This window comes from Aedes aegypti, chromosome 1 (genome assembly GCF_002204515.2).
Source record: "Aedes aegypti strain LVP_AGWG chromosome 1, AaegL5.0 Primary Assembly, whole genome shotgun sequence".
In the NCBI taxonomy this organism is placed as follows: domain Eukaryota; kingdom Metazoa; phylum Arthropoda; class Insecta; order Diptera; family Culicidae; genus Aedes; species Aedes aegypti.
Window position 1 is genome coordinate 130900903 of NC_035107.1, and position 72089 is coordinate 130972991.

Here is a 72089-nt window from a genome sequence, read left to right on the forward strand (position 1 = left end):
GACCATCATAGTAACCATGAAATTTTGTTTTTAGTATAGTTCCATGAGCCGATATCGAGTCATGGAACATCGACTCATAGAGGTATCACTGTATAACAAAAATACAAAGTTGAAACTATAACAAAAACAAGGCAACAAAATGTCAAAAAATAAAATAAATGAAAATCACAAATATTCACACAGAGAGTCGGGACAAAATTTCTAAATAATGACGACGTATTACTTGACGGGACAGGTGAAAATCAAACCCTTCAGCAACCCTTTTGAACACGCGTTGAAGACCGACCATATAGCACTGTTTTGGCCATAGTTAGTTCGTCGCAATGATAACCTCAACATAGCATTGTTACGCAACGTCCTGGATTGAGCACTCGCATTGATAGATTCCAGGAGCGCAGGACAGTCTATTCTTCCTGAAAGCAAATCAGCCACTACCATCGCTCTATTGACGTCTTTACGGGCTTCAGTGATTCCAATTGAATGAGTTGACACCTACTTTGGTAGCTAGGCAACCGGAACGGGTCTCGCCATGGAAGTCGACGGAGAGCATGACGGATGAAGCGACGTTGCACTGACTCTATCCTCTCCACGCCGTTATGGTAATACGGATCCCAAACTGCGGAGCAATATTCAAGTGTGGCCCGAACTAATAAGCAGTACAAGGATTTGAGGCAATATGGATCCGTGAAATCCTTGGCAATACGGAAGATGAAACCCAATGTCCTGGAGGCTTTCTCGATGACGTAGGACAGATGGTGTTTGAACGTCAACTGAGCATCCAGAATAACGCCGAGATCTTTAACATCTTGTTCTTGTTAAAGCACCTTTCCCTTGAGCTGGTAACAGGTAACAGCTGGTTCCGTACGGAACGTGCCGTAAACATGTGCGATTTAAAATACATCCGAGTGCAGCCCCTTACATGACCCACCCTGCCGACGCCTCTGTGGTCGAGAGTTCCCACAGTGAGCGAATGAACTCCGTGAGTTACCGAATGATCTCGTGAGTTCCCTTCCACGAGTGAGTGACCGAGCTACGTGCATCGCGACTATTCCACGTGATTCTAGAAGCTTCCTCGTGCTTCTAGATCACTTGGCGTGGTGCTATAAATACGCGATCCTTTCGCGTTGTCGAACCAGTCTTGTTTCTACCGCCGCGAAGTTTAGACCGATCCAAGTGAAGTAAAGTGAAAGTATAGTGAACAGTAGTGTAACTAGTGAACAGTGTAGTGTAGTGCAATAAAGTGTACTGTGGACTAGCAGAATCAGTGGTGTTGTTCCTTTCATTCCGAAAAATACAGTCCACTACGACCCGACCGGAGTTGGCCACGGTTAACGCGCCAACATAGTGGTCCTTCGAGCCGGATCCAGCGCCGCCCGCCGTAGGAAAGGAATCGACATATCCGTCGCTCGTCGAGAGAATTCCGGCACGCTTGCGTGGTGACCCAGACCAGAGCGTGTATTCCAAGGAGGATTCTGCTAGTCATCGTCGCCGACACGTCTGCCTGGTGGTCTTACCAAGACGTGTACCGCCCGCCGAGGAAGTGATCATCTACCAACACCGCTACTCACCGCGAGTAGTTCCGGCACGTTTGCCTGGTTGTGAACCCAAACGTGCATCGCCGCCCTATCCAACACGGTTCAGTGGTGCGTGTACCACACCGTGTTCCAGCTGTTCACTGAATCCAACCGTTTAGCCGACACGTCTGCTTGGTGCCCTCACCAAGACGTGTACCACCCGCCCGTGGAAGTGATCAACCATCAACGCCGCCGCTCATCGCGAGAATTTCCGGCACGTTTGCCTGGCTGTGCGCCCAAACGTGTATAATCGAGAGGAGTTGGTTGTTCACTATTGCCGCCCAATCCGACACGTTCCCGTGGTGCTCTGACCACAACGTGTACTGCAAGAGGAGCCAGCTATTCAATCAAGCCGCCCATTTATCCGACACGTTTGCGCGGTACCCATACCGGGACGTGTTTCGCCGAGCAGAGTAGATTTTTCTCGCAGCCGCCAATAATCCGACACGTCTGCACGGTACCCCTACCGAGACGTGTGTCGCCCAGGAGGGAGACATTTGTTCCGCTGCCCAATACGAATCACCTACACGTTTTGTGACACTTTCTCAAAGCGTATAGCAATAGAGGAACCGTAACCCGACCATTCGATACGTCTGCGTGGTGCTTGGACCAGGACGTGCATCCGTCACCGTGTTTGTTCGACACCCGCCAAACGCCGAAGAATCCCTGCTCAGAGTGACTGTTTCGACCCGACACGAATCCCAACGCCATGGACTTCCGAATTCCATTAGGAGACGCTGTGCAGCAGAATTGCATGCCGAAAATGAGATCCGCTACTGAGCCGAACGATCAGGACGCTGCTATGATCGCCCGAAACAACGATTGGAAGACAACCGTTGATCCGACCATGTTGAACGAGTTTTTGTCGCTATCACGCCTCCAAACTCACGTGAGCCTGAAGCTAGAGCGAGTACAAAGTGCACTTGCTGCCGTCACGGATCAGGTGAGCATATCTCGACTCAGGACATACTTAAAGAACGTTGAGGACGCTCACGCCGAGTTCTGCGCCGTGCACAGCAAGGTGATAACGATAGTCTCAGACACCGCTCTACAACGCCAGGAGGAAGTATTCGCCGATTTCGAAGACCGATACAATGTTGTACGCACGACGATCGAAGACCTGACAGTCACCCAAGGAAAAAGTCCCGCCAGAGGTCCGAATCCACAACAACAACCGTTGAACGACCCGATCCGTTCTGTCGATGAATATCGCGCTGACTGGACGAAGCTTTACTTCCTAGCGCCCGTAGTTAAGGGAAAGCACGATACTCAAGCCGATCCAAACGACCAACGCACTGGACATAGATCGAATATCCGACAGACAGCGAATCCGGCAAACACACTGCAGTCACCGAGTAACAACAGTCCAGAGCAGCGACAATTCCAGAGTAACGAGTTAGACTTCTACCAATACGACCGACAGGAATATGCACCAACATCGAGCCATCAAGTTCCCGACACATCGCACTCCACCATAGATCGTCCGACCTCTCCAACGATTGAGCAGCATACCATAAGGAAAATACCGACCGACTCCAAGGAAACCATACCCAGTCGACAGGATGACAACCTCTCCGAACGAAAATTTCGCTCACCGAATCCCGTCCAGTATTCTCCTAGTAAGAGCGATGCGACAGAATTCCGACTCATCCGACCTAGATTCCGCCCGCCAAAGAGAACGAGCATGAAGCATCAGGAACTCCTTCCCAAGCTCAACAACCTACTGTTTAAACTTCGTGTCAACCGGGGGGAGTATGTTCCGTACGGAACGTGCCGTAAACATGTGCGATTTAAAATACATCCGAGTGCAGCCCCTTACATGACCCACCCTGCCGACGCCTCTGTGGTCGAGAGTTCCCACAGTGAGCGAATGAACTCCGTGAGTTACCGAATGATCTCGTGAGTTCCCTTCCACGAGTGAGTGACCGAGCTACGTGCATCGCGACTATTCCACGTGATTCTAGAAGCTTCCTCGTGCTTCTAGATCACTTGGCGCGGTGCTATAAATACGCGATCCTTTCGCGTTGTCGAACCAGTCTTGTTTCTACCGCCGCGAAGTTTAGACCGATCCAAGTGAAGTAAAGTGAAAGTATAGTGAACAGTAGTGTAACTAGTGAACAGTGTAGTGTAGTGCAATAAAGTGTACTGTGGACTAGCAGAATCAGTGGTGTTGTTCCTTTCATTCCGAAAAATACAGTCCACTACGACCCGACCGGAGTTGGCCACGGTTAACGCGCCAACAAGGATGGGCTGCAGTTTGCGTGAGAATGAGATAATCGAGCATTTCTCAGGATTAACTGTCAATCGATTCATGTCGCACCAAACTACAAAAACATCTAAATCATGTTCTGTTTGATATTGATGGTTTTTATAGTATGAGATATCCAACGCGAACATATTATTTTGGCAAATAAATATTCATGAAAAATAAAATGTAATGAAGTCGAACTGGTACCTGAGTTTAAATCTTATGAAAAGTCACAAGTCAACTTTTCAGAATCAGAAGGGACAATGTAAATTCGCGAAGAGACAGAATGGACAACGTAAGCCACGAAATTCACGAAATCTTTGACGCGATATTTAGGAAAACCCGGAAAATTGATCAAAACTGAAAAAATATATGGCAATCGTATCATATTCTAGCATGTAACTTATAATAATGTGGTTTTTTTTTTTATTTTGGATTCGTTCTGCTATAAGCAATGTTTTTTGTGAAGCTCAGAATCGTTGTTGGCAAGCGGGAGCACCACGATGAACCTTGCATTCCATTCTGACATTACTATAGGAGTGAGGCGTCGAAGTTGTGCCATGCCTACTAGATCGTTTGATGTCCGATCCGATGTTACATTCTCGGAGTTCTTTCAACAGGCTTTTGATTGTCAACCATCATAACAGGGTTGGATCTATGACAATGTTCATTCAGTACCACACATCCTTCCTCTTCTCAGGAAAAAAAAGTTTGAAGTGATGAGTTTTCACATCATTTCCGTCATCACGAAAGCTTTCAGGAATTCAGGATGTATATTTCACATCGCTAAGAACTTCACTGATGTATACTGTTTCATATCTCAACTGTTCACTTGTACATGTGACTTTGAAACATTTTTCCGCTGTAGGATACCCACACAATCAGAACGGCGTTGAAATTATTGATCGGTTGAATGTCGTTCCATACATTAGAAACGGCAAGTTAATTATATGAAATGACATATCTAAGACGAATTTTGGACGAAATATTGCTATCAATAAACTGACATATATGCCATATATGCGTTCAACAGAGTAGCATCATTGTTTGACTTTCATCTTGTTGTACATTCAATCCACCGTACTTTCACGGAAATACTCACTCAAAGACTTGTTTGACTGTTGTTACTTGTTTTTATATAACATATCTACTAAGTTACTAGCCATCATTGGGCTTACACATCTTATTCTATAAATACATTTTCGACCGCCAGTCGCGCATGCATGTGAACATCACTTTTATTAGGAACCAATTTGTGACCACTAGTCGCGATAGCAAGTGTACACCACCATTACTTAGAGCAAATATACGACCACCAGTCGAGTTAACAACATCAATAGCAGTTACTATGAACAAGTATGCGACCACCAGTCGCGGTAGCAAGTGTACACCACCATTGCATAGAACAAATATACGACCACCAGTCGAGCTTACAACATCAATAATACTTGCTAGGAACAAGTATACGACCACCAGTCGAGTTAACAACATCAATAGCAGTTACTATGAACAAGTATGCGACCACCAGTCGCGGTAGCAAGTGTACACCACCATTGCATAGAACAAATATACGACCACCAGTCGAGCTTACAACATCAATAATACTTGCTAGGAACAAGTATACGACCACCAGTCGAGTTAACAACATCAATAGCAGTTACTATGAACAAGTATGCGACCACCAGTCGCGGTAGCAAGTGTACACCACCATTGCATAGAACAAATATACGACCACCAGTCGAGCTTACAACATCAATAATACTTGCTAGGAACAAGTATACGACCACCAGTTGAGTTAACAACATCAATAGCAGTTACTATGAACAAGTATGCGACCACCAGTCGCGGTAGCAAGTGTACACCACCATTGCATAGAACAAATATACGACCACCAGTCGAGCTTACAACATCAATAATACTTGCTAGGAACAAGTATACGACCACCAGTCGAGTTAACAACATCAATAGCAGTTACTATGAACAAGTATGCGACCACCAGTCGCGGTAGCAAGTGTACACCACCATTGCATAGAACAAATATACGACCACCAGTCGAGCTTACAACATCAATAATACTTGCTAGGAACAAGTATACGACCACCAGTCGAGTTAATAACATATTCATTGTAACCATCTGTCGCGTTAAAGACAACCAAATACCAAACCAAATGCAACCACCAATCGCGGCAATTATATTTTTTTAATTGCAACCACCAGTCACGTTAAGGACATTTTTTTGCATTGCATACATCAATTGTGTGAAGGGCATTTTTTCAATAGCAACCACCAGTCGCGTTAAGGATATTTTTTTCAAACGTGTTATTATTTTTTTTTAACATGGCATTTATTTAGAAATAATAATGAATTAAGTAGATTTGAATAGTTTGGATCTCACCGGTTATCGACACAAAATTCACAAATTTCACCGATTCAGTATGCTTCACACTTAACTTGTTCGTTAAACTTTACGGGATACACAATGTACTGAAGCAAATAGGAAAGAAAACATGATTGCATTATTGGTCAAATTTGACCAAAACATCTATAATACTGAATCGATTAAAATTCGATTCGTCTTTTGTATCGATTTTATTTAAATCGATTCGATTTCTTCACTCGTAAGCAAATTTACAAGAACAACGACTCAAAATAAGATCAAATCCCTTGTATTAGGATTTCATGTTGTTTCAACATCAAAAAATCGATTATTTGGAACGAAAAATCTACTTTTGGAACACCAGTTCAAAATCGCCCATGGTTAGGAATATTTGCACACACTTACATTTATATTTCACTCTATTTTATTTTATTGAAATTATGTTTTTATTTGAAAGCAAGAGAGATAAGATATAGAAATGTGTGTATCATCACAGAAGAAACGATGAAATGATCACATACAACCAAAGCGAAGTTTTATTATTATTTATATAGAAATTTGCACAGTTGATAAATGTTACGGGAGTTTTTTTTTCGATTGAAATTACTAATTGATAAGTTATACAAATTGATTAATATTCATGAAAACCACTTATAACTTTAACACTTCACTTCTCTTTTGCAAAATCACATTATTTTACAAATTATACTGAATTATACGATATATTTTTTTTTATACACGTTTTGTACGGATATGTTCAATTGACTTCTGCAAAAAAAAAGTTCAATTCCTAACGTTATTCTTTTTCCGTTCAATCTATGCAGAAAATAGGTCCCTGATAAAAGCAGAATGCGCACTTCATAACTTAGATGAATCAGCTCGAAATGATCATAATCTTTGAATCGGATAAAATAGATGAAACACTTTCTATTACATTCAAATATTTCCATCAAAGCAATCTGTTTGAATTCAAATGCAAAACAAAATATTCACTTCAAAGCCTGCATCGCGCAACTCAAATAGATGAGGTGATGCTGGTGTTCAATAAGAGCAACAACAAGAACAGAGAGAAACATTGCTGCTTCAGCGAGTAGTGAAGCGGCTAATGCATATTAATGTCATATTTCCTCTTCAATCAGTTTTCTCTTATTCATAGAAAATACCACATTGCTGTTTACTTACAATTGCCTTTTTATCAGATTCAAACTTCACTCCACAATCACTCTGAATACATATTTTCACACGCGGTTTAAGAAGCACTCGACACAAACACATTTCCTAGTGGACACTCCCGCTTGCTATCGAATCCAGGCTCTCCAGGAAAAACGAAAATTTATTTAAAATTCTGGCAGGTTTGCCAAATGTGAAGCTCAGAATCGTTGTTGGCAAGCGGGAGCACCACGATGAACCTTGCATTCCATTCTGACATTACTATAGGAGTGAGGCGTCGAAGTTGTGCCATGCCTACTAGATCGTTTGATGTCCGATCCGATGTTACATTCTCGGAGTTCTTTCAACAGGCTTTTGATTGTCAACCATCATAACAGGGTTGGAAGACAAGATCTATGACAATGTTCATTCAGTACCACACATTTTTGAAGTTTGTTTAACACTAGGTTTGATATGCTGGTTTACAAGTTAAATTTGCAATTTTCAATTGATATTTAGATGTTGATCTTATAAAACATATAAAACAACATAATATTAATGAAATGCTACTATATTTAAACCCTGAAAAAAAAAAAACACGCAAGAAACTTGCAATTTTGAGAAAAATAAGATGAAAGTATAGAACCACGATAAAGCCGCGATATTTTGGTTTAATCACATAAGTTCATATCATTAATTTTACAGCTAATTTAACTTTTCTCAAAACATCAGGTCAAGAATAGCATAGATGTTCTAAGGCTTCAAACCAAATTTTAAGACAATTTTCCTGAATTTGAGACATATATAAGCCATAATATCAATGGGCTGTGAAACGGTGAGCCACCAACCAGGAACGAGCGTCCAACATAGCTCTGGTCCTCACAAGTTCCTAACTCACGCTTCCACGGGTCAAACGATGACAAAGACTGCCAGCTAAGGGTTGTGTACTTAGCTGGTAGTACAGCGTGGGCACTGTTGACCTTCTGACATCAGCTAGAGCGAGGAGGTGCATCTCGAGCGTCTGTCCACCAAGGAGGTGCGGCTCAAACAGCATCTGTTCTGGCATCCAGCGGTTGAATATGAAATGCTGTATCACGTCAACTACACCTAAGGTGGCAGCCCCACCATCGTGATGTATGTATTGCGACCCTGGCAAGGTAGCATATCGAATTTCTTACCTACCACGAAAAATGGAGAAAGCAGAAATGACGAACGATATTTTCGGCAACCGACCTGGCACTATAATTGATTGAAAACTCGGTACCTGGAGTGTCATGACGTTAAATGAACCCGGACGAGTGAGCCTTTAGGCTCGTGAATTGCGGAAGGTTGGAGTAAGAGTGGCTGCTATTCAGGAAGTAAGATGGCCTAGATCTGGAAAACGTGAATTAAGGGCGGTGGATCCCAACAACACAGCTTTCAAATACAACACCTACTATAGTGGCAGCGATAAGGCACAACATGGTATCGGATTCATAGTAATCGGGAAGCAGATGAAGCGTTTTATGAGGTGGACACCGATTAACGAACGTATCTTTGTATTGAGGATACAGGGCAAATTCTTCAATTATAGTCTGATTAACATCTTCGGAGAATGCCCAAAACATGACGTGAAAATTGTTATCGGGTATGCCAATGCACAGGTTGGAAGAGAGGACTTTTTCCGTCCAATAATTGGTACGGAGAGCCTTCACTCCGCCACCAATGACAACGGCCTAAGATTAGTAACTTTCGCCGCAGCTAGGGGATGGCCTTCAGCAGCACTTACATCCGAAAACACACCTGGGTGCAACCAAATAGACCACGTTTTGGTGGACGGCCGGAATTTTTCGGATGTCATCGATGTGAGAACCTTCAGAGGTCCAAACATCGACTCTGATCACCGTGCCCCGTGGCGAACACAACGTAGACGACAACCTCAACAATCTGTGGGAGTCTCTCCACATAGCGGTGAGCACAGCAGCGCGAGAGGTGATTGGTACTACTCAGAGACCACCTAGAACGGTTGGTTTGATGAGGAGTGCCAAAAGGGGTGACAGATGAGAAGAATGTTGCCAGAAGCCGGAAGTTAGTGTCTGGTACCCGGCAAAATAGAGAGCGACACAAGGAAGCGAGAGCAGCCGAGAAAAGAATCCACCGCAGAAAGAAAAAAGCAGTATGAAGAAGATATCATTACAAAGGCGCAGAACAGCATGGAACAAAACGATATGAAGAGATTTTACGAAACTGTCAATGGCGTGCGAAGAAAAACAGCACCGTCTCCCGTCATGTGCAATGACCGTGAAGGTAACTTGCTGACAGACAAATTCATGGTGGCTGCCAGGTGGAAGAAGTACTTTTAGCATTTGTTGAACGGAGAGAACATCAGCGCGTCTCAGAACAGATTAACCATCAGCGACGATGAACTAGCTGTGGAACCCCCGATGCTAGATGAGGTTTAAAAGGCAATCAGAGAGTTGAAGAACACTAAGGCTGCTAGAAAAGACGAGCTCCCGGCCGAACTTTTCAAGTATGGTAGTGAGCAGCTGTACAAAATACTGCACCGTACTCTGTTGAGGATATGGAAGGAAGTAGTACTGCCTGCTAGCTGGCTGGAAGACCTCATCTGTTCTCTGTATAGAAAGGGACACAGACTAGAATGCGCCAATTTCCGAGGAATAACGCTTCTCAATTCGGCGTACAAAATAATTCGCATTCTGTTCAACTGATTGAGGCCGCTTGATGAGTCATTTGCGGCGAATACCAAGCTGGTTTTCGTGAGGGCCGGTCAACAACGGATCAAATGTTTACCTTGCGACAAATCCTTGGTAATTTCCGGGAATACAACTTGAAGACTCATAATCTATTTATTGATTTCAAGGCGGCGTACGATTCAGTGAAGAGAAATGCGTTATGGCAGATAATGTTAGAACATGGTATTCCGACGAAACTGATTAGACTGCTTCGTGCAACGTTAGATGGATCGAAATCAAGTGTGCGGGTTGCGGATGAGATTTCGACCTCCTTCGTAACCTTGGATGTATTGAAGCAAGGAGATTCGCTTTCGAACCTTTTGTTCAAGATTGCCCTCGAAGGAGCTATTAGGAGAGCAGGCGTGCAAAGAAGCGGTACGTCGAGCCGTGGTAGAGGCATTCGTGCCTTTTAAAAGGGAGACTGCGAGGATTGGACTTACCGTCAATACCAGCTAAACAAATTACACGATCGCCAGTAGACAGCGTGGTTCTAATCGGGATGTTGGTACACAGCTGTAAATATGTTGTGAATTTCAGTTTATTTTCATGCACATTTTTGGAGCATCAAAATAAACTGAAATGTCAATGACAAATCGCTTATTTTGCAATGGAATACACTTTAAATTTACACGACCATGTAACATTCAAGCATCTTTAGTTGAAAATCAAACGTAATGTTGTAACAATAAATGAATTTAGTTTACTTTTACTATCTTCTTCTGTTTGCGCTACATTGAAATTTTAATATTTTTATTTGTGTAGTGAAGTGTTGCTGGATTGCCACATTAAAATCTGTATTTTTCCTAGGAATATCTGTATTTCTGTATCCTGAGGCAAAATATCTGTATTTAAAATCTGTATCCCTAAAAAATTATAAAATCATGAGAATATAACATTAAATCCAAGAAAATACCAATCATTTGTAACTGCAATGGCAAACAGTCGCAACTCAGCATGAATTTTGAAGTTTTCAGAAATATGAATTTTCATTTATGTTCAAAAATCTGTACAAATCTTTATAGTTTTGACAAAATTCTGTATATCTGTATTTCTCCAAAATTCTTGGTCACAAAATATTCGAGAAAATCTGTAAAATACAGATAAATCTGTAAAATACAGATAAATCTGTAAAATACAGATAAATCTGTATATGTGGCAACCCTGGTACACTAGCGACGTGCGATAATGATGTTACCCGTGAGGTGAAAAGGCGTTTCGCAGCTGCGAATAGGGCTTTTTACGGGCTCCGTAACCAGCTGAGGTCGCGTAGCCTGCAGACGGAGACAAAATTCGCGCTATTTAAGTCACTGATCCTCCCGGTTGCTCTATACGGCCATGAATCGTGGACGTTAAAAGAGGTCGACCGGAAAGCGTTCGGGGTTTTTAAGCGTAAGGTGCTCCGAGCAATACTCGGCGGTAAACAAGAAAATGGCATCTGGCGGCGTCGCATGATACATGAATTGTACCAAGTATATAAAGAAGTGAATATTATTGAGCACATAAAACACAGCAGGTTGCGTTGGGCTGGTCACGTGGTACGAATGCCGGAAGAACGACAAGCAAAAGTAATATTCAGTAGAGAACCCGGACGAGGCCGTCGATTTCGTGGTAGGCCACGAACACTATGGCTTTATGCAGTTGAGGAGGACCTAAGGGCACTCAACGTTCAGAGCGACTGGAAGCGTTACACACACGAGCTGGGTACAGCTTTTATAGTGATGGGTGATATGCAGAGGCGCATGATCTAGTGATGGCTGATCAATGAAATAATGTGCAAGTTGAAGATTAAATGCCGGTTCTTCAACTTCAGAATAATAAACGTGCACAGCCCTTACTCTGAAAGCACTGATGATGATAAATACGATTTTTGAGCAACTCGAACGCGAGCACGACAGCTGCCCAAGCCACGACATTAAAATCATCATAGGAGATCTAAATGCTTAGATTGGCTAGGAGAACTCCTGAACTCAGCAGACCGACTATTGGAAAGTTTAGGGCCCACAGGCCGACGAACGAAAATGGCTTATGACTAATTGATTTTGCCGCCTCCAAGAATATGGCCATTCTTCCAGCACAGTCTTCCATACCGATACACCTAGATATGTAGCAGACAGAATCACAAATCGACCATGTTCTGATTGTTGGACGGTACTTCTCCGACATTATCGACGTCATGACATATCGTGGCGCTAACATTGACTCCTGACCACTACCTGGTGATGGTTAATCTGCGCCCAAAACTCTCCGTCGTTAACAGCGTACGGTTCCGACGGCCGCTCTGGTATGAACTAGAGCTGCTTAGGCCACTGGATGCCGCAACTGCATACGTGTAGCTCCTGAAGGCAACATTACCGGCAGAGGGTGATCTGGATAGAGCTACTCTTTAGGAATGCTGGAGTTCAGTGAAAATAGCGATCAACGATGCAGTTGAGAACAACGTGGGGTACATTAAACGGAGTACACCGAACAATTAGCTCAACGAGGAATGCAGACAGACTTTGGTGTAGAAGAATGGAGCGCAGGCGATTGTGCTACAGCAAGGGACCCGGCAGAACGTGGAACGTTATCGACGGAAACGTCAACAGCAGACCCAGGAAAAAAAGCCCTGCCTGAAGGAGACGTAGTGCAGCGAGAATAGGAGTTGGAACAGCTGTGCCGGTGTCAAGAAACACGGTAGTTCTATTAGAAGCTCAACGCATCCCGCAATATGTGCAGTGGTAAGGATGGAAGCATCTTGACGAACGAACGTGAGGTGATCGAAAGGTTGAAGCTGCACATCTACGAACACCTGAATGGCGCTGAGAGCATAGGCAATGAAGGTCAATGATGGTTACGGATGATGGTTACATTCACCAGCTCAAATGCAATAAAGCTGCTGTTAAGGATGGTAACGGAGCTAAACTCATAAAGATGGGTCCGGAGAGGCTGGCCGCTTGTATGCACCGGCTGATAAGTACAATCTGGGAAACAGAACAGCTACCGGAGGAGTGGAAGGAAGGGATAATATACCCTATCTACAAGAAAGGTGACAAGTTAGATTGTGAGATCTTCCGAGCGATCACCCGATCGACAACGGGCCAGATCTTTACTATACGGCAAATCCTCCAAAAATGTAGTGTACACCAGGCGACAACCGAACATAAGAGCAACGATGGAAATTGTGCAACATTGTGAAAAGGTTTAAGGCGAACATTCCAGTTCGTTTGGATCCCGCCGAGGACACCTGTTATGCGGAGAGCCGGGCTTACCAGTTGGGGTACGATTTTTACGAGATCCAGTCAATTTGTTTGCTTCGCGGATGATATGAACATTGTCGGCCGAACATTTGAAAATATGGCAGACCTATACACCGCGAAACGCGAGGCAGTGAAAGTTGTGGCGTGAAATTGATGATTCAGTGTTATCTGTTTAGATGTTAACTAAATAAATGAAACTATACAATATTTTTACATCTAATGGGATGACAAAAAATCTTGTTTGCGTATGACACAGGCCTCTTCGCCAAAGGACGATGCCTGCGTGTTATATGTAGTAGATTGCAAAAAGTTTGTATATTTTTTATTCATAATTACAAAAATGGAATATATCTCCTCATGCTTCCAAAACTCAACTTATAATATTCCCACGTAAACCAAAAGCTCTTTATTAGAAACCTTTAAGTAGACATGTTGTCACGATGAGAGGGGCTCCAATAAATTGGTCAGATGAAGTTAAGTATCTAGGGCTCATGCTAGATAAAAATTTAAAAATTACATTGAAGGAATTCAAGCCAAATGTTACAAACATATAAAATGTCTGTACCCACTATTTAGCAGAAAATCGTAACTTTGTCTTAAGAATAAACTTTTGATATTCGAACAAACGTTCAGGCCAAACAAACTTTTTTGTTGTATGCTGTACCAATAAGGATTAGCTGTTGTAATACCAGGAAGAAAGCTATGCAGAGGGTTAAAAATAATATTTTGAAAATGATTCTGAAGCTCCCTTCCTGGTACAGTACTAATGAGTTACATAGAATATAACATTGGAACAAATGTCGATTAAAATTATTTTCAAAAAATCTTCTATTGCAATTTAAGTTAGGTTAAGTAAATTGAAAGCTTTTTTTATGATCAGGTGAGATCAACTAATACTATAATGGACGTTGACTTTCAGGAACTGCAGTAAGAATTTTGTTTACATTTTGTGTGTTGCACTGTGTAATGGAACCATATACTAAATCGAACGAACAAAAAGTAGCCTGCAATTTAAATGGATCAACAATTCTTAGCACTCTTATGAGAGTTCGGACGACAGCAGTAGCAGCGGTAGGCAGCTCTCTCATATCCGTAAATATGCACTAGCCTAGCACAGGTCGTTGAAACGTACCTATCATTTACCCAACAAGGAACACTGACCAGAGCAAGTTAGAATTTGCGTGAGAGACCTGGAGAGAATCGACCAAACTTTTATTACCACACCTTTATCGCTTGATCAGTTAACCGCAGAGTTACCTTTTCTGGTTGTTAGTAGGCATGTGATTACTCGGTACAAACATGTTCGTATAGTATGTTGAGAGGCATTCTGGCGAGCAGAACTTGTTTTCGAATTCAAACTATTCATTCTACCAGAATGAAGTTTTTTTTCCGTATTTTTCGTCAGAAGCATGGCAAGTTTCTTAGTTTGTGGTTTCGTTTTTTGCATGCTTCTATCCTTGACATTTACGAAACAGGAGTGGAAAAGAAGTTGAATTTAAACACTTGGTGAGAGCTTCCAGGAAGCATTGTGATATGATTGAATGCAATATTTGTAGCATAAAATAATCAACCCTTTGTCTGTTCTTTGAGATTTCACTTGTTGACCTCGACGTTGGCAAATTTATATTGCTGATATCGAAGTCTGAAATATAATACTGGGTTCAAAATTATTTCATTTAAATTTATTTATTAGTATCATTCCAAACATTACATTCATTTCATATATCTAGGTGTTCTGTGTTAGATAACACTGTCATCCTAGTTTGGTAGAACAAATTTAGGATTTCATTAACATTTTGTTAACAACATATTCCATTTCATTTGCCGTAGTAGTTCAGATTTTTTACAGGCAAGTTGTTTTCACCTGCTTATAATAGGAAAAAAAAAAGGATTTTTATTTACTTAACCTAACATAACCTAAATATATAACGCATTTATCGTGGCAATAGAAAATTAGAACGATTTTTGCCTGAAATTATTATTTATTTTATTTGACGTTTGTTCCAATGTTTCAACATTGGATATTCTATGTAACTCATTAGTACTGTACCAGGGAGGGAACTTAAAAATCATTTTGAAAATTATATTTTGAATCCCCTGCAGAGCTTTCTTCCTGGTATTACAACAGCTAGTCCATATTGGTACAGCATAGAACATGGCTGGCCTGAAAATTTGTTTGAATATCAAAAGCTTATTTTTAAGACAAAGTTTTGATTTTCTTTTAATAAGGGGATAGAGACATTTTACATATTTGTTACATTTGGCTTGAATGCCCTCAATGTGATTTTTGAAATTTAAATTCTTATTTTGCATGAGCCCTAGATACATAACTTCATCTGACCAATTCATCGTAACAACATGTCTACTTGGAGGTTTCATATAAAGAGCTTTTGGTTTATGTGGGAATATTATTAGTTGAGTTTTGGAAGCATGAGGAGAAATCTTCCTTTTTGGCAAGTATGAAGAAAAAATATCCAAACTTTTTTTTTGCAATCTACTACAGAAGACACGCAGGCTTCGTCCTTCGCGGAGAGGCCTGTTTCACTTAACTACTCTACTATCTTGATGTTAGATACAGTACTGGACAGAATAAAGTACGCATTGGCCATTTTTCCATACTAAATGGTCAAGTTTGGAGGCTTACATCTCGGTTCCTAGATGTCCGATTGACCTGAAATTTTCACCGCAGCTTGAAAGTAACCTCAAATTTGCTAGGCTAAAAATTCATAGTTTTTCATTAACAAACTTTAAAATTATCGCAAATCTTAAATTTTGATAAAAATGACAAAAATTTGAAATAGAAATAATTTTTAAATGGAAATATTTAGAGCAATATGTCCTTCTGCAAAAATTTGCAATTTGATAAGACACACAAGTTTGCAGAACATAATTTTTTGGTAAAACTGATTGTTTTCAAAATATTTTCAATATAAAATTATGCAATTTTTCGTAAGTTGAGAGATTTCCAATAATTCAAAAGATTGTGTTTCAAATACAGTGATATTTCAATTGAGTAAAATCTATGTTATATCTAGGCTGTGGTGAAAATTTCAGATCAATCGGACCACTAGAAGCTGAGATTCAGATTTCCAAACTTGACCATTTTGTATGGAAAAACGGCCAATGCGTACTTTATTCTGTCCAGTACTGTACTTGTACCACACAGCTTTATTCAGTCCAGGAGAGTAGGCCATTTCATGGCAGGTTGGCGTGATGAAATACAGCCTTCTTCTTCTTTCTGGCGTTATGTCCCAACTGGAACAGAGCCTGCTTCTCAGCTTAGTGTTCTTATGAGCACTTCCACAGTTATTAACTGAGAGCTTACTGTGCCAATGACCATTTTTGCATGCGTATATCGTGTGGCAGGTACGAAGATACTCTATGCCCTGGGAATCGAGAAAATTTCCTTTACGAAAAGATCCTCGACCAGTGGGATTCGAACCCACGACCCTCAGCAAGGTCATGCTGAATAGCTGCGCGTTTACCGCTACGGCTATCTGGGCCCCCTAGCCTATCACGATGAGAAATTCCAAAATAGTAGTTTACGGTACAAGTTGTGGACTTTGTGGCCGTGCGGTTAGCGGCGTCAGTCGTTTAGGCGTATTGTGTCATGAGGCGTGGGTTCGATTCCCGCTCCAGTCGGTGGAAACTTTTCGTTAAAAGAAAAATTCATCACTGGGCTACTGGGTGTTCTGTGTTGTCCGTTGCCTAATGTTCGTGATTGTTCAGTCTGTGCAGCCTTTGGCCGAAGACGGTGTAAATTGTCTTTTTCTGTTGTCTTTTAAGTTCCAGAATGATGATTTTTACAGCACGAATCGTAGAAGACCACTTGAGGGTATCAGAAATTATATCGGAATGCATTCTCCATTATTTTACAATTTCTGAAAAATGGTTGTGTTATGATTCATTACGCAACTCAAAACAGTTGCGTAATGAGAAAGCATTGCGTAACGAATCATTACAGCAATGGTTTCAGTTGCGTAATGATTATTCCCGCACTGAATACTTTAGTGCAGGAAAGAAGGCCATTTCATGACAGATTAGCGTGACGAAACACAGCCTATTACGATGAGAAATTGCAAAAACTATAGTTCGAGTCTTCTTGAATATTGCCGTGTGCATTTGAAATGCAAATATTAAATGCGAGAACACCAAACGCGGTAAGATTTTTCACAAGGCAAACTATGTCAAAGATTGACATTTCCTGCTAGGTTGGCTGTGATATTGCAATGCATTATATTATATAATATAATTTATAATATATTGATTATGGTTGCTGTGATTTATGTTTATTTTGTGAACTCAATTGAACATGATATTAAATGCACCGGTTCCTTGTTTGACGTTTTAGCGGTACCGTGTTGTTCATGTGACTATGGAAACCTGTGATTTCGGCACTGCTCAAACGTCAAGTTAGCGAACTCGTGCATCGGCTCATACTTAATTTTATGAATCATTCAAAGTTCTTCTTCATCTTGGAATTACGTTTTCACTGGGACAGAGCCTGTTTCTCAGCTTAGTGTTCAATGAACACTTCCACAGTTATTAACTGAGAGTTTTTTTTTTGCCAAAGTTGCCATTTTCGCATTTGTAAATCGTGTGATCAGTACGATGGTACTATATTCCCAGGGAAGCCAAGGAAATTTCCATAACGATAAGATCCAGAACCGGTGGAAATCGAAACCAAACATCTTCAGCATGGCTTTGCTTTGTAGCCGCACTAACCACTCGGCTAAGGAAGGCTCCTGAATCATTTAAAGTTTTTACTCCCAATAGGGTCCTAAAGCCCTGTCCCAATTTTAGTACCAAACGCTTTATGTCAGAAACACATGTTAACTGAATTTTTAAATGATTTTCGTTGGTTTAAGTTAAAAAATATATTTTTTTATGGTTTTTGAGATTTTGTCACATCCCTTGGTTTAAACTCAAATTTTGGGTATATTTTGGTGTCCGTGTCCCTTCCGAAATGTCAGATAGGAACAACACCAGTGTTAAAACTAAAACTTTTGTTATATTTTTATTGACATAATGAATGTCAAACATGATCAGAAGTGTCATTGTTCATATTTGGAACCATTTTGCAAGAACATGCTTTTTCGTATTAGCAAACAAAAAGAAGAATTTTATAAAATTTTAGGACGCAATTCTGAAATATCCTGGATATTTTGTAGCAAGATTTTAGGCATTATCGTTTGGAGTTTTAATAACTGTTAAAATTGTTCTACAAATAAATTTGACTTAAGAAGATCGATCAGAGGTCCATTATAAAATTAATCGTGATGTCAGCAATAATTCTCTTCAACATTCAAAGCATCTCGAGGAGGAAAAAATAACTCGCAATAACTTATGCATACCATATTTTGGTATCATACCATAATTAGGTATTGTTCAGTTGTCAATACCTCATTTTGGTATTATAATGGTAATTGAAAAAATGTTTAAAACAATTAAAAATTCTTCATTTAGGTATTCGATAGCTTTTGAGGACTGCTGGAGGTATTGAACTACTATTGAAAAATTTCACCTTTATATGAAAATCCATCATGTATTAGGTATTAGCTATTACAATACCTGATATAATTATCAGATTGGTATTTGTAGAATAAGCAGATGGTATTTTTGCGAAATTTTACCACTTATGCAGGGCTGATTCATACCTCATTCAGGTTGTTAGTATTGGAAATTATCTGGTATGGAATTTGGTATTCAGTAGTTATTTTCTTCTGCTCGGGATGAAACCTGAACATAAGTCTTCACCAAAAGATCAATTTTCAAACATAATTTCACTGAGTCGTAGGCGTATATTCTCACAGAATCTTGAAAATAAATTTAAACAATTCTTGAAAGTGATCTACCTTTGGCAGGATTATAAATATTTATATGCTTTTCACAAAATGTTGGACAGGATTCTAAAAGAATTCTGAACACGACTTTCACGGAAAACCTGGGCGTAATCTTCAACAGAATTCCATACATTTGTAGCCAGGATTTTCATCGAATTCAATGTTTGATATTTCTAGAATCCTGGCCAAGGCTACAATATAACTCCCAGTTAGAATTCGACAGAATCTTATGCAAATTTATAATAGAATTCTGAGCAGATTTTTTTTTTCTCAACTTCAAGGTTGAATCTCAAAATTAATACTGGATTCTGTAGGAAGTGAAGGTACAATAACACATGTTTAGCCCCCGGTTAGTTAACATTCAAAGAAATGTATTTTATTCAAAAAATAATGAGTTGATTGTAAACCAAAAATCGTTTCATTGATAAACGAGGTTTTTTAAAATTTTGTCTAGCATTTAAATTTATAAATTTTTAATGCTGGGTACTATTTGAATGAGATAGGAAATGTTTGTTTTGTTTTAAGATGAGGAAAACTCAAATTCGCGGAAAAGTATTTACGCTGATAATTGCATACGCAGAATCAGCCTATGTTGCTCACAAGTTAATATGAGCACTGTGACAACGATTGTTTGGCTAGTTATTCGGTTGGCTTGCGAACGGCGGAGAACAGTGGATTGATCCACGATTATTTTTTCTGCTACAATTCTCTCTCGCTCTCGTTGAACCACAATAATGCTTACAGTTTTTCGCCGAACACCGCGTCGTCGAGTATTGAGCAGTGGACGGAGTGAGTGGTGGGTGGGTAAATGGTGGGTTTTGACTCGTCGCGGTCTCGGGCCTGTTTCCCAAGGTTTGCGCACCTACTACAATGGCTCCTCGTATAAAAGCAACTTGTCGGTCCTGGCCAAAATCAGTTCTTTCTTTACAGTGAATCTATCAGCAGTCTTGATCCCAATTCCCAGGATCAGGATCTGTTTATTTTCCGCGAGTGTGCGTGTGTACTACTAGTGTAAAGGCTTTTTGGACGGAAGCAGTTTACAACACAAGGAAACCTCAAGGAATTTTAATTTTTTTTCGACAAGGAAAACAGCATCCTCAACCATGTTCAGATTTGTGAGTGCTACTGAAGAATGAATCAAGTGATTTAGTTATATGATTTAATATGGACTTATGATACATGGTGATGGATGAATGATTATGATCAGTGATTTTTAATAAATTTCTTTTTTTTTGTTTGTGTATTGAAGATTGTGGTATCAACGTTGTTGGTAGCGGCTAGTGCCCAGTATAATGGATATAACCGTGATCCCAAGACAGTTGCGATCGTAAGCGAGCAGCGGTACCTTGCCGGAGATGGACAGTTCGGTGCTGCTTACGATCAGGAAGATGGAACCAACTTCAAGGAGGAAACGGATGCTGATGGCAACCGCCGAGGATCCTACAGCTACCTTGATCCATCTGGACAAAGAAGAACCATCTCCTACGTTGCTGGCAAAAATGGGTAAGTAACTGAAATAGTGATCGTCCATCTGAACAGGTTACTAACAGCAAGAACAAATTTATAGATTCCAAGCTTCGGGAGATCATCTGCCTGTAGCCCCTGCTGCTCCACCAGCACCAGCTCATGCTGCCCCTCAGCCACAGTACAGACAACAGGCTCAGCCACAATACCAACAACAGGCTCAGCCACAGTATCAACAGCAGGCTCAACCCCAATATAACTTTGATCACCAGGGCCGCAGCTATGACAACCAAGGCTATGAAGATGGACAGTACGATCCTCGTTGGAACGATCCCTCTTTCAGTCAGCAACACTCCCGCCCAACTGCAGCTCCCGTTGTAACTCCAGCTCCAGTTCAAAACTACCATCATCAGCCAGCTCCAATCGAAAACTATCACCGCCAGCAGCCAGCTCAAGCCCCAGTTCCTCAGAACTATCACCATGCGTCTCCCCAGCCACAGCAGGAATGGACTACCCAGGCCCCACATCGATTCCAGCCACCAGGAAAACTCCAGCTGAACAGAACTCCCGACGGTTTCAGCTACACCTTCAACAAGGTTTAAGTAATCATTCTGAGAGAGCAAGTCAAAGCGAGCGTGATCGAGTATGCGAAAGAATGCGTGTATTTACAGAATGATAAACGGTTCCCTTCGCCCCTTTCACTTGTGACCCTCTAGAAATCTTCATCCTAAGTCAGACCGGTGTGAATTTTGTTCAACTGTTTGTTTACGTAGTCGAGTAAGAGTTACTGCTTGTTGTGATATATTTTCGTAGGAGAGACTTCACTGATAAATAATATCTGTACTACTATATAGTTAGATCTTATTTAAAGATACCCTATACCCACTTTTCTCTGAAGCTAACCAATCGGAACAATGTAATTGTAATCAATCTGAAACAAATGAAAAAAAAGAACCAAAAGCACTACCTGCCCGTCTATTACTGAATCACGAGAAACTATTCAACCGAATAGAGCACCCTTCACCAATTAGCGCTTGAGCAATTGTATTAATTAAGCTAACCATACGATGGTCATATTGCGATTTAAACAGTTTTCTCGATCCATTGATTTTCGAGCTGCATTTCCCTGCGAAACAGATCGATCATGCTTGACCAAAATTAGTTTCAAAATCTGCAAAAAAAAAACCTGCACGATTTCCTTGAACGAGCTTGCCAAACGCCTTCAATTTCATTAGTTCGGCCTAACGTTTTCCGCAAGCTGTCGAGTTCTCCGCAAACGATTGTCGGTTCTGAAAGAAATAAAAAACGCCTCCCCCTCGAGCGAAGTCTGTCTTCCAACACGACGACCAGAAATAAGGTTGGAGGGCGCGCGCCTGGGCAACAAGGAAATGTCTTGCGCGAGTGAACAAACGAATTCAATGCTATAATAAGCGCGAAAACTTGTTTTCCTCCTTTCAGCTTCTCGTGCGCGCGCCCCGAAAGACCGACCTATGATTTAATATATTCACTCTCGCTTTCGATAGTTGGTGCAATCATGGTTGTGTATTGAAAAACAAAACAAAAATCTAGTTGAACACCAGCCAGCAGCTTTGATTGCAAGAATTCCATCGATCGGAGACATCGCTTAGCCGTGGAGTGAACGCGAGGCAGAAAGAGCGAGAGGGAGAGAGGAGATGTAGATCACGCAAATCGAGAATGTCGCCGAGCTGTGAACAGCGATTAACCTTCAGTTACTTACCCCCTGGTATGACAAAGTATATCGTACAGGTACATGCCTGCTCTAGTAGGGTAATGGTATCGAACTCGTTTTCTAGAGTAATGAATGCTTGCTGTCCGCATCCGCTTGTCACTGTGTGTCCACAACACCAGCAAACTGAATTGGTTCAATCGTTCCGCATATTTGAAATTTTTAGGCGTTTCTCGCTAAGGTTAAAAATTATGGCGTGTAATTCAGCGTGTGGTAAAGGTGAAGCGATCTTTAAAATGGTTTGGCAATTGTATGAGTTGTGATGTAAGCGATTAAGTACCAACGCTTAGTTGCTGTTTTACAAGAGAAAATAAATCAATCAATGAAAAGCCGTTTAGTTGGAAACATAGCTTCCTTAGCCTTGTGGAACTTACAAAATAGAACCCTCCTTGGTCTTGTGATATTGTCTCCGGATATGAAGTAAAGCCCGGCTGATGGTTTCGAACATTCCGTGATCATTTCGTAATGGAAATTTCCTTGACTTCCTTAGGCAGACAGTACCACAAAGCAGCTGTTGTGACAGTCAATGTCAGGAAAGATGTGTGACGTAGCGATTATTGCAGAGCTGTATCAGGTTCCATATGAGTGGCGGATAGAATAGCGACTGGTGCGATAAATGTTATGGGCAGGTGAAGGTTTCGTGATCACCAAAACTAACGGTGTATTTGTTTGCAGCTGTTAGGTACCTCTTAGGTGTACAGTAGAGCAGTTCAGCCAGACGATGGGACAGTTAATCAACTCATTGCGATCATCTAGCGATTCGCTATATTTTAATATTTGGCTATCAAAACGTAGTGCAGAATAGTTCAACCCAAGCGAGAGGAAGGGGAACAACGCTTCGACGGCCAGGGACCTATTGGAGCCCTAAGGCTCGAACAGAACACTCTGAGGAAAATCCCTTCTCAGAGAGGGTACGTCGTCGATGTACTGGTGGAGCGAATCAAATCCGAATCTCCGAGTGATCTACCTCCGGGTTAGGAGAAGATTGCAATGCGCGCTCACTGAAGCATAAAGAGTGGATCGTGGCACAGCATTCAGAGAAGCAAAGTTAGTTCTCAAACTCATAATGAGTCGGAAACGGGCATGTTTCGATAGCCCATGCCATTCGAGTCCATAATACAGCATACAGGGCGATAATGACTTAGGCTAGAGATACCGCAGCACCCCAAGACAAGTCGCTCGAGATGCTGTGATCGAAAATCGATGTAATTTTTCTCTAATCACGCCACTAGTCGATGGCTCCCGGCGTCGTATGCTGAAGATGAAGGGGAATAAGTGGCAAGATTGAGCTTACTGAAGTCGCAAAACCATTCGCGTCAAATAAAGCACCGAAACCCGAAACCAGAATTTTGCCTTAAATGCGGTCATAATCTTAGCGGCCTCTTTAGAACAAGTTCTGAATGCGTTTGATACTCTTAAGGACATGTTTTCCAACCGATTCAGGTTTTAACTCGTTTTAAGCGTTCTTTACTAAATTGATCATCCATGCCTCAGTATGTATAGCACTACGCCTGCCAGGAGCTTGCGTTTGCTAGCAAATCTAACAGAGCTGTTAAACACTACCATCGAAAGCGCCGCTACAGCCATAGATGCCATAGCTTGTCATCTAATGGTTGATGCCCAAGATGCCCAAGACATCGCTCAGAAGATTCCTTGATCTATGCAGTATTATATTGTGATTCTGAACGTGTTAGGTAACCTACCTCGAATATCTATCGCAACAGATCGGGCGACTTCTCATGCGGCGCCTCGGCACCTTTGGCGTCACCACATCGACTCGAGTTGGCACTCTGGCATAGACTATCAATACATGCCCGTTTTCGACCCTTGGTTTCCTTTATGAGAACTAACTTTGCCTCTCTGAATGCTGCACTGCGTTCTTCTCTTTGAGCTTCTGTGCGTGCGCGTTGCATTGTTCGTCTAGCCTGAAGGCGGATCGCTTGAAGATTTGAATTTTATTCGCACCGCCAGTTCACCGGCAGCCTGTTCTCTCTATGAGGGGCTTTTATCGACATGGAAGCATCACATGCTCGTGATATCATCACAGTAACTAGCTCTTCAACCCGTAACACGGGTAGATCACCTTTCTGGGTGCGTTACGGGGTAATATCTACCAATTTGAACCCTAGTCTCATCTTGTTTGTCGGGCTAGGATAATATGTTATGGTAATTCAAGGATTCGTGGTACAAAGTCCTTGTTACTGGCAACAGTTTCTGAAATTGAATCTATTTTACTTAGCAGATGGTTAAAGACTCGGAGTTCATCAGTTCCGAGACTACACTTGAAGCCAGGATAACAATCATGAGAACTAACTCAACAAGAACTGTTATGCACTGGTATTTTAAGGACTCTCGTGAATCCTGATCACTTAACAAATTTTCTAGCTTGATTCGGTTTTGCTGCTAGTACAAAGCCCATTTTTTCTAGTACTTTTCTGGGACTAAACTAAAAGCGAAACAAGGATGGAACTAGAGTTCCGTAGCATGGTCAAATATCAGTAGTACCGATTTGGTTCCTCAGAAATTAAATGGATTATGTTTGCTAAGGGGCCCAGATAGCCGTAGCGGTAAACGCGCAGCTATTCAGCATGACCACGCTGAGGGTCGTGGGTTCGAATGCCGCTGGTCGAGGATCTTTTCGTAAAGGAAATTTTCTCGATTCCTAGGGCATAGAGTATCTTCGTACCTGCCACACGATATACACATGCAAAAATGGTCAATCGGCAAAGAAAGCTTTCAGTTAATAACTGTGGAAGTGCTCATAAGAACACTAATCTGAGAAGCAGGCTTTCTCCCAGTTGGGACGTAATGCCAGAAAGAAGAAGAATATGTTTGCTAAGGGGGGCGCCTTCGCTGAGATGTAAGTCTCTATGAAGGATATAAATAGCGGGACCTTTTCATCACATTCGATTTTTATCAATCTCTGAGGCATCAAAACAAGAACTGTACAGAAATCGATGCTTCATTACCTATCAATGGAAATGGAGTAATGCGGCATGCAGTTTACACTAAGGATAGAGTAATGCCACAATAGATCTAAATAATGGTCGCAGTGGCGACTCCAAACAGAGAGAGAGAGAGAGAGAAAAAAACTAGCTCTTCGCAGTTTAGGTCCAGAGTGTTCCGTTCGCGTCTCAGGGCTTCAGTGAATACTTCGCCGTCAAAGCACGCTGTTTTCCATCCTTGGACTTGGGACGAGTTACATTGCGCTGCCTTCTACCCGCCAAACATTATAATAAAACGATTCGCTTGGTGATGGCTATGAGTTTAACCGTCATCAACGCGCTAGTTTATGGTTCCTGTAAGATCAGGACTAAAGAACGTCATGTCGATAATCGATTCTGCACTATTTCTGCGGAAGGTGTTCACTGTACTGTAAGATTCCAACACCCTACGGTTAGTGTTTCAAAGTCACCGTTGATTTTTCCTATCATAAAACCCTCATTTGAGATAGAGACTACTTCTTGGAGTGGGTATCGTCCTGTCGTTCCTATAGCCACTAGCTTTTGAGACCTATTCACCACCCAGTTCCCGTTGTTGGCTGGAATGCGGTATGGCTCCGATAGTAACACCACGTCGGTCTTCGTTTTCGAGACAGGTTTGAACTCATCTCTGCTACTTCCGTTTTGGCTGCTTTGATACTCCGCTTGTGCCCGGACATTAGGGTCCATCCGTTGTTTGCTCTGTCGACATTTATCAGGCACTTAGCGATTTGCTTTCGGTGCCGCATTTTCTGCAGTTACTTCTGTCGAGACAATTGAATTGACACGACTTGTTGGTTTCTGCAACCGGCTGCCTGATCCTCGCCACTTGAGTGCCCTGCGTTCCTTTCCTAAGGTGGGCTACGTCGATGTCACACTGCTCTCTGAGGGTAATCGAGACCTCCACAGCATCGGTGATTTCATTCAGATTTTTGCCCTGAAGAGCCGTTGCTGCAGTCAGGGATCTTACATCGACCTCGTGCTAGTTTCTTATAAGTTGCTCCCATTTGATTGGCATCTTGCTTCAAGACTAGAATTACTTCCCCAATCCTAGTTCGCCTTATGTTTATTTATTTTTAATACATCAACAGGTAATCAACAGCCTCAATGAAGTCTAACTTAATTGTAGTCTGCTAACAAAAAGTCAAAATTATACTTAAAGTGAACACAAGTCAATACTACACAAAACACACAACTACCACCAGCGGCGTTTGCGAAAAACGGAAGTCCTATTCTAATGGTGAAAATGATTGAAGAGTTTGTGATGAGTACACAGTTTGTGCGGCAACATGAAAGCATTTAACAAGAAGCTATTCAAAAATAGGCTGCAAAATGGTGAGTCGCACCATTCTCACAAGTTCCTACCTCATGCTTCCACGGGTCGACGGATGACAAATGACCGCTAACTAAGAGTTGCGTGTTTAGCTGGTAGTCCGGCCTGAGCCCTGTTGTCCTAACTTCAGCTAGATTGAGGAGGTGCGTCCACCGAGCGTCTGTTAACCAAGGAGGTGCGGCTCAAACAGCGTCTGACTTGTATCCAACGGCTGAATAAGAAATGCTCTTCCCCGGAAGCTACATCCAAGATGACAGCCCCATGACGGCGTATAGGGAACCTTAGGCTAACAACCTACTGCCCCCGAAACTTCAAAATATGTTCAAGAAACCGACAGAAAATGATTACTATGAGATTGATTTAACGGCAACGACTTTTAGCGCGGAATAACGGAAAACAAATGATTTAGAACACGGGATCGAAACCTTACCATAGTCCAATGTAATGCGCCAACCAATGCTGCCGAATCGCAGGACAAAGAGAACCTTTACAGTCAACTCAATGCTGTCGTGGTTAAGATTCCGAAGAGTGATATCAAGATCTACATGGGCGACTTCAATGCGGAAATCGGATCCGAAAACTCAAGCTATGAACTCGTCATGGGACGCCATGGTCTTGGAGAAATAAGCGAAAACGGAGAACTGTTGGCGGAATTTTGTGGCAACAAAACAACATGATGATCGGTGGATCGCTCTTCCCCCATTGTCCGGTTCATAAGGTCACGTGGGTCTCCCGTGACGGCTTCTGAAAATCAAATCGACCACATTTGTATCAGCCGAAACGGAGCCTACTTGATGTGCGGAATAAACGTAGCGCTGACATCGCATCCGACCATGAATCGTCATCAAGAATGCCTTCATCACTACCAGCGAAAATAATTTGGGTGAGCAACGCACTCGGAGAAAACAGTGGATCATGGATGAAACCTGGAGGAAGATAAAGGAGCGGCGAGAAGCCAAAGCCGCAATAGAGCGGGCGAAAACCAGAGGAGCCTAGGCACTTTCCCGTCAACGATACTCGGCTCTGATTGATCTCGGAATTGATCCACTATTGGAAACCGTTTTTACTGATTCCGATAGTCCCTCTGCGGAACTCAGTACAAACGAGGATTTTTTCTCCTCGCACGGAGAAAATATTATCCTCGCCTAGTACACCAAAGCCCACCCGTCTCAAAGCTACTCTTCCCGTAACCGCTAGGATAAATACTGATCCGATTATGACACGGAATAAGCGTAGTATAAGCACGCTATCCCGCACTGAAACTCTCTCCCAGCAGCAGAAACAATCTAAACACAAAAGCTCCTCGGACAGCTTGGGGGCCATTCCCAAGTAAGACCAAGTCGGTAAGACCATAAACCCTATTTTCTCTTCTCACCGCCACCCCAACGAAACATTATCAACAACCATTCCTCGCCTTCCCGCTATGAACTCCCCAACCAGCAGCGCAATGCAGAACTCATGGCTTCAGGTCGTCTGGGCGCCGGCGAACTGGAAGCATTGTCCCAACCAGAATCGCCGGGTCGACCCTGGCACCAAGCCAACCATTACGATCCGTCCATCCTCCTCGATAGTCGGGGCGCCAGCGTACCGGAAGTCTTACCCCAACCGGAATCGCTGCGCCGACTTGGGCATCTTGGAAGTGATGCGGATGAAGAGCTCCGGCAAAACTATCGCTGCCCAGCTATATCTCCCGGTAGCCGGGGCACCGTCGGTGCGGACGTCTCCCTCAGTGGAGCTGGCGGACTACCCTCGGCGCCGGGGGGAGACCTGGATGAGGGAAGTCTGGTACATACGCCTACTACCCTGGACAACGTGGGAAGTGAAGGCATGCAAACAGTCGGACGCGTCGAGCTCTACCCGCTACCCCGAAGGACTACGTGGGAAGTGAAGTCACTTACAACCAAGTATTGAACGGTTACCTAACTCCAGTAACGCATCCAGTTCGAATAACAAGAAAAGGCGATTATCTCCCCTCGCAACTTCCTTTTTTACCTCCGTCGGGACATCTCTACACTCAGTGGGCTCAACTTCCGGTCCTGCCATATGTGGAGCTCTGTCTTTTTCGGCAACTAACGACGAGAACGAAGTACTTGCTCGATTGTTTTGTCCACTGTTGAATCTTCTTCAACCCTGGTGGTTTCACCCCTCCGGCGACTCACTGGCGATGTTTTGGATATTTCGAACTCCGATACCACCCACTACCAATCTGCCACCGCAAATATACTCCATCCCGTCATAGCCGAAATCGTCTACGTTCTGCCTATAATGGAACATGAACGGCTTGCTGAACAACCTAGCGGATCTTGAACTTCTGGTGAGCAACGACCCTCCTTGGATCTTGGCACTCCAAGAAGTTAACCGAGTAACAATCGAACAGCTTAATCGTTCCCTCGGTGGCGAATACGTGTGGACCTCGAAACGAGAAGGTAACATCCGCCGTTCTGTCCTTTCTGGGTATTAAAGTCAATCCCGTTCACTTTCCTGGACATTGACTCTCAACTATTAGCTGTCGGAGTTAAGCTTCATGGGAGTATTACAATATCCGTAGCTTGCCTGTACCTACCATGCGGAAATATTCCTGATGTACGTGGAACTGTAGAGAACCTCATCCGTCAGCTTCCAGAATCAAGACGTGCTTGTTGGGAAGAATTTCTCGACAGCATCAATGCTTCACAATCAACATCTGACCTATGGGCCAAGGTCAACTCCCTTAGCGGCAAACGATCCGCCACCCCGCCTACTCTTCTTATTGACGGAAACAACACAGCGGACCCGACCGTTATGGATCAATGCACGAGTTCACTAATTTGACGTTTGAGCGGTGCCGAATTCATTTGTTGCCATGGTCACGTAAATAACACGGCACCGCTCAAACGTCAAATAGTGAACGCATGCATCGGTCCATTGCGAACGGCCTAGGCAAATATTATGCCAGCCTGGCTGGCTTTGGTAGCTACGACCCGGAATACGTATGACGTTCTGGGGCTACCGCCGACGACATAATAAATTTAAACGTGCCTGCGAGCAACTCGCAGCTCCACATCAACCTACCATTCTCAGCAGGAGAACTACAGCATGCCTTGAGCCGAAGTAATGGCAAATCCGTCGGCCCTGACGACATCGGCTACCCAATATTGAAGAAACTGGAGGGACCAGGGAAGCTAGTTTTGCTCGGACAGATCAATATTTTTTGCCTGTATATGGTATTTATTGACTACGAAAAAGTTTTCGACCGACTCAATTACGAAAATATGTGTGGTGCCCTGAGACGCAGAGGTGTTCCTGAGAAAATCATCGGCCTCATCGAAGCGCAGTACGAGGCCTTTACGTGCAGAGTGTTGCACAACGAGGCCTTGTCTGAACTAATCCTGGTTGTAGCTGGAGTGAGGCAAGGATGTATACTATCTTTTTTTCGTTTTGAAAATTTCGTTGATCAATATACGCCACCAGAACCAATTTCGGCTAGAAATTTAGCTTCGAATCCTAAATTAGCCAATCACATTGATTTCTAATGGGTGTAGCCAAATTAGGAGACCCTGGCCAGATTAGGTGTATGGGAGCTAAAATTATATAGAAAACGAATGATTTTCCAATCAATTAAGTTGGACGTGTAAATGAATGTATGTAGCTCTATCATGTGAATGTTATCGTTCAGTAGGGTGTTCAAAGGTGTAATGCTGATTGGCTATGTAAAACTATAGTGTACTATGGCTACAACTGGCGTATGGCCTAAACCGGTGTTTCAGCCCTAATTCAAGATGTGCCATGCAATAAAAATGCAATTTCAAGCTTTGGTTTGTTTATTTCAATTCAGTTTTCTAGTGTTCTTTTAAGGTGAAGATAAATCGAAGCCAAACTTCAAATTTTCAAGAGCACGGATCTGGATAACCAAACATCCGTTTAAGCTGAAAACTGAATCGATTGGTCACTAGCTGGTGGTGATCAATCGATAAGGTTTTCAGCTCAAACGGATGTTTGGTTCTCCAGATCCGTGCTATTGAAAATTTGAACTCTGGCTCCGATTCATCTTCACCTTAAGTTAAGTTTCAACGTCTCATTTTTGACATTCGACGAATTCCATCCAGAATGAGTCGAAAAAAAAAAAATAAAAATCATGCTCGATAGTCTTTGATTTGGATTGAATTTTGCACATGTTTTTGGTATGGTAGAATAAGTGTTTTCCATAGAAAAATTGATCATTTTGACTTTCTCTCAATCATCTTTTTACTATCAAGATTCTGTGGTGAAAATTTAAAAATATTAAAAATTGTGTTTTTGTGTAATTTTAAACTACGGAGATGAACCAGCCTAGGGCTGAAAATCTCCTTAATAAAGCTATAATAATAATAATAATAATAATTTTAAACTCAAGGTTTATTTTATGAAAATAAATCAAATATTTTTTCAGTGTATATTTTTTTTATAGTTCAAACGATTCACTACAACTTTTTCATAGAACATTTTTCTCTAAAATCAACAGTTTTGGAGTTAGAATTTTTCACGCAAAAACTTATAGGTCATTTTCAAAAGTTATTCTTGAATCAAAATGATCAATTTTTCTGGAAAACACTTATTCTACCATACCACAAACATGTGCAAAATTTAATCCAAATCGAAGATGGTCGAGTTTTGTGACTGACCGATTTGACATGACTATGAAGGTACAATTTAATAACAAGTAAGTCAAGCTTCTTTTATTTTGCATTTAAAACTGTAACGAGCATGTCGTTAAGTTGTTTTCGTAAATGTTTATCCTAGTTGAAATTATTATTAAACTACCAATAGAATGTAAAAGATATAAAACTTTGAGCCAGCCTAATACGAATTCACCGCATGAGCGTTCATTTCGTTCATCCCACCACGCTCCGCTGGATTTATTTTGAATGAGTGCCCACTGCAAAGCGCGCAAAATCTCAACCGAAAGCGGATGCAAATATGCTGGGTTTCTTGCCATGCACGCTATCGGCAGCGTACATCGACCTGTTGAGAATCCTTTGAGGATTTATTGACCTTTCCCGATTCCTTCCTCCCATCATTTTGGCCGAGCAGCGAGGTGGTTGATTGAGGCTGTTCGTGGAATGAGAAGCGAAAATGCGCGAATATGACTGTTGGGAGCGTGAGAGCGGTTTTCGGGATCACGAACTTACACTGATAGGCAAAATAAAGTGCCCACCTTACCAGTTTTCGAATTTCTCTCATTGATTTGGTTCAAATTAAAGTTAACACACCTAAACCTTTTGTAATATATTATTTTTGATGTTCTTTTAAAGTTGCACTTACGAAATTTTGATAAAAAAAAGAATTTTACTCAAAGAAAAAGAAAATCAATTTGTATTGAAAAAAAAGTAGTGACAAAAATAAGTGCCCACTTCCTTCTTAGCTCCAGAAAAGATGATTTAAGAAAAATAAAAAGCAATTTAATAGTTAATGTGTCCTCCTTTGGCCTTAAGGACTTGCTGGAGGCGCTTCGGCATGCTTTTCACCAGGTTTAGTAGGTGTTGTGGATCTAGTTCTTCCCAGGCGCGCTCCAAGGCTTCAAAATAATTATTTTTGTTGGTAACACCGGTTTTTTCAACCCTGGCATCGAGTATCGCCCACAAATTCTCGATGGGGTTGAGGTCTGGGCTTTGTGGAGGCCATTCCAACGGTTTAATCCGACAAGACCGGAAGAAAGACTTGGTCTTCTTGGCAGTATGCTTCGGGTCGTTGTTCTAGAGAAATATGAATTTCTCTTCAAGGCCCGTCTGGATCAGCGAAACCTCCAGATTTTCCCGCAAGATGTTAATGTAGGAATCTGCCGTCATTATTCCGTCGATTTTCACGAGGCTTCCTACTCCACTCCATGAAAAACACCCCCAGACCATCACATTTCATCACATCACACCTCCATGCGTCACCGTTCCTTGGATGTGGCGCTCCTGAAGCTCGAGCTGTCTAACCGAAAGCGGCGGGCTCGTGTGTGGTGCAGAGCGCCACATCAAAGGAACGGTGAAGCATGGAGGAGGAAATGTGATGGTCTGGGGGTGTTTTTCATGGGGTGGAGTAGGAAGCCTCGTGAAAATCGACGGAATAATGACGGCAGATTCCTACATTAACATCTTGCGGGAAAATCTGGAGGTTTCGCTGATCCAGACGGGCCTTGAAGAGAAATTCATATTTCTCTAGAACAACGACCCGAAGCATACTGCCAAGAAGACCAAGTCTTTCTTCCGGTCTTGTCGGATTAAACCGTTGGAATGGCCTCCACAAAGCCCAGACCTCAACCTCATCGAGAATTTGTGGGCGATACTCGATGCCAGGGTTGAAAAAACCGGTGTTACCAACAAAAATAATTATTTTGAAGCCTTGGAGCGCGCCTGGGAAGAACTAGATCCACAACACCTACTAAACCTGGTGAAAAGCATGCCGAAGCGCCTCCAGCAAGTCCTTAAGGCCAAAGGAGGACACATTAACTATTAAATTGCTTTTTATTTTTCTTAAATCATCTTTTCTGGAGCTAAGAAGGAAGTGGGCACTTATTTTTGTCACTGCTTTTTTTTCAATACAAATTGATTTTCTTTTTCTTTGAGTAAAATTCTTTTTTTTTATCAAAATTTCGTAAGTGCAACTTTAAAATAATATCAAAAATAAAATATCAAAGAGGATTTAAGTGTGTTAACTTTAATTTGAACCAAATCAATGAGAGAAGTGCGAAAACTGGTAAGGTGGGCACTTTATTTTGCCTCTCAGTGTACCTTCGTGATTTCCGGTGACGAAACTAATCATATGACGCTTGATCTGAGGATTCACAAGTCTTACAAGATCACTTTGAACTGATCTGTGGAAGAGGCAGGAGTGGCCAATATTTGTTTCGCGCCGTGGTGTTGTGTAGAAGGTAGATGTGACATGATATTCGTTCGATCAGTGGATCTTTAATTAAATTCCTTTCCCTTAGTTGATAGCTAGATTTGTTGTGTACAAAATAGTAATAACGGCGGTGTGTTATCGTGTGTTGCTTGTGTCCAGAAAAGGTATTTTGTGCAATTATATTCAATGTAGAGTTTATGTGCTTATACGCACAATGTGCAACGGTGTTTAATTTAGATCTGTGGCCAAGGCCGCCAAAACGCCCGACACACCACAACCCAATCGTCAGTGGCCATTTCTGACCCCACCGTCAGCTTCCGAAGTTTCCCCGGAGCACGCCGGAAGAGGGCCGTCTGTTATTTCACGCGCCCTAGGCAGGGCATATCGGCGAGTTCATCGTCGAAGCTAGCACGTTTTCCGTTCCGTTGGTGACGACCAGCGGAACTCAAACGCACGTGCCGCGTCATCGCCAGCATCGATGAAGCACTAGATGACCATCCGTTCATCCCCATGACGAGCAGCAGCAGTAGATAGAAGCAAACCGCTTTCTCCCGCCGGCGCAAGGTAGAAGAATTCACCGCCACCCCTTCCCGTTCATGCGTCGAGCGGGCGCCGTCATCATCATCAAGAAAGGTAGTGAGTACTCAAAATGAATGTTGTCCGTCCATGCGCATGTGACTTGTTTTACGCCGCAACATAGTCATCCGTTGCGAAGCGTACACGGCATTTTTTATGCTAGCCGTGAATTAATTTCAAATTGCCCGTAAACTGTTTGCTTTGCAAACGCGAGATTGCCGTAGAAAACCACACTCAGCCAAGCACACACGATAGTTAGCTAGATAGGGACGAGCACATGGGAAAGGTAGAAAGAGCGTAGAGAGAGCAAGAATCGAAAGAGAGGAATGAACATTGTAGTAGGAGAAATGAAATAAAAAGCTTAAATGAAAGTTCCGTTTTATGGCAGAGAAATAGAAGTATTTCAATGAACACTGCAGGCAATAAATGTTGATACCCCTGAAAATGTGATTTGAGTTAATGTCCCGATGAAGTGAAGTTGATCGAAGGTTTTTCATGTCGTTCGTGTTCCGTTTGTAGTTTTTCTCTGTTGTTTATTTTACTGGGGAGGTTGGCTCCGAAACCAACCGGGCAACTCTTTATTCGGACACATTTTGGTCCGAAGGGAACTTGTAGACTTGGCCAGTGATGATAAAACCCGTCATCGCTGTTTTGTCACCGACTGACGATCGATTTCACGCTTCTGATAGTTATATTCAGAAGTCGTTATTAGTAGTGGAACTTCTGCGAACCGTTTTAGTCAGCCACCTTACTTCCCGTCCAAATCTGGAAAACTGAGCCTTATTCCCCCTGAAAGGTCTCAACGGTCGGGCAACCCTAATCTTGGTGGATAGTCTCCCTCGGGAGTGGCGCTTAAGCTATCCCACTTTATAAAAAGGGAAGTCCAGGAGGCTGACCGTTACAAAACTAGTTCTTTCCTGATAGAATCGTGGATAGAGTAACCCAGTCAACATTTTGGTTGGTATAACTTTTGCTATGCATCATTCTATATGAATCAATTCACTCATATAAAATGCATGAAATGCTATATACATACTAAAGTGGAGGCCATATACGCACTTCCATGACTTTTTCTGACTTTCCGTGGTCAGCAATACGATGCCACGAAATTTCGATGAAAATAAAAAAAAACTAGTCTCGAGAACACAGGACCTCTGGATTCCTAATACGATACCATACCACTGCACTATCAACTGCTTCATGATGGAGAGGCGATTATTTGCCAATATGAAAGCAAGTTTCCTTTACAGTGACACACGCTTTGTTATTGTTTGAAGCACACCGCCAGAAGATATTAACTACGGATGTTATTGTTGTTATTAAAGTTATTGCGATTTCATCTGATGCTAATCTGGATTGATATATGATATGTCAGTTCATTCAACTTGACACGATTCTGGATTATACTATTTACGGCATGGTTTGTTGTCAACACAGTTTGTCAATAATTAATTGTAGTGGAGAATTATATACAATTTGTGTTAACATTCATTCATTTTAATTTGGCACAGGTATTTTGCAATTCTGATTTTTGACGTGAGAATATATGATTTTGGGCGCACATTCTTATACGATACGTGGTTCACAGGGAAGTAGCTGATGAACTGGAACGAAAAGAAGATCTATGCTACGCCGTCGTCAACAGCATCAGCTATAAGTTCACGTTGCACAGAATGCAGATCTTGTACTTTCTGTGCCAGATCACAAAAAGCTATGTAAAAAGTACAGTGCAGATGTACGAGACGAACGGAGGGCAGATGTCAATACGAGAGACAGTAGACGTCCCTACAGAAGGTTCCATTCTAAGTTGTCTAAGATGTTCAATAGATGGCAAAAGCTGGAAGGATATAGTGGTATCTGTTAACAACTTTGCATAGAGGCTGTTTCAGATCCTGTGAAAGAAGTGAGGTACACATCAAGTTGGTTGAGCACAGCGATATGATGCACGGAATACAAAATTAACAAAACATTCTCTTTACTAGTGTAAACATCAAATTTGATTGTAAACATGTGACGTTATTCCTATCGTAACATATACCATCCGGACCACTGGGGCTCTCCAGTCTTCACTGTTCTACACTGTTTTTTATGGGATTTTGTCGTTTACTGGCCTTGTTGTTTATTAATTTCACGGAGGAGTGAAAGAGAGCGATTGATTTTTGTGCAGAACCCCCTAGATATTTTTTTCACAAATTTGTTCGGGGTTGAATAGGGATGACGTCGCCAGGTTTCGAGGTGTCAGATTTCGAAATATATTACCTTCTTAATATTGCACACCGTGGATATGACGTATAGGGACAATGTGATGGATTTTACTCAGGTGGCGCAGATTATTGATGCGTGCCACTAGTTCTCTCTTTCATTCTCCTGCTGTTCTTATGCAGCGCAAATAGTGACGTCACTATTTGCGCTGCATAAGAACAGCGGGAGAATGAAAGAGAGAACTAGTGGCACGAATCAATGATCTGCTCCACTTGAGTAAAATCCATCACTTTGGTATAGGGAGCCGGATCCTCTTCTGGACACTTTTGATTCACTTCGGTAGTGTGGTTTTTTGACAGCTACAGAGCTCATATTTGGCCACAATATGCGTCGTACTAGAGCGCTTATCATTGCAAAGTTTCAGTAAATTCGATAGAGAAAAGCCCCAAGTGGTTCTGCATCCTATAAAGGATTGAATGATGTAGCCGTGAGTTGAGTTTGGCGCATATTTGATTCATTGTTATTTTGTGGATGTTGATAGGTAAATCAGATAAATTAAATAACACCTCGTTTACCTTCCAACCATCTCCCTCTAGTGTAATAGTTATTATTTGCTGACAACACAGTCCTTATGAGCCGCAAAGGAGATAACTGACTTGAATGCTCTGCCGAACAAAATAAATTTTATCCTGAGGAGCTTCTGATTCTGATCAGAAACATGGAAATTTGAGTTGAAAGTTATACTCTTTTACTTATTGTTTTCGCAGCTTCCGTTGACTTTAAAACTCGGCGCACATTAGCAATCAATTGCCTTTTCACTCTTCGAAATGTGAGTCGTCATCGGAACGTTTATCGACCCTCAGTTATAAAAGCTTCACGTTCGAGGTATACCCGTAAATGTATCAAATTTACGCATCACTTGGTATGAATACGGTCAGGATATCTAGTTCTCCGAATGGAACATAGCTATGTGAATCTCGTTTCAAAGCTGACGGTTGCAAAAACAGACGAAAGACCATCACAAAAAGACGTAGGGAAGGATCTGACTAGTTGATTTGTGTAGCGTGCATTTCCTATTCCTAGTGTTCCGTTTCGCTTGCCAGAGATTTGCGCATTCCGATAATCTTCTGCATAGAAAACGAAACCAGCAAATAATGCTATGTGAATCGTCCAGGTTGCTTCGCAGATATGTCAGAAATTTTCTTCTGACAGTGTTGCTCACATTGGTGATATGTTCGAAACAAGAAATCGAATCGTTTCTAGGGGGATGTTTCAAGACAAGATATGTTAGCCCTTGAGTATATAATGTTTTAATTTCTGCTTAAAGCACATTACGAATTATTTTCGTTGGATTTTTTTAAATAATTGAATGATATGTTTTAGTTTTGGTATAACCGACAAGGTATAAGAATAATCATGTCCCTAATTTAGAACGCCACTTTAATCGATTTGTTTATGAAAAAGTCTAGAATCGAGACGACTTAATTAAAAATTACTCATTCCCAAAAAGAGCAGCTTGTAGTAAACTTTTTTTTTGACTAAGAAACATTTTGGGAACCATGCTGACATATTGCAGATGGAACCTAGTTGGTCATGTGAAATTGGCACACATTTTCAAAAACCAAAACGAAGAAAATAATCCTCAACTTCATTTCAAACTGCTTAGGCTTTTGTACCAGATGAAAGGTAAAGACATAAAAGCTGACAAATTGACATTTTAGCTCTGTTCTCGCCGATGGAAGGCATAAACCTACCCTCCGTTGTCCTCTCCCTCTCTCTTTCTGTTCGTTTTCAACATGACTGCCATTAAGCAGGGGATAAAGAGAAATTATGATTTTATTGCAGTGATGATTTGCCTCACTACACACCGCATAATGCATTTGGCTTGGCACCGGGCCTACTGCAGATTTGTTGCCCCTCTTTTGAGGTACTTTCCTTGTATGTTTTGACATTGAACGGCCTTAGGTTGAGCGCAGTTCATTAAAAAGCAGTATATGTTGTAAAAATGGAGGGACATAATTATTTCGCTTATTTTTTGGTTTCAATTATTGATCGACTTAAATAGTTTGGATGTTTGTCAATAATTGATTATGTTAACCAAAAATATGCAATTTGATATGTCGTAAGAAAGAATTTAGAACAATAATAAATTTGACTACTTCAACTTCAACTTCAGCCTAATCAACATCAACCAACCAACCTAACCAACGAGATCTTTGTTATGGAAGACTAGGAACCACGCTATAGAGCTGACAGCCGTGCTATTCTACTTACGACAGGCGAGGATAGCGGTTTAAAGGGAGATCCATTAAAATAGAGAATTTTCAAAACAATGCCGATACAATGGAGTTTAACACAGCAGGAGTCGAGGACGCGAACGCGTTCCAGAAAAGTGGTAAGGTGCATACCACGAATAATCTACCGACGTATAGTAGTAGCAATGTGAGACAGAAGGACAACAAGGAGGATTAGGGATTCAGAGTCCATAGAACACACCGAAATCGAGCAACAACGCTGCTCGGAGGTTGACGGAGGTGAAGAATAAGGTCGATGAACTCATCCAGTCAAGGACCGGTACAATGTGCATACCGCTATCAAGTGGAAGCTGAAGAGCATCAACTCCTCTGTCAACGCTGCCATGAACGAGGAGAAAACGCTGAGGATGAGAACAGGGCTTGCTTAGAAGGCACTGAAAAATGTTATGGAGCAAGCAGCGGCTGACAAGCTTAGGACCCCGAAGGTACGAGTTGACAAACCTACGAAAAAGCGAGACAGAGAGTCACCGAGAGAAGAAGAAAGCGAAGAAACGTCCGCAGCGTGAGTGGTCAAAAAGGGATGCCATACTTGTTAAGGCAAAGAACCAAACAACGTACGCAGATTTTCTTCGTAAAGCTAAGGACGATCCGAATCTGAAGGGAATACGTGGTTAGAACGCTGCGCACTTAGAAAAGGTAGATGCTGTTTGAGCTGAAGAGTGACCTAGTGATCAAAAGCATGGCCTATCAGGAACTGGTTGCGAAATCTTTGACGAACATGGCAGACGTAAGAGCACTTACTCAGGAAGCAGTTGTTGAGTGCACATATCTGGACAAAATAACAACCATGAACGAGGTGAGTGAGGAGCTGCGTAAGCAATGCAGCCTTGAAGGAATTCGTACAACGGCACACTGTCAGCGACGATTCATTGACACGGCAAACAAACTGATGGAGAAAGGTAAGATGAGAATTGGCTTGTCGATATGCCCAGTGAGACTCGTCACACGAGCAGATAGGCCACCGATGCGATACTTCAAGTATATGGATTCTAGACACCCGGTGGCGAGCAGTAAAAATCCGAACACGAACTGAGCTGGAAATGTGGAGAAAGAGGTAACTTTGGTATATACTTCAAGAATCGATCTAGGTGTTTTCTCTGCTCACTGGAGGGCCGTGCGTACCAACAGGCGATCTTAGCCCAACAGTGACAGAGGTAACGCAGATGAACCTCAATCACTGCGACTCAGCAATTGTTGTGGCAGTCGACAACAGAAATTAAGTGTGGCGTTGCGATAATAGCTGAACCGTATCAAATACCACTCAATAACGCCAATTGGGTGGCAGGTAGCACAGGCACGTTTCCTATCCAGGAAGTGGTTGCCAGCTCAAACGCGGGGTGCATGATCGCCAGGTCTGTACTTTTGTAGCAGCTACAACATATAGGAAAAAGGACGGGAGTCAGCCATCGACCTAACATTTTGTAGCCCATTACTAGCGGGCAAACGAAGAGTGCACTCATAATCACCAGGCAATACGCTATAGTATTGGCCAGCGGAACACTGCGGCTGAACTTGGATGTGGTAGCGCTGATAACAGCGATGGCAAGGGCATACAACGATGTCACGAAAACAGGAGCCTCGCAATGATCGATATCCCGCGTACTGGTGGAACGAGGCACTCAACGCCCTCCGCGTGGCTTGCCTCAAAGCCAGGAGGCGTTACCATAGAGCAAGGAACGTACGAGTCAAAGAAAAGTCGTATTCCACGCAGCCAGAGCAGCTTGCAGTCTGAGTGCTACTAGGAACTGTGCCGAGCAGCTGACGCCAATCACTGGGGGACGCTTATCGAATGGTTGCTGAAACGTGTGCTGAAAAGCTGAGGGTTGTTGTCGAGGGTCTCTTCCCAACGCATGATCAGACATCGTGGCCACCGACACCGTATACAGACGAGGAAGAAGAAAACGCCGAAGATCGTCAGGTCTCCAATAAAGAGCTTTCCAAGTAACCAGTAAGCACGATAATGCGGCACGGTAACAACATTATATACGCATATAGGGTAATCATTTGATGCATGTCAGTTTTATATACGCATATAATGCAATTATAATGCCAGAAAAGGCGAAATAGCGTGTCATTATAGTGCCAAGATATAACCGTGCTTCTCTGCACCACTAATGCTGATATAAGACCACGTGAGAAACGTCAGTTGTTTTCGCCAGGTTTTTAGGGCGAATATATTGTGCTTTCGCGTACGCAGCCAGAGAGCTTTCGCGTATGCGGCCAAGCAACTGGTACACGAGGTAAATAAATGAATGAATGAAAACTGAAACCTCTAATAGTATGCAAAAATGTAATAAAATGATACAGATAGTACTTCTCCGTATTAGACATATATGTTTTGGTAGTTTTCATCCTTTTGAGGACTTGCAATTGCCACATTTTGATCCTCGTTTTATGATGATGAAATTCCTCATTTTGCGTCTAGAACCTGCGACACCCGTATTGTTGAGTTGTTGTCCTGCTCCTTTGCTCCTACGGCCACATAAGATAAATAGTATTGGAAAGCAAAGTGACCAATTTAAACCATCACTTTTCCCCGTCATAAAACCTGCAATTGTAGTAGTGAGAAGATTTATGTTTGACTCCCGCTTACCACTATATGCAAACACAAAGCACGTGGTATATCTGTCAAAACACTGGATGGCATTTAAACATGCCCTGTATTTGAATATTAAGCCAATATAGTGCTTATTTAATGCCTGTATGCATGAGGCTTAGAAGCATTAATGATGCTGTAATAGGGTTTCTATGCAGCGGAAGTGCTGTTATAAGGTGTGTAAGCAAGGTGTGTGGTGCTATTAGGGATGGTACACAAATTATGTCACGCTAAATTTCAATTTTTTTGACCCCCTCCCCCCCCTTTGTCACGTTTTTTGTATGAGTTCTCCGAAAATTTTGTAAGGCTTGTCACGCTTGGCTTGACGCCCTCCCCCCCCCTTGGAGCGTGACGTAATTTGTGCATGGCTCCTTATAATGCATGTACGCATCTATGATGCTGATTAAGGGCTTATTATTAGTGCTTATGGTTACTTGGGTTGTAGCAGCGGCGAGAGTATTGAAAGTGAAAAAAGTCCCAGGGCCGGATGGATGCCTGGACGAAGGTCACTTCGCAGAAATATGGAAGATCCAGAAACTGGTGCTGCTACCGAAGCCAGGAAAACAACCCGGTCCATTATTAAACAGGCCTATATGCTTGCTGGAGTCTCTGGGCAAACTCTTGGAACGGGTCATCCTAAACGAGAACGAACTATCAGAAAGGCAGTTCGGATACCGTGAGGTAAAGTCGACGGTAGACGTTATTCGCTCGGTCCTGGAGAGGGCCAAGAAGGCATCGAAGCAAAAACGAAGAGGAAATCGTTACGATATACGTTAAAGCCGCGTTCAATAGCGCTGCATAAAATGCGGATTCCTAACTATCTGTGCCGGATTCTGCAGACCTACTTTGAGAATCAGGTGTTGGTGTAATACCAATGGTGTATGCAACCGACGTCGGCCGAAAGGAGTTAAGAGTAACGGCTGAGGTTCCGCAAAGATTAATACTGGGTCCGACGCTGTGGAACAGGATTGTACGACGCGATCCTATCACTGGAGTTACCCATGGACGGCGAGATCGATGGAGGCTTTGCTGCACGCTCGAGTCATGCTGAAGATAGCCCACCACAAAACGGAGGTGCTACTAGTTAGCAATTGCAAAACGAACCGCTGAGATTGTCGTCGAGGGAAATGTCATTGCATCACAGCGGTTGCTCAGACACCTGAGTGTGAAGATAAACGATCGGCTAAACATCATCAGTCACGCCAACTAGGCATGTGAGAAGGCGGCAAAGGCGACCAACGCACTTATAAGGATCGTGCCGAGCACTCATGGTCCGAGAAGCAGTAGGAGGCGTCTTCTGGTTAGCGTATCATCGTCGATACTGAGATACGGTGTTCCGGTTTGGGGTGCAGCACTACAGACCAAGCGCAATCGGGACAAGCTCAACAGTAAGTTCTTACTCATGGCCATGAGAGTAGTAAGCGCATATAGAACAATATCGTCGGAGCCAGTATGTGTGATCACCGGGATAATTACGATTTGTATCACCCTGGGAGAAGACATCGATTGCTATCAGCGGAGAGGCACTAGGCAGATAAGGATATTGGCAAGGATCGGCTCGCTGGTCAAGTGGCAGCAATAATAGGATGCCTCTGATTAAGGTAGCTGGACCCACAGACTCGTCCCGAATGTGTCGACCTGGGTAAACAGGGAGCATGGCGAAGTGAACTTCCACTTGACACATTTCCTGTCAGGACACGGTTGCTTCAAACAGTATTTGCATCGGTTCGGCCACGCGCTGTCACCATTCTGTCACGTGTGTAATGAGAGAGAGAAAACGCCAGAACATATTGTTTTCGACTTCAACATGGAACGAAGCGCGGCGGCGGCTGCTTTTGGACAGGACTTCAATGCAAACAGAATGGTAAGCAAAATGGTAGGCCATACCCTTTGGATTCTGGCGAATAATGTGATGGTGAAGATAACGTCTACCTTGCAGAGAAACTAGCGGAAAGAGCAGCGAACCAAGATGCAGAGCTGTGCCTGGCATAGGGTTGTCGGGACGCTAATGAACCGGAAGTAAACCCCCAACCGGAATCGTATGACCGACCTCGGTATTCGAGTCAGCTTGACGAAGATCTCCTTTGCGATAGTCGCCGGTAATCGTGGTACCATCAGTGCGAACGTCTCCCTAACCGGTACTGGTGACAACCTCCGACGCCGGCGCGCCGAGAGAAGTCAGGTGCAGATGGATGTGAGAAGGGACGAAAAAGATGAACGACGGAAGGAGACAGGGAAGCAATAATCATGTTTTCCACAAATTTCGTAAATCCTTCAAAAAATCTAGCCTAAAAACTCACATGGAATGTCTTCTGTGATTCTTCCACGATTTTTTTAGGTATTCAACCATGTGCTTTGAAGAGAATTCTCTGAGAATTCCTATGAAAATTTCTTCATGAATTATTTTCGTACTTTTCATTGCTTTCACCAAGAATTCCTTTACAAGTTTCACTGAGTTCATCCTGGGATTCTCACGAAAAATCAATCCAAGACTTTCTGATCTCACCAGAAAATTTCTCGAAGAATCTCTATCAAATTGCTTTAAAAAATCTCTTGAAGAATTCCGCCATAAAATGCATTAGAATGCGATTCTTTTTTTCGTTTCTACTGGAAGGTCCTATACGTACTTATTACATATTAATTCCAATTGTTAGTTTAAAGTATCATCCAGTGGTTTATTAATTATTTGTTAAGGATTTTCAGGAATTACTGAGGATTTCTCCAAAAAAATGTACAAAACATTCTAGGAGTCTCCCCAAAAATGTTTTCAAGATCACCAAGCAAGGATTTATTCCAAGAATTATTCAGAGAGTTCGCTCATAGTTTTTTCTGCTTTGCTTTTGAAGTTTCTCTGCAGGATTGTTTGAAAAAATCGCAGCAAAAATTATCTAGTCTTCCTGCAAAAAAAAAATAAACGATTTCTCCAGGTGTTACTCAAAGGATCTCTCGTAATATTCCACAAGAATTTCATGAGCCATTAAAAGAATTCAATGTGGAAAATGTTATCCATGATTTCTCAAAGGAGTTCTCTTTACAGCTATCTACATTTTTTCACAGATAAATATATTTCAGGTTGCTCTAATATCAAGGAACATCACTTCGAATTTCTTCAAAACCCGCTCGATTTGTTTTTCAAAAATGCCTAACTAAAAAATGTTTTAAGAATTCTAACATTCCTGTGAAGTTCCTAGCGTAATACGCGCAACTGTTCTTGTTAAAATTCTTCAGCGAAAATACTCAAAGATTTTCAGAGTTTCAGAGATTTTTTAGAGAATTATATTATTGTTTCAGATTCATCTAAGTATTTTCCAGAGATTTTTATTTAAACTGCACAAATGGTTCTTTTGAGATTTTTTTGAAGAAATGTTTCATCAGGTAGACTACGATTTTGCAATTTATTTAAAATTACTCAAAACAATTTTCCACAAGCTCCATCAAGTATTTTTTGAGGCTCTAGAAATAACTCCATTTCTTTCCGAATGGAAATCTAAGGATTCTTCCATAAATAACATTTAAAAATTTATTCACTCACCGTTATTTGGTTCAAAAACTACTCCAGGAATATTTCAGTATATTTTATTTAAGGAGTACTTTAGAAATTCGTTCACGAATCACTCCATATCAGATGTTTAAAGAAACACATAAAAAAAAGGTTTTGAAGAACTTTGTTGGTATTTTTTTGAATTTCAGCTAAAATATAATTCGGAAAAAATACTAAATTCCTATCGTAAAATTCAAGAATTAAACCATAGAATTTCAGGAGCTTACCGACAATATACCTCACAGAAAATCTTACGTGACCTTATAGGATTTACTTCAAAAAATCTTGTTTTTTTTTTCTTTTTCGTCTTTTATAATAGAAAATTATTGGTGTTAAAACCAGTGGTGGAAAAGTTCGCATCACGAAGCTGCTCACGAGTGTATACCAACGCATAACAAACATCACAGACTCGCGAACTGGCTAGGTGTGAGTAAGTCCGCACCCGTCTGCTCGAGAGAACATGTCAAAAGAAGTAGTAACAAGCTCGGGAACGTTTACTCGCGAGTAACCGAGCGAGGTGTGATTTATTATGGTTTTGACAGATACATTAATTGTATACCCAGACAACCAGAATGCACGTATAACGAAATCACCTTTTGCATTATGCGATGCTTATATGCGCAGAGTTTCACGTATAAGATGTCGCGAAAAGGCCTTATACGTACAAAAGTGGAGGCGATATACGTGCATATTTTATATGATGAAGCATAACATGCTATGCGAGTGTATAAATTTTATTGCGATCTAGTCTGTACACTTATGCGATTTAATTTGTGATAACAAAGTTGATTTGACAGCTGCTACGGATTGGTCCGACTTAATTTGTACGAGTATGCGGGACGAAACGAAATGTGCATATGAACTCATAAAATAGCGTTTTATACGAGGAAACTCATCGATATAGCGAAATCATCCACCATGTAGTGCGGGTGTGATGAAATTTGTGTAAATAAACGACTTTGTTCGTAATTTGTTATGCGACTTCTGGTTGTCTGGGTAACCATCAAATCTACAGTAAACTACTAGTTTGTAGTCAAAAACCCTTGGAGACCATACATCTTGGAGGGGAAGTAGCTTTTTTTTCCCAGAAGTACAACATGACTCTGAACAGCTCAGAACACGTTCGCGAATCAGTTTTAGTTTCGGTTACTCGGGAGCACGACAGATGCGAGTAAACCAGCGCTCTGACGCTCGGGAGTGTTTGGTTTTCTTTTTCTTCCAGTTCAGCAGAGATGTTCGCCACTTTCCAGCACTGGTTAAAACGGATGCAATTTTCAATAAAAGTATTTGTAATTAAAATCTCAGATAATATTTTGTATGAACTCCAAAACTTCGACTCCGAAGATACTATGGTGAATATATTGATGTAGAAAGAACCTTTTTTTCCTACCTCTAGAAATTCCAAACCAATTTTTCTGAAGGGTCGATTATCGATTATTTTGTAGTACTGTAGAAGTTTCACGCGAAAATATTTCTGGTATTTTTAGGAACATTACCGAAGATGTATTGTGGTAAAATTCGTAATGTTATACTTTAATGAATTTAAATCGTGGGGGAAACTTTGTATCACTTTGAAAACTCGTTGAGGAATTCCTGATTACAAGATATTTAAAATCATTAAATGCAATTTGTAATGTATTTTGGAAACATTTTTTAAAGACTTTTGATGAACTTCACTGATGGATTTGTTGGTAGTCTACTGATCGTTATTGGAAAAAATATTTTGTGTAAAACCTTGAACAAAATAAATCCTTGGTATCTCAGTAATAATTTCATGAAGAACTTCGAGGTTTCTCAGGATAACTTGATCTGTTTTAGATGAGACTCTTAGAAAAACTTCTGCTGTTATCATTGAGAATCCTTTAGAGAAATTCCTGCAAGTAAATCTATAAGAAACCTTAGATTTAATGTCATCAGTATTTTCTGAAATAATCCGAAAAAAATACAAACGCCTGGAAAAAGATTGAACTTTCCAATGAATGCTCACAGACATTTTTTGACTATGTTGCAATGGGAGTGTAGAGTTTTGAAAGGGGCAAATCATGACCAAATTCATGTTGCCATTTACATGGACGAAAATCCTCATGCTAATAGATCGGATTGAAAATAATAACGCTTTGAGCAGAAAAGAGCAAACTTCCATTGTTTACCGTCGTTTTGACATTTTTCCTATCTATCAGTGGTATTATGCCTTTGCGGCTTCTACCAGCTTGAGGATCATCTATTTTCGGCGAACTGGAGGCGGCGCAAGACCAAAGGACACTCTAAGCCAAAAAACTGAACTGACTTTGTTGTTCCTATTTAGTAGCAAAGTTTTATCTTCCTTTTGTCCATTCAGTTTCCTTTATTCGTGTGAAAGCCGAATTTCAACCGGGCTTACGCTGCCAACCCGATGTTGAAAGTTAGAGTTGTGTTAGGACTGGATTTATGAATCGTGGCATCTCGAAAGGAGTGAAAAAGACCGTAAAAACAACTGACGGATAGGTGCAATACGAAACGATTGACCACTTACGCATCCTTTTTTCTCCATCGCAAGATGGCTCATTTCTGGTACCGTAAAACGGGGTAACTTTGATTTTTTTGGAAGAAAATCTGAATCATTTTGAATGCACCTTTATTATTCATCATATAGTTGAAATTCGATTTTCGGGTTTGAGGTAATTTTGTGGATTACCAAACTACTGTTTGACATCCTTTTAGTTGGAACTGGATTAGAGTGTGTTAATAGATAACGTGGAATAGATTTCATGCATTTAATTTCAGAGTTTATAGGAAAAATACACCTATAAACATGTTTTAAGTTGCAACTAACATTAAAAGCAGAAATATAAACAGTGTTAAACACATAAGAATTGGTATAAAGTTATATATCTGAATCTAAATCGATATCTAGATTGATTCTCATGTTTCGAAATTAAATTCCACATAAATCAATCTTTTTTTTAATATGAATAAATATATTTCTAGCAAAACTGAATGAACATCAAGATGCATATAGGGCATTGCATGTCACTAGGTATTTACCGTTATATGGAAAATTTCTGCTTTGGATTGCAAAAACGGTTGCATTTTGTAAAAAAAGCTTTTTGCCAAGAGACTTGATACCGAATTCATGTTTTGCTATAATTAGGCTGTCAACGTGACAAACTTATTGAAACTTCATCACACAGCGATCACATTTGTTGATGCTAAAATATCACAACAAGAACATTAAGCATCATTCAAATTCTCGTAACTCATGCTTAACTGAACATTCTTTTTGCATAACTCTCGCATACTCTGAGATAACGCCCTAAAAGCCATTGGTAACCACGTGCGTAGCTCGTTGTTTCTGAGCAGATGAAAGAATAAGCATCCAAACCAACATCACGGACAGGTAAACATTGATCCTCTCTTTTCCATAACGTTGTTAAATAACTTGAAAATGCTTTAAAATGCTCAGAAACAACTAGCTACACACATGGTTACCAATGGCTTTTAGGGCGAGATCAGAAGTTATGCGAGAACTGATTAACCTACCAATATTATGTTTTCGGTCGCAACAAATTTCCCAGTTTAAATCAAACTAACCCGCATAATCGAAGATACTCCGTTTTACGGTACCTCCAGGTAAATTAAATACAGAATGCGAGCAAGTGCGTAGGCCCACCAAAATGCAATTATCATCGTTTACGGAGGAAATTGGTAATAAGCTGACAGTGATAGACTGAACGATGCAGTTTTCAGATGAAGGCCCTTTTGCATACTTTGCAGGATTACCATATCCCTGCTTATACAAAAACATCAGCCAAATGAGACTGGTACAGGTAAAAAAACTCATTAGAATTGGTTTAAGTGTAAAAAATAATGTTTATATTAAATATTAAATTATGCGACACTCGACTGACACAAACTAGAGGAAGCAAGGAAGTAACGACAATCGGAATCATTATGAACAAAATGAGAAAGCGAATGATTTCAAGAGGTTTTCACAGTGATATACAAACAAAGGTGTCTTTTGAGGGAACGTCAATAAGTTTCCTGCCTATGGAAGTCCACTGCAGCATACTGAGCAGATGTTCCAAACGTTCATTCGGTTATTTATCCATCTGACAAAGTGACGTTCAATTGAACTTGAAAATGTTTATAGAAGAGGTGTGAATTTTAACTATCGTCAAGAGAGAAGAGGAATCGTAAAGCTTTCAGCAAAACTTCATCTATAAGGCTTTACCATCCAACTAGAAAGGAGTCTGTTTCTCACCTTTGTGTTCTTGTGAGCACTTCCACAGTTAATAACTGAAAATTTTCTTTGCCAATTGATCACAGCACGTGTAATACAGCGTAACAAAAATGACATTTTTGTGTGTCTCAAGGATTAAATTATGTGTCTCTAGTAGGTCGCTGAATCTGATGCCGTTCTCAGAAATGTCCCTACACGTCACAATTTTAAGCTACAGGTCGCCAAAGTTGTATAAAACACTGATTTAATTAATGTATACATGAAATTTAAAGCATGATTTATCAAACTTTTTTTGTGAAGTAATCCACTGCCCATAACTGCATAACAGTCACATTCGACATTCTTACCAAAATGGAGTTAATACCATGCAGAGTCATCAAATGATAAATACTTTCGATCAACTTACTGAACTCTGTGAGATTGTTCTAGAAAATTCGAAAAAAATACCAAGTTGTTTTGTCACATTGGTAATTATAACCGCATAACAGTCACATTGAGATTATACATGAGCCTCGTAATGTAATAGTAATGAAACTTCTATCAGAATTATTTTCTGACTATTCACCTAGTATGCGATAGGAGTTGTAGAAAATATCAGCCTCAAATAAGCACTTTTGAGTTCCTGGTAATTTTTCGAAATTTTAGTTTCCTCCCATACTGCCATAAAATGCACACTTGGTATTCCATTTACTCAATGCCTACTTTTGTCGAATGTTACAAATATGCAGTTATGGGCAGTCCAGCAAGCAGGCAAAATAGGACTTCTTCCTCTTCTTCTTGGCATTACGTCCTCACTGGATAAAATTTAGAATAAATCGATTTATTCAACATGCTTCCATTCTCCATACAAAATACTTCGTTTCTCTCATATGGCAAAATACAATACTTTTCAAAAATACCAAAAAATAACTTTTGAGCATCGATAGTACTATGAACTTTGCTGATAAGCATTGTTATACACATAAAGTTTGAACTCTGTGGCAAATTACGCAAATAAATTGCTTTACATGCTGGAAAACTTGCATGCAAGTTGCCTGATAAAGTCAAATTTTGCATTTTCAACAGTCATTATCTCCAAAACTAGACGTGCTATGATATTTTTGAAAACGGCAATGGAATCAGCAACCTCTAATTAAGTGAATAGCGGTATTTTGATGCTTGAGACAAAAACGTGTTCCGCAGTCTAATCGATTCCATCAAAATTTTGGAAAAATTTACATAAACAAAAATATACAATTTGTATGCCATGCCATAGAAACCATTATAATTCGGAAGTATTTGTGAATTTGAGAATAATTTTGAAGTAAATATGTTAAAACTACAATTTTGGGCTAGCACCACCTGTCTCCAAGTTTCGGACACCAGTCATTTTCGCACCAGTGTCTCAAAACATATTATCTTCATTGATCATGGTTACATAGATGAAATAGATGGAACTAAAGATGATCTCTTCGAGAAGGATGCTGCTAGGCTGGACGATGAAGCAAAAGTTCGCCTCCTGATGCGAAAACTGGGCTTAGCGAAACACGAAAGGTATGTGAGTTACATTTCACCAAAACTCCCGAAGGAATTCACCTTCGCGCAGGCAGTGCGCAAGCTAAAGTGCCCAGACAATCTGAATGTACGTATAATGAAATCACCTTTTGCGTTATGCGATGCCTATGTGTGCAAAGTTTCACGTATAAGATGTCGTGAAAAGGCCTTATACGTACAAAAGTGGAGGCGATGTACGTGCATATTTTATATGATGAAAATAGCATGCTATGCGAGTGTGTAGATTTTATTGTGAACTAATCTGTACTCTTATGCGACTTTATTTATGATAACAAAATTTATTTGACAGTTGCTACGGATTGATCCGATTTACTTTGTACGAGTATACGGGACGAAACGAAATGTACATATGAACTCATAAAATTGCATTTTATGCGAGAAAACTCATCTAACATAGTCTGTCCGGAGACTAAGTTCTTTGACATTAGTTCTTGACTTCTAATTACTACCCTTGGGAGTAGCAGTACCCGGAGACCAGGGTGCTAAAGGATGTTTCGGTATGTACAGAGTACATTGAAACGCATAGTATTGGAGTCAGAACAAGACTGCCCTGTTCCTTTCACATGGGTTCCTTTTATTTGCCTTTACAATTGATCGGTTACAATTTGGTTACAATGTCAGAAAGAGATAGATGGAGACGCCTGGGACGGCGGTGACAATATTTCGGCAATAGCATTTTTGGGTTGAAACCTGAGCCTTAGCGCATCGTCCAAACGGACGACCACCAGCGTGGCTAAAGTACAATCAGCAAAACATGTGGCGCACTCGAGTGCCTCAATGCAAACTGCTTACGCATGTTGCACCGAGGCCATCGTTCGCACTTACGCGGACCTGACCTATTCTGTTGTAACAAAACATAATATGCATTTTATTGCTTGCGCTGATTGACAAGGGAAATATGTGTTTGGGTCGATGATGAAAAAAAAAAAAAAAAAAAAAAAAAAAATGATGTAATGGAAAGAAAGTGTAATGGAATCATTTATTTGATTGCCGGTCCCAGATGCCTTTACAGAGTTTTACATGAATTTGATTTTGTTAATATTTCTTAGCTCTATTTTTTTTTATAAATAACTTTATTACTAGACTAACCGAATTTTGCACTCCTCAGCATAAAGCTGGGAACTTTCACCTACCTCATCATGTTACTTATTTTTTTTTAATTTCTCTTTTTTTATGTGAGGTTAGGCTCGGTGGGGCTCTAGTTAAAGTTATGGAAAAAGAAACTAATTTATGCTTTGATTATTCTATTTTTGTGTACATTTGTGGTTTTACCTGTAAGTATATGTTGGATTTCACAATTTGGTTCTACAATTTTTAATATTTTATAAGGTCCAAGATAAAAAGAATCTAACTTGCTTCTGTTTTCATTTTTTAAGTAAACTATGTCATTAATTACAACGGAAATGGGATTGAGGTTGTTATCGAATTGCTGTTTCTGATATGTTATTTGAAACGATTTCATCCACCATTTAGTGCGGATGTGATGCAATTTGTATGAGTAAACGACTTTGTTCGTAAATTGTTATGCGACTTCTGGTTGTCTGGGTGCCTCTTCGGTGCAAAAGAATCGGTAATTAGTTGCCGATATCGATGCCTGCAAATAGCGATAAATCCCTCAGAGGATCATGTGGCGTTCGCTTGCAGAGTTAACATAGTTTGCGTTGAATTCGAGCTTGGCAAGCTCTCCGAGGAGCAATTCAAATGCTTCGTCTACGTGTGCGACCTGAAATCGGAGAATGACTTCGAAATCCTAACTCGCTTCCTCACCAAAATCGAGGACAACGACGACGTCACCCTAGAGCAGCTCTGCGAGGAGTGTCAGCGGCTGTTCAACTTGAAGCACGACAGTGTTATGATAGAATCTCCGTATGGCCAAGTCCAAGCAATTTGCAAGTTTAGTGGGAAAAGGTTCAGCAAGCGTGACCGTGAAACAAAGCGTCCTTCCAGTGACACCGTAAAGAAGCCAAACTCTCCGTGCTGGCTCTGCGGTGCGTTGCATTCCGTCCGAGACTGCAGCTACAAAAACCATAAATACTCGGATTGTAGTAAGTTCGGACATCGTGAGCAGTACTGCAACAGTGCCAAGCTCCGGAAACCTGGAAGCAGACGCAGGAAAACAGATGTGTCAACGGAGATGGTAGTCGTAGACGGTGGCTTCATTAAGAGGTTCAGCAACAATTTTCAAGACCCATATACTATTAAACTATTGTATACTACATATGTAAGACCAATTCTGGAATACTGTCACCTAGTATGGAACCCGTATCATGTCGTACACGAAAAACGCATAGAATCAGTACAGAAGCAATTCCTTTTATACGCCCTTCGGAAATTGAATTGGACTGTGCTGCCACTTCCGTCGTATGAAGCACGCTGCATGCTCATCAACTTGGAAACACTTAAGCAACGCCGGGAATTCGCAATGATTCTCTTTATAAACAACATTATTTCGAACCGTGTAGACTCTGCTGCACTTCTTTCTCAACTAAACTTCTACACACCCTCTCGGCATTTAAGAACAAGAAAATTATTTTCAGAAAAATCATGCAGAACGCATTATGCTCAAAACGGACCAATAAACCGTATGATGCGTCAGTATAATGTACATTGCGAATTCATTGGCATTACTATGTCCAAAGAGCAGCTTAAAACACAACTAAAGAACAATAGAAGTAATCCATAGCATGTAAGAAAGTATTGTAATTATTGTATGTAGTCTACCTATGCTTGACGAAATAAATAAATAAATAAATAAAATAAAAGACGTGTGTAACGTGCAACAGCGTAGCCGATTCGTTCCTGTCAGCATTTCAGGAACCGAAATTCGTCTACAACTCTATGCCGTCTCTGACATCACAGTCATCAGCAGGGAAATTTGGCAGAAACTTGGCAGCCCTGCTCTAACACAAGCCACAGTTAACGCTAGGACAGCCTCTAGCAACATCTTGTCGTTCGATAGAGAATTCGAGTGCGACGTCATCATCGGAATAAGTACACGATGTGAGTTGATCCGTGTGCTTTGATGTACAGCTTCAACCTTTGGTCCGTTCCCATGGACACCTTCTGTTGCCACATGTCAGACTTTCCTACGTCTACAGCTGCACTCAGGTCGGTTTTTCCAAGGTATTCAGCGAGTAGCAGTAAAACCAAAGTGAAGTTGTAGCTGATAGAAAGTGTTCGACCCGTTTTCAGTCCAAAGCGCCCAGTAGCGTACGCGATGTACGATGCCGTCGATCAGGAGCTCGACCGACTAGAGAAACATAACATCATTACCCCGGTTAACTATTCCGAATGGGTCGCTCCAATCGTCGTGGTTCGCAAAGCCAACGGTTCAATCCGGATTTGCGGAGACTATTCAACGGGATTGAACGCCGCTCTCCAGCCGAACCAATATCTGGACAACATCTTCACCAAGTTGTCTGGCTGTACGGTCTTCAGTCAGAAAGATTTGTCCGACGCTTTTTTGCAAGTGGAAGTCGACTTCGATATCCAATACGTCACACTCAAAATTTCGGCAACGCGGACCCGCTCTCAAGGCTGATCAACCAACAACACCAACCAACAACCCGACGAGGATTACGTCATTGCTAGCATAAACCTAGAAGAGGGTCTCGGTTCAGTTTTTTCAGTAGCTAGATCACATCCTCACTCTCTATCGGTGCCGTGGCGCAAACCGATCGCACCGTGGCAGCGCATCCACGTCGATTACGCCGGTCCGATCGAAGGCGATCATTACCTTATCGTCGTCGTTTCGTTCTCCAACTAGCCAGAGATCGTCCAAACGACCCGTATCACTTCAACACTGACCATCAGCATTCTCCGTTGGCTGTTTGCGCAACTGGGCAAGCCACAATCAAACGGGCAAGCGGAACGGTTTGTGGACACCTTCAAGCGAACAGGAAGAAAATTCGAGCCAATGACTGACGACTGCAAACTGCCGAGATCTTTCGACCGAAACGATTCCGTCTACGCTAAGCTTTATGTCCATAATGGTTGGAAGTGGGTTCCCGGTAAAGTCGTCGAAAAGATTGGAGACGTCATGTTCAACGTGTTGGTTGAAAATCGCCGAATGCTGCGCTCGCATACCAACCAGTTCCGGAGTCGTCAAGCTGCTGATACGACACCGAAAAAATCCGCCAGTCAAGCCACCTCTCGCCAGCATTTGTTGCCACTCGAAATTCTGTTGGAAGCCTGGAATCTGCCAAGTCCTTCGCCAAGCACTTCAAATTCAGCTGCATCTGCAACTTCGCCAAGATCAGTGTCAGTCTTCAGGTCCGAGTCTACTCTATTAGGTTCAGAGCCGGCTTGTGCATCGTCTACGCCACGTCGCGAGCGGTAAAACTTCTTGTGAATATTGCAAATGCATTGAATTGACAACATACTATTCCTGGAGTAAAAACCTAAACTGGCGATATGAAAAAAGAAGTTTTTGGATTGAAAACCTTAGAACCCAAGGACCTTGGGTATTTTTCGACCCATTTCACATTTCAAATCAATGTGACTTGATTGAAATAACCTAGAACTTTGAAATATTCTGACAATCATTATTTTGTGAAAAATTAATATTTTTTTTTAAAAGATTTTAATGACTCCTAGGAAGGCATCCATGAAAAAAGTTACAAATTGTGACTTAGGGTCGTTTTCGTAACTAAACAAGTAATCTGAACCGTCCTCATATAGTCACGTCCATGTGAAACCGGTTCATGGAGCCCCGGAAGGTGGCAAATCTGGATAATTCGATGAATGCGCTACACGTCTTCTTACCAACCGGATCCAAGGCGAACATCATATTTGCAAGTGTTGATGTTAGGCATTCTTGCAACATGCCGTGTCAATCGTATCTTTCCAGCTTTGGCAAATTTATGGATTTTGTGTTCGCCGTAGATTTGGACGAGGTCGTGGTTCATCCTTCACCGCCACATACCACCAAAGATCACCCTAAACCCGACGTTTGAAGACTCCAAGTGCTTGCAAATCCTATTCGAGCATCGTCCAAGTTTCATGTCCGTAGAGGACTACCGGCCTTATGAGCGTTTTATACATAGTGCATTTGGTGCAGGTGTGAATCTTTTTTGACCGCAGCTTTTGGAGGTCGTAGTAGGCCCGACGGCTTTCACGGCTAACGTTATTGTCAGCCGTCAGCAAGGATCCAAGATAGACGAGCTCGTCGACCATCTCGAACGTATACCCGTAATAACGCTACCAAGGCGAGCCCTGTCGTGCTCGGCTGCACCTGCTAACATGTACTTTGTCTTGAACGCATTGACCACCAGTCCAACCCTCGCTGGCTCACGTTTCTGGCGGGTGTACAGGTCTGCCACCTTTTCAAATGTTCGGCCAACAATGTTCATATCATCCGCGAAACAAACAAACTGTTTGGATTTCGTAGAAATCGTACCCCGGCTGTTAAACCCGGCTCTCTGTATCACACTTTAGCGCAATATTGAACAGGCACAAAAGTCCATCATCTTGTGATAGTCTCTGGCGGGATACAAACAAACTGGAATGTTTGCATGATACGTTCACATAATTTTGCACACCTTCCATCGTTGCTCTTATCAGTCTCGTTAGCCCCCGGGGAAGCTGTTCTCGTTCATGATTTTCCATAGCTCTACGCGGTCGGTGATGCGTTGGGACCTGGTATTCACGACATTTTGGAGGATTTGCCTTGAAGATCTGGTCCGTTGTCGATCGGCTGTCATCGAAGCCGGCTTGATAGCTTCCTACGAACTCGTTTACTACAGGTGACAGACGAGATGTCGGAAAGATGATCTGGGATAATACTTTGTAGGCCGCATTTAGAATGGTGATCGCTCGAAAGTTCTCACAATCTAACTTTTTGCCTTTCTTATAGATGAGGCATATGACCCCTGCCTTCCACTCATCCGGTTGCTGTTCTGTTTCCCAGATTGTGCCTATCAGCTGGTGCAGACAAATGACTAGCCACTCCGGGTCTATCTTTATGAGTTCAGCTCCAATACCATCCTTACCAGCTTTATTGTTCTTGAGCTGGTGAATGGCATCTTTAACCTCCTTTAAAGTGGGGACTGGTTGGTTTCCATTGCCCGCTATACTGACGAAGGCATTTCATCCAATGTCCCGTTCTTCATTGTCTATGCTCTCAGCACCATTCAGGTGTTCGTCGAAGTGCTGCTTCCACCTTTCCATCACCTCACACTCGACCGTCAAGATGCTCCCATCCTTAGCCCTGCACATCTCGGTTCACGGCTCGAAGCCGTTGCGTGATGCGTTGAGGTTCTGATAGAACTTACGCGTTTCTTGGGACCGGCACAGCTGTTCCATTTCCTCGCACTCTGTCTCCTCCAGGTGGCGTTTTTTCTCCTGTTTCCGTCTATAATGTTCTGCCGGTTCCCTTGCTGCAGCATGATCGCCCGCGCTGCATTCTTCTCCTCTAGAATCTGTTACCTGCTAGCTAAGGGTTAATGGAAATCTCAAGGTCGCTTATCGGCTTGTTCCCTCAACACCCACTAAGTTGCGAGACGCTCACTATGAGCTGGAATGACTCGAAATGAACTCCTGCCCACTAGCTTCACACGTGTCGATTGAACGGAAATAAACTGTAATGTTCGACACCGAGAAAAAACTCTCATTCAAATGAAATATGGAAATCCGAAAATGGACGAAATTTGGTTCCTTTCTGAACCCGACAAAGTAGAGATACGAACAGGAGAGGAAATATTAATCACCAGGGCTATGCTCTTTGAACAAATAGCTTCTGAGGCAAATTTTCATAATAATGCTTACAATTTATTCATGACGTCATGCATGGGGTACTTGCTTGTTTCGTCTACTACGGATCGCGATCCTGACAGGGCTGGTGGCGGGTACGGTGGCATTCGGGTTTGGTGGTACGGCTTGGGTTGCCTATCTGACCGGCGAGTTGTCGACAGCCACATCGATCGACGATTATCGCTCGACGGCTGGCTACTTTGATCGATTGGTTGTTGGCACGGAATATTTGCTGCTATTAATGTGGCAACCGACTCACGAAAGACCTGCGGGGCTGGAATCGGAGCGGTAGAGGTACCGGATTTTCTTCAATGAACCGGCAGCATGATGGGTTGGCTTCAAATATCGGTCGACAGGGCTGGTTCGACCCTTTTCCTTCACAGCAATGTTGACGGTGCTGTTCGGACCTGGACGCGCTTGACTTTTGGCCACTTTCTTCCTCACTGTGTCCACTCTGACCAACCGGATTCTCGTCTGCCGATGATACGCACAAAAAAAAAAGGTCCGCTTCGTGGACCTTTTTCTTGGATTTTGTTCTCACAACTATACTTTTTAATACACTCACAAACTTTCAACGTGTAATCTTTTTAACCACTTTGACTATATAGGTGATTGTTCGTATTAACAACTAATTGTTTTTCTAACAATTGCCACCTTTAGAATTAATTAAAATGACTTCTTTCGCGCACTACTTCTACTTTGAGATTTCCAGGTAAAAAAGAGATTTTTTGCATAGCCATGACGGCCTTTTTATCAAAATCGAGAATCCTCGATGGAGCCGAAGTTCTGTCGAAAATCATTCGTGTCCAAAAATCACGAACGATTTTTGACAGTTATGCTCATAACATGGCGGTTTACCCCATTATCGATATGAGCGAGTAGTACACCTCCGAGTGGAACTTATGTTTCACCACGGAGAGCCGTTCACAATGCCCAAAAGCGCTACTCAAGGTAAGTAGTGTTGTGAGTGGTGCAGAGCTCTCACACTCATCAAGCCACTGAGTGCAGCCCCTGTTCCATGCAATGATGTTAGTGGGAGACCTACTTTTGGAAAGGACGTAGTGTTATTTTAGGGGAAAGGGAATATCCACTTGCGGTGGAGCCAGCAATTAAAAACTGTACCAACTGGTTACAAATCTGCCTACAATCCTCGTCGAATCAATCGTTCCGTCGACTCCGTCCAACGTACCTGACGTTGCTCTCAGCTGCATTGTTGATGACTGCTTCTGCTGTTCTCCAGCAGTCTTCAAGAGGGGCTTCATCCAGCTCACCCTATTCCGGTAATGTAGCCTCGGGTTGCTGCGCATATGCAGTTGCGACATCTGGTTGCTTAAGGTGCTCTAGGTCATACCGGGCGGCCGTCGGTACCGTACGTTGTTAACGACGTCGTTTTGGGAGCAGAGTAGGCCGTCATTGAAATTTGTAATCGCCGTTGATTATTGTTGCTAATTCATCTCACGATTTTGAATCAAAGAAAATCAATTGGTTTTGCACTGACACAGCTGAAAACGTATCAGCATACTTTATGCATGTACGCGCGTACAGTGATAATTTTTCAAATCAATATCAACTATAAAGACTGTGTTTTATCACTTTGAAATGCAAGCTGAAAAGTCATCATTGTTGCTATAACGAATGACGGGCTACTTAGCTTTAACAATCACCAGATAGTGGTCAGAGTCGACGTCAGCACCACGATAGGTCCTGACGTCGATTATGTCGGAGAAGTGCCGCCCATCAATCAGAACGTGGTCAATTTGTGATTCTGTCTGCTGTGGTGATCTCCAGGTGTATCGGATGTGCTGGAAGTAGGTGCTACGAATGGCCATATTCTTGAAGGCGGCGAAATCGATTAGTCGTAAGCCGTTCGCGTTCGTCCGCCGGTGGGCGCTGAACTTTCCAATAGTTTGTCTGAATTACTCCTCCTGGCCAACGTGAGCGTTTAAATCTCCTATAATAATTTTGACGTCGTAGCTTGGGCAGCTGTCGTACTCGCGTTAGAGCAGTGCGTAAAAAGCGTCTTCACCATAATCAGTGCTTCCGGAGTGAGGGCTGTGCACGTTAAAAGTTCACGTAATAACTCGTTAATTCATACAAATCACATTACCCGCCAAACACGGTGGATAAAATCATCACATTGATGAGTTTCCTCGCATTTTTCGAGTTCATTTGTACATTTTGTTTCGTCCCGTACATTCGTACAAAGTAAGTCGACTCAATCCGTAACAGCTGTCAAATAAACATTTTTAAGTTAAGTCGCATAGAATTACAGGTTAGTTCGATAGAAAATTTATACACTTGCATTGTATACTATTTATCATCACATAATATATGCACGTATATCGCCTCCACTTTTGTATGTAGAATAAAGTGACCAGACGTCCCGGATTGTGCGGGACAGTCCCGGATTTGAGCATCCTGTTCCGCATCACGAAGCGTCCCGGAAAACGTCCCGGATTTGATCAGTTGACCAACAATTGTTGTAACTTTATCATCTGTATGACAGCCGACATCTATTAAAATTTCAAACTACACTATCAAATGTTTGATATAATTTACTCGTATGATATATAATAGAACATACATTATTATTAATTCAAAATATTCAAAACATTGAGCTTCTAAAGTAAAACTCGTGAACTCATACTAAAATTTGAAATGTGAGTTAATCATTCAAGTCCTTGAAGATCTCCACATAATTTCAACAAAAATTGAACCAATTTCAGTTTTCTGGAATTGAAATTTAAGAATCAAAAAAAGTCATGAGAATCTCGCGCAGACAGCCAACTAGTATTCCAAATACTTTATAGATTTTTAGTTTATTTCAAAATAATATTTTTTAGCTGTTCTGTTTTACTAAAGAATAAGTTTGACATGAAACTACTCAATAATTTAACGTTAAACACACATGCTTAAAAAAATCAGTTTTGAAAAATTATTCTTTGATAGAAAAATCTTCAATTTACGAAAATCTTGATTCAAATTCAATCTTCAAATGAAAAATTGTCCATATTCGGACGAATGATGCGGAATGGCAAGTTTGTTTTTACGATTAAATGATCTTGTTACACAGTTCTGAGAAGAAGTTAATTTTGTTTAAGGGTTTTAGTTTCAGGGGATCCACATTAAGTGAATAGGACAGATTTTGTATCTTAAAATATGTTTCAATATGGTGACAGTTTCGCCTCAAAGTGTCATTTGCATTTTTATTTCAAGGTTTTTTATAATGTGTTAAATGTTTCTTAAAATTTGAATTATATCTAAAATAGTCTGACAATAGGTTAATTCACAATAACCTTAAAAAAGTTGCAAAAAAGTGATACATATGCACCCCGGTTAACGGCACCAATAGACGAAATGGTTACACATAATTGAAATAAATAAGATTTTTTCTAATAAATTCCTTCTCAAAACATCAATCAATTAAGACCCATTTTTAGCGATAGTATCAAAAGATAGAAAATTAACACGTGATATGTGGTGTTCCAGGCTATTCTTCAAATATATTAATAATTGTCCCGGATTGGGGCAAAATATATCTGGTCACTTTAATGTAGAAGGCCTTTTTGCGACATCTTATATGTAAAATTTTGCACATTCAAAGCCTCCAGGTGATTTCGTCATACGTACATTTTGGTTGTCTGGGTAGATTTCCGGAGGACCATTCCTCCTAAATGTTCGGCCATAATGCACATTTTAGCTTAGAGTTCTTCTCTGGCACTCGGACGATGAACAGCTGCCCCTGACATAGGGAACAGACGCTGTTGTAAGCCGCTCCTAACATGGAGTTCAGACGCTCCAGGTTTGCAGAAGCCAACCTCCTCTTTTCTATCAGCATACGACCAAAGCTCCCACCGGGGTTGGTTACCCGATCTTCCCTAAGGTTGCTCGTGCCCTGGCCAGTACCGCGAGGAGGTAGGGATAGAAGTTGCTGGGCAGGAGGCTTTGGACCGCACAGAGGGGTCTATTTTATTCCTTCAGGTACGCAAGGTACCAATGGTACGCCATTGCCAGCCATTTACCAACCATTAACTTTACCTAAAATATAAATTTACAAGCATTTTACACTTTTTATATTAACTTGGGTGAAAAGAAGCGTTCCAAAACACATCGTTCTTTCAAACCGGGGTGGCGCGTTTTACACCGATGGTGCATTTTACATCTAGTTCCCCTATGTTTTTTCCAAAAAGTTTTCCAGACTGAAGTGAGAATTGAATCAACACTTCTTGGATCGATGCGGCTAAATGATTGGTAACACTAACCGTACAGCCCACATCTTCGCAAGTTTAAATGCATACCTTCAATTACAACCTATCAACATACACTGTGCCTACTAGTTTCACATTTTCTTAGTTCCCTACTTCGTGTAAAAATCATCTTTGTTACACTCTACCAACCGCAAGGTGCCCACAGAATTGTGCCAGGTGATCGAATACGCAAGAACAAAACCGTGAGAAATCTCATCGATTGTGTAGCAAATAGCCCCTCAAGCCTATTCGACGCCGAGAACTTTTCTGAATTGCCACAGTTCAAGCATCATCATCATCGACATGAGGAACCTTACTCCTTGGATTGCCACCACAATCGAACAGCTAAATTCTGATGCATGCGACAGATTTTCAATATTCGAAACAACCTCTCTTGTCGTCATTTATTCCCGCCACGGCTGTGAAGCAGTCATGGCCCGCAATCATAAAGCCACTTCAAATGTATCAACATTTTGTTCACCCTCTAGAGCCCACTCCAACAATTATTCCCCTGCTGCCAAAATGCAAAAGGTTTCTCTGACTCAGCTGACGGCAGTTCGCCAATAAGTCCTTTCCCCCTTTACTCGACCGAGTTAGTTCATCTACTTGAGCTTGGAAAAAGCGTGAAACTCAGAAAGGACTCGCGAATCGTTCATTGTTTCAATCAATTGAGGAATAAAGAAGAAAATCAGACCAAACAATGAAATAAATTAAAAATTATGGTTACATACTTCACGAGGCGGGTTTTATTGTTGATACGTTATTGTTTTTGCTTTGTGTCACATGGCGTGGTGACCGATAAGATATTGACAAACAATAACGCCGACAAGGGAGTACAATTTTTGAACTTATTCGCTGGACTGCGTTGAGATGAGTGCTTTGCATTTCTAATTACCGAATAGGGTGCAGAATTTTTTCATCTAGGGTTTATATGCAGGAACAAGGAGAACTCTGTGACAATTCGTGCTAAGCATATGGATTTGTGGTATTTTAATAAACTCGTCGAATGTTACTCTACTGGCAGCTGCCGCAATCTGTAGGGATTTTCATTACATTTCGAAGAGAACGAATTAATTCATTCCAAATGCAATCACGCGCGATATGAATAACATTATGGTTTCCAGATTCGGGGAAAGGAATCTCATAAACTTTTCTTGTTAATCTTTTGACAACCGGAATGTCACAAAATTAAATAATGTTGTGCTATTCTGATTCTGCTCTTGAATGGGAAGGAATGGACAATGTTAAACAGTTCCTTGAAATCTCATGCATTCTGATATGACTGAAGTGGAAAATTTGTTTCACAAAACTGCCCTCATTTAGGGGGTGGTCTGGCAAATGACTACGGTCCATACAAATTCCATTTTTTATGGACAAAATATCACAAGAGAAGGGGGGGGGGGGAGTGATCTGAAAAAAAAAATCAAATCGCGATCACTTTTTTGTTTCTCAATATTTTTGCACCATTTTTTCGCAAGTTCTCATAAAACTCTCCTAGTTTCAGAATCCGTGTCGATATTAATCGTCGATGATCTGGTTTTAAAAGTTTTTATTCCGGTGTTCCTTGGGGGACCAACATTCTCCATATAAAATGTCTTTAGCGGTCATTTTGTTTTTGGTCAATTCATCAAAAAAGAAAATGTGGACCAACACAATGCCAGGTAATAAGGAGCTACCCTGAAAAAATAATGCAAATCGGTTAAGTAACCTTGGAGGAAATGAAAATTGCGATATGATGTTTTTCGAAGTTTTCAATATCTTTATTAGTCCAGCGTGGTTTCAGAAGCCTAAATGCTCATTACTAAAAGACAGCTGTTCCAAATTGCTTCATTTTTTCACAACATACTCTCATTAATGTATTTTTATGAAGAGTGAACATTCGAATACGATATCTGGTAGCCTTAGAAATTTACGTCGGTTACGACTACGCGTCGGTCCCCCCATGAATTTTGGAATATCTCCGGATCCATTTGAACAATGATCAATATCGATACAGATCCTTAAACTAGAAGAGTTTTTTGAGAACTCGTTAAAAAATGGTGCAAAAATATCAAGGAACATAAGAGTTATTCGTTCTTTTTTGCTGTTAAAAATTAACCTGCTAGTAGAGGAGTTAATGTATGAACTCTTTTGAAGTACAGTAAAGTAAAGTAAAACAGTAAATTTAAAATCATGATTGCTTCCCAACTTAATCTGTACAGCCGAAATAGTCATTTGGCCGAATGCCGTTTGACCGAAATTGAAAACAATAATGGAGTACTATTTGCATGAATTTGTAATGAAATTCAAATATGTGCTTTTAATAAATGCTTTTAATGAACGTTTTGTAAGCCTTAATTCTAATAACTATGAAAAATATTTAAATACCGTCGTTGGGGTGAGAAGGGGTCAAAAAAGGATGTGTACGAATGTTTTATTGAATAACAATCGCAAAAAATCGTCCAAAAAAATAAAGGAAAATATTTATTCATTGCGCCACTACAATTGAATGAAAAATGGCCCAATCTCAGCCCATAGAGGGGGTGACATTGGGCGACTGTAATTGAAATAACTTATTTTTGAGAATATGATTGCAAAACCATTCACAGTTGAAAAATATTGATGTAATACGATGCAAACAAGACGAATAGACATCTAAGATGTTTCACAAGTATGATAAACCCACTTAAAAGAACGATTAGGGGGAGAACCCCCAGTACCGGACTGCACCCAATACCGGACAAAGACGAAAAACTAAGAAATCGTGGTCCAATCAGGATGGTGTATTAGAAGAAAAGAAAGCTATCATAGAGAGCATTGTTTGCGAAGAATAACACATCCTCGAAATATGCATACTTTTTATAAAAAGTAAAGATGTTTGATTTTTTTTTTAAAGTTGACGTATTGCCTTAAGTTTGAACCTAACTAGTAATTATTTTGAATATGGCAAAATAGTTTGGATCACGGAAGCGTGATCGAATATAATCATAATTTGAAAGTATGAATGTATTTTGTACTAAATTTAAACTAAATGTGGACAAACTACAATTTTGGTCAAGTACCTCTTTGCCCCCAGTTTCGGACAGCTTGATTTGTTATATGATATCTTTGTAATTTTTGCACCAGTGTCTCAAAATAGATTCTACCCCATTACCCCCAATCCCATTACCCCGAACGCCATTAACCCGAACACCATTACCCCGAATTCCAATTCCCCGAACGACCCATGACCCCTAATGACATTACCCCGAATTCCAAAATCATTGGGAAATGTCATCAATATCATTATATCAAGATAATTGTAAATTCGGGGAAATCGCATTCGGGGTGATGGAATTCGGGGTAATGGTACATTCGGGGTAATGGAATTCGGGGTGATGGCATTCGGGGAAATGGCATTCGGGGTAATGGGGTAGAATCCTCAAAATACATTTATTTTTCATGGATTCCGTCGATCATGGTAGCAAACATTCAACAAGAATAAGAAGAACGAACATTCAGAACAACATCGTAAAATGTGTTATTTTTCATCATACCGTTTTGTCTCAAATTCCGAACAGACTCATATTCCGAACACTCGGTTTTTGTATGGCGATTTGGTTGAAATGTTTCGCTGAAATATGTCATTGAATCACAAGGAAATGGCAGTCAATTGCAATTCAATTTAAGCGTATTTTAATGTATTTTATAACTCTGGAGTAGTGATAAGTCTCTAGTTCGAGACCAGTTAAGCCAGTTCCGGAAAAAATATTTGCGAAATTATTCATTTGAATACGATTTATTCGTGCTGTTCGGAATTTGAATCAAGGTGTTCGGAATATGAGACAGAATAAACACAGTGTTCGGCATTTGAATCAAAATGTTGTTCCATACTTTTACGTTAAAACAGTAATAAAATTAATTTAATCAACATTATTACTGGTACACTCAACAATTAACAGTTAGACTTTACGAAGAAATTAAAATTAACACAAATATCAGCCAATTTATGCAAGTCAGATGCATTTGAAGTCACTGGTGGCCTTAAGTGTTTGGAATATGAGTCAAAACGGTATATGAAAGAGGTTTTTGATGGACACCTTGCAGACTAAGTAAAAATCAAATTGTTCTAGTAAATGTTGCAAATGCATTAAATTTGCTTTGAAATACTATTCCTGGAGTAAAAACATTCGATGATGTACAAATATACAGAAATCGAGCCATTTCCAGATTGTGTCCGGTATTGGGTGCCACCTTTTATGAATGGTCAATTTGGTACTAGAATACATCATTAAAATTTATTGTCAAAATTCATATTTATACTTTCAAATATATTTTTTTAAGCTTCAAAAATGGTAATATTTATCATAAATGGGTAACAGGATTACAAAAACCAATAGTTTTTGAATTATGAACTTAGTGGCTTAAGTATCCGGTACTGGGGGATCTCCTCCTATATAAAAACAATTGAAGAGCTATGAAAAAATATGTAAACCCAGCTTTTATCGTGAAGTTTACAAAAATTTTCATCTTCATTGTCATAAAGTCTTTTCAGTTCCCCAAAGGTATACTGAAACAGTGATTATTTTAAACATTCGCAAATATTTAAATTTCGGTGCCACATTCCACGATCAATGCATTTCAGGCAGTTGTTGACGTCACAATCCTGGTATTTCAACATTCTAACTCATTTGTACTTCCGTGAGATGTTTCTATAATATGAAAACACTAATTAATAATCAAATTTGAAAAAAAAAATCATTTGATGAAATTTACAGTGTTCCTGCGCACGACAAACATTTGCTTGTTTCAGAAGTTATCAAAATGCGTTCAATTATTTTGCAATGCACGGAATCCTCAAGTAGACTTGTTTGATGAGTTAGCGATGCTGTATCTAGAAAGAATTAACACATTTTAATGAAAAAAAGTGTACACACAGCACTAAAAAAAAACAAAAATATAGACTTGTGATTTCATTCACAATCGTTCCTGCATAACCCAATCTCACCCCCATTTTGTAATGTTTTCGACATCGTACCGAAAAAAAATAAGTTTTTGTGGAAAAATCAAATAGATTCCGGAAATAACGAAGTGTATTCTACTAATATAACAATACAGGTTAAAGTGCATGCATGATACTTTGCACAGGAGAAATTTGATGTTGTAAATTTTATCTAGTTTCAACATACAAGTTTATTGATAAATATGATAAAAACTACTATTTCTAAAAATTTATATTGTGATTAATTATGTGTAATAATATGTTCCCTGACATATAAATTATCAATTTAAGTAATATCAGCGTTATTAGCTGAAATATTTCAAAAATCATATTTTTCGGTTTTGACCCAATCTCACCCCTTAGACCCATTGTCACCCCCATCGACGGTATGATAGAACAGCATATGATCAAAAGAAGGAAAAATCTCTTATAAAATTTGAAGCAAGTGTAATTCAAAAAATTGTTATATCAAAATAACTATAATGAACTGCCGGTGATTTAGAGAAGATAAAATTTACTTGAAAAATATAAGCTAAATTATTGCCAATAATAATGAAACCAGTACAAATCGAAAGAATCGCATATGTTTAAAAGAAGGAAAAATTTCCGATGAAATTATATAAAAACCCGTCAAGCCCTAGCAAATTTTGTTTTAAAAACTTTGAGAGCAATTGATTATAACAAATTTTGTTATAACTCAGTTATGGAAATAACAAAATGAGTTATATTTTTGTTTGTTAAACTATAAAATATTTTGTTTAGTGTAAACCAACAGAAGATTTGACGCCAAAAATTATAATTATAATTACTTAATTGCTATATGAGATATGCTGGAAAAATATATTATTTCAATCACAAATTATCGCTTCTTTCGATAATAGACGGTGTTTGAGATTTTCACTTCCAAAATATAAATTAACATTGAATCGTTCAAAAATGTTGCCACATTTTTTTTTCGCTTAAAAATGTGTTATTCATTCGAGTAAGGTATGCTGTGAGAACATTTTCTTGCGTTTAAGCCCTAAACATTTTAAACGAAAAATAATGTGCTCTCGTATATACACTATTTTGCATTATACTGAAATAATAGATCCTTAGATAAGAGCTTTCAATATTTTGCAAATAAATTTTCCTCTCTTTTACTAAGTAATTTTCATCAAGTGTTAAGTCCCATCTGGGACAGAGCTTCATCCGCAGCAAAACGTTCTTTCTATTATTAACTGCGAACTTTTTTTGCCAACTTACGATTTTAAAATATGTAGATCACAACAAGCTCAAAGGTACTCTATGCTCTGGGATGTAGAGAAAACCATTATTCCGAAACAGACCCGTCATTCTTCCAACCGACCCGTCATGAGTTTTATTTAGTGATGCTCTCTAATGTCACAACAATTTTTGACATCCATGGCTTGGTAAATCATTGAACGAACACCAAATCGTCTTATCCTGTGTTATGGTAGTTTTTACATAGAAAATGTGAATAAAAAAAAATCATAGCTTGTATTGTTCAATCTATTTAGACTCAGTTTTTCGCTTTGTACATGATTTTTATCTGTTATTTCCACCTTACCAGAGAGGAATTGGAAGAATACCTTCAAATTTTATCATGTTGACGTCGAGTTCAATATCTGTGTGATAAAAGCTTCTAAAACATCAACGATGGCGTGAGACTCTTCACAGGCCTTGTTTCCAGCATACGCCCATATCAAATGATAGAATTGGATCATACCTGGGTAATTGAAGACTTAAACATATTTCCGAAAAAAAGGCTCATTTTGGAGAGCTTTGATTGAACCCTCATATAAGTGTGATAAGAGGCTCCGTTTTCCTCAAAACCCATGAGTTAGTATTGATATAAATTGTCGCTAATCGAAAGAACAAGTTTCATCCTAAAAAATCTGTTACAGGTCTCCGTATTTATTTTTTATTCAACCTTAACTCATCTAAGAACTCATCCATGCTCTGATACCAAACAAACTAAAATTTTCAACAAAATAGTGTGATTTTTAAGGTGGAAAGTTTATCACCAGAGTATACGACAATCAGACGCTGTTTCTAGCTTTGGGCGGACAAAACCTTTGAATTTATTTGCTTAATTGCATTATTTAGGACAGTAAGAAAAATATGACAAAAAATGTCCTGGATAGCGAAGTTGTGTCAGAATATACTACAATAATCATAAATTACATTCACTATCAAAAACATTGAAAATATCGCTTGTGGATACTATATTCACGTTCGAACAATTTTCGCATTTTTTATGGGTCATACTGTATATGTACACTAGCGCAGAAACCACTTTAATGGGCAACTTAAGCTACCTATAAGTGGGGCCCATATTACCGTAGCAGTAAATACGTAGCTCTTAGGCAAGATCATGCTGAGGGTCGTGGGTTCGAATATCACTCGAGGATCTTTTCGCAATGGAAATATTTTCGACTCCTCAGGGAAAGAGTATCTTCTTTTTTCACACAACATATTTACACATGCAACAAAAGGATGAAGAAGGAAACGGAGAAGAAATATGTGTCTGAAAAGCGGGATTTCGGTGTATATTTAAGGTGGGATAAGTGGATACAGAAAAATCAATAGTCAACTTCATGAATAACGTGAATAATGTTATCCAAACTTTTTTCTGTGGATAACAAATGATAATATACTTCAAATAGTTATTTGTTTGGATTTTTCTGATTGTTTTGAATTGATTATGAGCAACTTGAAAATTTGCGTGAATTAAAAAATAAAACTATCCACAAATAAAATGTGTTGTAATACTGTATAGTAAGAATTATATTACTTTCATTCTTGTTTATAATGCTATGATACAAATTTTGATAGTTTTAACTATGAGAAATATATATACATTTGTTCACACTAATTCAACAGAAAACTAAAAATATTGTGGCTAGAGTTTGGGGAGATTTCGTCCATTTGATATACAATACCTATTATAGGTTTATTCCTAAAGATGTTTTCGAAAGACATTGGTAGTTCAAAAATTTGGGATCAATTTAGGACCGCCCGCACCACCCCCCCTCCCCTCTCGCACAGACAGAGGGTTAATATTGGCAAATGATCCACTTACCCCACAGGTACACTTCCCTCACTGTACCTTAATCGAAATAGCGGTATGTTGCACTTGTACTAATATATTTTAGGACATTATGTATCAACTTTACCTCTTAAAATCATTCACTTGTCAAAATTTATATGTGACAACTTCAAAAATAAATACAATAATTTAAGATAACTTTGGAATCACATTTTAACCGAAAGCTTAACGAGTTGAGATATTATTCCAGGATGGAATGATGCGCTATGGAAATTCAACTCCGTCGAATACCGTAAACTATTCCAGTCAAAATCGCTAACCTAGTACACCCTCCAAAATGGTGCAACCATCACATAATAAATGGCGGCAACAAAAGGATATGTCAATTTGTTCGCGTGACTGATATTTGAAGAAGCGATTAAAATTTGAGCCAAAGCATTTCAACGCGACAGCGATGGCCACGAGGATGGCACTCTATTCTTTCGTGGGTAAGCGAGAAGCAATTAAATTAATCCTTACCCTTTTGATTGTCACCACCAGACAGTTGAATCCGGCCGTTGGGATTTGCAGGACTTTCCCTCTCTTGGGTTTTTTTTTCGAGGGTGTTACGAATTTGAAGCCAAATATATGCTGAAGTAATTATTTGTTGAAGTCACTCTCCGAGAAGCTTGTTTGTCGGTTGATGATAAGATCTTCCTTCAATGGCTGACATCATTCAATGGGCCTAAACTCGGAAGGTAGACGATGTATCGCACCAGAGGAATTCCCCGGTGAAATTTATGGGAGTCAACATATCGATCATAAAGCGTTCACCTTTTGGCACAACATTTTTTGTCAAACGGTAAATGTTTTGCCAACTAATTTGCAGCCGGACAGTAAAACAAAACAAATTTTGTGGGCGTTGTGTTTTGCAGTGCATGATGAGCAGAACGACCTCAATTGTTCTTTCTTCATCTGCTCACAGCATTCTCTAGCTAACGGCGGATGGTATATCATTATTTCCGAAGGGTAACCGTAGTTTGGTAATGTGCCGTTAATTGGGATATTGTTTCATGATTTGTAATGAAACAGGCAGACAATGATTAAACTTAATTTTTATTCATTGGCCTAAAAAAATGTTTACCTACCTCTTGATTTATTTCTGCGTGTACTGTAAGAACCCATTGGAAATGTTTTCATCAGGAATGCACAATTATCTTAAAGCTATTATGTCCTAATTTGAATCACAATTATTTTAAAATATATGTACACAATTTCAAGACGCACAGTGATGCTTAGTAGCCTACGACATAGTAATATGAAAAATATTAATTCTTACTCCAGTTCACTTTTTGGAGTGCCATAAGGGTCCCATAACAACTGTGCACAGTTTTTGCTCGATCGGTGAAACTATAATTTAGCGTCAGCCGTTTAAAGTTGGTAGGGTGCAGAGCTACTTGGGCACTTCCATGATTCACTTTGGCATGGGGGGTTTTTCTCGGCCGAATTGTCTGAAACTTTGCAATAGGAATCGTTTTAGTAAGACGCATATTGTGATCAAATATGAGCTCGTAGCTTTCAAAAAACCTCACTGCCGAAATGAATCAAAAGTGCCAACAATAGGATCCCTATGGGTTTAACCCGTATAGGCCTGAGTGAAAGCAAAAATACTGAAACCCTCACCGCTCAGAGAATTCTTAACGGAATCAAATGATTTATTGTCAGTTCACTGCCCCACATATCTTGTTTCTAGAAGTGGCCAGAGGAACTAGGAAATATTCTTGTGGCCGGAGTTATTCCGGTGGGTCACTGGGTCAAGTCGGGTAAAAAGGGCTGTTTTTTGGGACATGCCAAGTTACCTTTATTTATTTGCAATGACAATCATTTTAATTTGCATAAATCATTAAGATCTGACATGCATCATTGTAAATGGAGAGTTTTGCACCGTTTAAAGTATACCGGATGTGGCCATTCGGACGTAAAGCCCGGTAGAATCGGCTATAGATTTGTTGGATACTAATTTGTTTCAATTCTCGAAAAGTAGAAATCAAACATAATTGTGCACTGAAATGCATTCCCATAAGCTTGAACAGATGTTCACATATAAATTGACCACTTTATCGTAAGTTTCAGGTGTCCCAGGACCCGAAAATGGTCATATGTAGAATTAATCAAATGCAATATTCATAGTTATCCATTTCAATCGTTTCTCAAAAGGTTTACACTGATGCAATTTTCTTTAAATTTCGTCATGTAGTGGCCACTTCATAACCGATTCTGGAAATTATCTGTGACTTGTAATTTGCCTACCTCCAGGGGTACAAACGCAGTACCCTTCTCACCCGACCTGACCCAGTGATCCAGTGGAATAACTCCGGCCACAGGAATATTTCTGCGTTCCTCTGGCCACTTCTAGAAACTAGATATGTGTGCCAGTATACTGACAAAAACTCATTTGAATCCATTAAGAATTCGCAGAGTGGTGAGGGTTTTAGAATTTTTGCTTCCACTCAGGCCTATACGGGTTAACTATGAGAAAATTTACTTTTGCTGAGAAAAATGGCCCGT

General features: G+C 40.7%; 1 protein-coding gene across 1 annotated transcript; it reads left to right on the forward strand.

Moving 5' to 3' along the window:
• Positions 1-20040: 20040 nt before the first annotated feature.
• Positions 20041-21589, forward strand: LOC5576876 (cuticle protein 2). The gene is made up of 3 exons (XM_001662924.2): positions 20041-20274; positions 20409-20662; positions 20727-21589. The coding sequence occupies exons 1-3, from the start codon at positions 20263-20265 to the stop codon at positions 21223-21225; spliced, it is 765 nt and encodes a 254-aa protein (XP_001662974.1). The 5' UTR covers positions 20041-20262; the 3' UTR covers positions 21226-21589.
• The last annotated feature ends 50500 nt before the right edge of the window (positions 21590-72089 follow it).

Coding starts and splice junctions, on each gene's coding strand:
- LOC5576876 (XM_001662924.2), top strand. Junction 20,663..20,726: donor TACGTTGCTGGCAAAAATGG/GTAAGTAACTGA, acceptor ACAAATTTATAG/ATTCCAAGCTTCGGGAGATC.